Below are 72,089 nucleotides of genomic sequence, written 5' to 3' on the forward strand. Positions count from 1 at the left end.
CCTTAGGCTTGTCTGCTAGATATAAAAATAAAAAAGGCTTAATTTTCAAAGATTCTTTGCAGTTTCACAATAGCAAACATCAGAGGAGCTCGATCTGAACACAATTACCAGAATATCTAAGAACTATGAGTATCATTATTTTGACGACATTCTGTATGCTTTATACATGTATACACTGGAAAACATTAAACATTAAAATTGTTACGGATATTGTATGTAGGGAGGGCATTCCTTTCCTTTTTTTTTTATTTTTGCCGTTCAGGTTTTGCACTCAAAGTTCGCTCATTTAAGCTTAGTAGTTTCAAAACATAAGTGAGGGAGTGTCATTTAAATAACGAACAACCAGATATACAAGCAGAGTTAGTCTGTAGCTTTATAATTCTTCTTGAAATAGCAAAAATTTAAAACAAGGATATCTAAATATAGTTACATCAATAAGCATGATTCCCTTTATTTCACACGAAAATGGATTGCGAATTTATAGCTTCGTAGAAACCGACAGGGCATAATCTACACGCCATATTGATCGATGAATTGAAATACTCAGCAAAGAAAATCACAGTCTGTACAGAGAATGTCAGTCTCATATTTGCCAAGAAAACAATTTTGCTGTTAATAATTATTTGTTCTTACTTTTAACGATCTATTTACCGGAATTGGTTTGTTAAAAAGATGGATGGGAATATAAACAATAAAGTGCTTTCTTTGACGATTTATGCGGGTAATGAAGATAGCGATCAATGCAGAATGTTTTTCCCTTCAATTTCACCTCCTTCATATCCAACATAAACCACCAAAGAAAGCATTTTATTGTTTAAATAAAATTAAAAAGACATAGTTATAGATTACAAAATAAAACACAATTAGAAGTATATATATATATATATATATATATATATATATATATATATATATATATATATATATATATATATATATATATATATATATAACGGGATTTTTCTTTTTTCAATACAAAGATGTAGTTGCCACGTTTCGATCTGGTGTTTAAACATTATTAAGTTTTTATATATTATTTAGTTTTAAGTTTAGTTCTAGTTTTGTAAATGCTTTTCTTCTTTCATATGTAGTTTTTATTTTGTTGTCCTGAAGAAGGGACGGGTTGTCCCGAAAATTTGACAATATTTTACTTCATTGTTCGTGTCGTTGGTTATTTTTAGTGCTTATATATATATATATATATATATATATATATATATATATATATATATATATATATATATATAGTGAAAAATACAAAAAATAAAAACACACATTACTAGTATGTGAACAAAACGTAATTAAATATGATGATTTTGAAAAGATTGTTTTACCTACGTGTGTGATTGAAGTATGATATTGACCTTCTAGCATATTGAACCACATTCTCATTTTTACCCACTGCCGAATTTCTGTGTTGTCCCCATTTAAACGTGGCGTGTATACCTGGATTAAAATATTTTTTTCAACTTTAAATACTTATGCTTAGTTAACCCGTCTTCGTAGAAATTACATGCCTCATTTTTACCAATTGTTTACTTTATATAAAACATGATACATTTGAGCTTATGCTAAAAAGTGATACTCCCGCTCTCTCGTAAATATACAAGATAAGCAAAGTCGACATTTAAAAAGAACTTATTCAAAAATTTCAAAAAAATGTGTTATAATTTCAAGCATTTGCATTTATTAGTTGCTGAGAAATATTTCACGAAAATTTGTTACTGCAAGACAGACACACAGAGAGACAGATATGCAGACACATAAGGGTAAAATAGAATATAAACTATTTTTGTTTATTTTATGCTCTCAATTGGAGCGGGATATAACTAGAATGTTATGATATTTGCAACTTCACACAACTTTAAAGCACCTTTCCATCCTTGACGTCCTTTATATTCATCCATACAGCAACTGGCATTAAAACATCTTTGTATATCCCAAACAAAGCCATTGTTGATAGAAGCTACAAAGCGAAAGAGTGCATAATAGTCCTGCATTTTAATTAAAACCAGTTTAACATCTACTACATAATTTAAGAGGGTTCAATGGTTGTGGCATTTTATTAGACTGTATTGATCTCCTTTAAATTAAAAGAAGAGCTACATGAAAACAATGGAAAATATTTAAATTTTAAATAAAAATATATAGATTTTTTTAATACTAAATTAGAGTTTATAGCTTAACACTTCATATCCTAAAATATTCATGTTCATCCAGCCTCCTTAAGGTGAAGATCTAGTAAATGAAAGGTACCTACAGGTTTATGAAATTAAAGATATAAATTCTTTTAATGATGCTTTGTAACAATATCTTTGTTTCATAGGGTGTACCGGGGCTTACATTTTTGGTAAACTCAGTGAAAAATCATGTTTTAAACAACCATTTTCTATGAAATATGAGGGATAAAAGTAACAAATCTCAGAGTTTTGTACATTTTTGACCGATGAAATATATGTAGATTGCCTACAGTCTCTCCAAAAAGGGCATTAAACAAGCTCTTGACCACCTCTTTAAAATGATATCTAATTGAATATGGGTACCGGGATTACTTTTCCCGTTATTAAATATAGAATGTCAAAATATTGTTTTATTTTCCACATAATTCCTTTAAAGTCGTAAAATACGGGAAAAGAATCATCAAATCTATTATGACGTCATAATAGTTCTAGCACAAAAATGACACTCTGGAATCTTTTACTATATCTTGACCTTAAAAAACAAAATGTTTTTAATATGAAAATAATTTATTGAAGATTTCGATACTTTTGGTATTTTTCATAAAAAAACCCTCTGCCATTTATCTACTGTCAATTTTATTTTCATAAGCGGGTTGGAAGGGCGACTTTAAAAAACCCCAACGAATGAAAAAAGGGTATTTAAATATGAAATTAGAATATTTTTAAAAGTATGATTGCTATGGATTAACACTTTTCGTCAAAGAAATTGTAAGTAACCAGTTTTAACAGGACTGGGTGATTGTTACCAATTTTAGACAGTATAAGGTCCTAAAAATGCTCTTTGAAGAAAGGTATAGCAAATTTTTCAAATTTTTAGTCTAAACATTTTGGATATTTTCCTTACGAAATAACTGTTTATTGCTAAACAATTTATATCTATAAATGTAGACAAGATCTAATAGTTAATTTGTTGATCACCTAGCCTCATTAACTGTGTTATTTTGTTAAGTGTTATATCACAATCATGATTATCATCCAAATGTACATTAAAAATCTAATCAATGAAATGTGAAAACAATAATGATAGATGGAAAATATTGAAAGAAAAAAATCCATCATTTTATTTAAAGGCAGTTTGAAAATAAATTCAGTTTGTGGTGTTTAACATTTGTATGTGGCGATCAGATGACAGATTACATATAATATGTAATAGGCGAAAAATTACAAATACAAATTACAAAGGTATCAGATGATAGAGCTAACTAACATTCTAGTTCTACACAGAGATTTTCAACAGTATGAAATAGATTTATCATTTTTATGTTTTTTTCTTCTCTATTTTCCCTTGGATATGCAAGATCTATATAACAGTGTATACTTACTGTTGGTTCGTTTAGAGAAATCTCAGTTAGGTCTACAACGAACAGTGTCCCCTGTTGAATGTGTGTCTCTAGTGTCTTTCCCGCCAAATAGGGATGGTTTTCCTCGATGATATTTACAAATGGGACAAATCTGTAGAATCAAAATCACTTTCAATGTTTGCAGTACAATATTGTTTGGTTGATTTCATTTTTTTACACCACAAATCACAAAGGTCAACATCATAAAACGGATATTTTAGTCCAGATTTATCATTTCTGTGTTTTTTTTCTGATGTTTTGAATTGTTTATTTGAGAATTTGGAATGTTTAATACATTTAAATGTCAGACGCGAGGTGACAAATGGAGTCTTTTTAAAAGAAATTGTTATGTAAAAAATCTTCCTGTCGTGTTTTTGTTTACAAATAATCTGCTGTAAAGAAATAATTATATTTCTAACTATTGATCTATAACATCCTGGATAAACTGTTCCGTTGAGTTCATAAATCCATATACTGTAAAAGTGGTTATTTAGGCGTGAGAAAAATTTACACCAGTTGCGCAGTAAGCTGGAAACCGCATAAAATACCCCTTTTACCATAAAATGGTAAAAATATCAAAACTTAAGGGAGATAAATCACACATCCGCGTATTCAATAACCGCGCGTATTGCTTAAAAACAGAAAACGCTCACCAGCGTAATTAACCACTTTTTCAGTAAACAAAAAAAGATGTGAGTGAAACTTAAACGATAAGAAAAAAACATTACTTGAAATTTGTAAACAAAACTAAACATTCTTTACACTGTATCTCGCTTGTTACGGGTCGCCAGAAGGCAGTATTAATATTATGCTTATTTTTATGAATTTAAAGTAAATTTGCATGTAGAAATATGTTTTATGCCTGTAAAAAATATAACATATTTTTTGATTTACTCGTAATTGTAAAGTGGGTCATAGACGTGTAAGGTGCGATTTTATCGAAACTATAATCTTTTCGGAAAAATTTCGGAGTTTTTCATTGTATCGGGATCGGTATACGGGACATTTTAAAGACCTGAAATACTGAAGACCTGAATGACATGAAATTTTATATAAATGATATATTTGAATTTCTTTGTTCTGCGTCAAATGAAATGACTATGTGTGCGTGTGTTTGTAATATTTCCATGTGAAATGTCGTAGAAAAATATCATAAAATGACGTCCATAATAATTTACGCAAAGACCTAAAAATTTAAACTAACCTAATTTATTTTAAGAACCTCGTGAAATTAAATAAGCATGATTATCTTCATTAACTAAAGTGTACATAAGATTTATTATTCCATTGCGGAAAAAAATGATCCGGCTTATTTTTTACCTTTAAAATTGTTTGCAGTTTCTACCGGATGAGCATATTATCTTACATGATTCAATACAATGCAACAAAAAATATGGTTTGAAAAACATAATCTCCAAGAGAGAATAATGATGAGTCGAACTTTGTCTTAAAATAATGTAGTACAAATCAATGTGTTCTCCATTACTTCATACTATGGCAAAGGTCATATAATTACCGTTAGAAATGATTACAGTAACGAACTCGATTCCTTATAATATTAGTAAAATATTAGAAAAATATATCAAACCTTACAATAAAAAATAATAGTACAACAAACTCGTTATTTTCTTCTTTGTGATGCGTTTTATGTAAACAACTAATGATGATTCATACAACAATTATATTTTTGCGGCCCATTTGATGCTTGCGTCAATATCTTTTCTTGTTAGTTGACTAAGATTCAATGTTTGATGTGGCATCATAAATGCTACATATGAGGAAGATCTTAATCAGAAAAAAAAATAGCCAGTTTGCTAGAAGAAAACTCATTTTACGAGGGTTGTCCCAAAATAGCGTAGACAAGAAGTGTTATTCAGTTAATCGAAGACAAAGGAAGATGAAATTTGTGCTACAGAGGGTTCAAGAAATTTGCATTCAAATAATGTTTTAAAATCAAATATTTTTTTAGATTAAATTAGTGAAATGAAAGCATGTTATATCAGAAATTCGACATGCGGCGCAATGTCAAAAACAAAAAGTTAAAATCAACATAATGAAATGAGCCTTGCGAGGAAAAGTACTTTTGAATGAAAAAAATCTAATAAAACATACATTGATATTTGATAATAATTCTATTATTTACTCAGAAAATGTTTTGGCTGTAACAAAACTTTTAAATATTATGTAGCGCGTTTTGTGACAAGTTGAAAAGTTAACTCGTAATAAAATGACGATGTCAGCGTTTAAGGCGGCGCAGCAGTAATTGATACAATTTTGTAAAAACCATGAAATTAACCCTAAGCGGCTTTGGAAGTAAATGAAATAAACAAAATAAGTAGTTAAACAACATTGAAAATATTTGAGCAAGTATGATGACAATAAGTGAAAAAAAGAAACCCCGAACGATATCAATGGACGTCAAAATGCAGAACGACACATTTCGGTAAGACGGACGTTAGACAACAAGTCATACAGGACAAGTTTGGAGCCGACAGATCGTTTGTACTTAGAAAATATTTAAAAAAAAAAACACTAAAAATATATGTTGAATGTGCACTCAGGGTACATGTTCAAAGATGATATTTTTTCTAAGACATTTTCGGAAATAAAACTTAAATGTTATCGTACAACGATGTTGAGGGTTTAGTAACAACGTAAAACTGGAAATTTTCGACGTCGCACATTGCGCCGCCTGACAAAACTTGATGTTATTAATTATTTATTTTCTCGAGAAATAAATAAAGTACAGGTTTGAATTTTTCAGTATTGTTTGCCAAAGGGTCATTGAAGAAAACATAGAAGTCTAATGAAATTGCAGTGAACAAATTATAAGTTATGTGTCCTGTCTACATTATTTTGGGACAACCCTCGTACTTCAATATTGAAGCTGTTTAGATAAAGAGACATTCACTGTAGTGTAATGACAGAATTACTATGGACGTTGATGAAACAAAATCTTACTGCTCAGGAATTGTTTGGACTTTTCTGATAAGATTGCGAGTTAGCCCATTCATTCTTTGCCAGGCAAACCAATGATCAGCCTGGGCTCTTTGTGACTGTAAAAGATTAAGGATTGATTTTTGATTACAGACAATTTTTTTACCATTTCTACTTATTTTCTTCTTTAATTGCTGCATATTATATCCCTAATATATCTTTTCCACTACTAAAAAAAGTTATGGAGTCGAATTTGTGTGTTTTAATGCAGTTACATTGGGTGAGAAATTTAGATTGTTCCAGTTCCAACTGGAACTTATTTTTTCAATTAGCGTTAATCAATTATTTTTTAGCAAAATTAAGTCTTAGAAATCCGGAATTGGAACCGTTATTTCAACTTTGTAATAGCCAGACCCGAACGTCCGCTTTATATAGAGTTTGAAATGTAGCGGATTCACATTTTACGATTTTGAAGAAGTGATCAAATTCTACAAAGAATATTGCTGTCCATCATTTTTGTAAGAATAAAATGATTCTTATACAACACTAGAAATGCACATGAAAACTAGGAATACAGCTTTGGATTCGCGGATTTGGAGGAGTGGTAGCTAGAGTAATATCATGGAACACACTGCTGTTTTTTAAAAAAATAGTAAAATATACATTCAAAACATGAAAACATGAAATCAATATCTGCACATTGCATTCTTTTCTTTTATTTTGAATTTTTTTTGACTTGGTCTGTAAAACAAGAGGTCGTAAAGGAGAAAATATTACAAAGATGCAAAAATTATTTGAACCATATGAAGAGAATATTTCTTGGACTCTTCCATAATCTTCACCTCTAAGGCCTAATGAAATATCTTTTGGAGAGAAAGGGTACAAGCATTAAGGGCTTGGCTTTAGCACCACTGAAATTATCTCCTTTTTCAAACTCTGTTCGATTAACTTTATCTGACTTTGTGTGCACAGGTGAAAGCCAAGGGTCGAATTAAACTTAAATAACGGAACATACATACGTGCGTGCCTGCGTGCGTGCATGCATGCATGCATGCATGCATACATGTACACACATACATACACACATACATACATACACACATACATACATACATACATACATACATACATACATACATACATACATACATACATACATACATACATACATACATACATACATGCATGCATGCATGCACTTATGTATGTAATTATTACATACTTGGGTTTGATTTGGTCCGTCTACTTCTTCCTTTCTCCACACTTCACATCCCTGAAAATTACAACAAATAAAGTATTAGTTTATTATTAACTAATCAAAATATGTATGAGTCATTAAATCACAATATGAGAGAGAGAGAGAGAGAGTGAGAGAGAGAGAGAGAGAGAAAGAAAGAGAGAGAGTGACAAATTTAAGAAAGATTTAAGGGAACTAAATATTCAAGTTTTATCTGCTTTTATTATTTGCTCAAACTAACAGCTCTGATAAATAATTATATATTTCTGATAATCGAAAAGTTTAAAAAGATTTCTCCAATATTTAAATAAGAAGCAAAAAAATAATGAGCCTTTTCTATTTTCTTTAGGCTGTTATTATAAATACTTTACCTTGGGTTCTTTTATTACTTTAGAATCCCTGAAATGCCGTATCATTTGTTGTATTGTCCATTTTCCTCGGCCAAATATCAACATGTAAATCACACCGGAAATAATCCGAAGTCCATTAAAGAACTGTTTAGGAGCATTTGACAAATTCATATTATTTAAAGAAAATAAAACACATTTAATGCTACAGCTTTGAAATTAAGAATTTAAATCAAATAAATCAGATGTATTTTATTACGATACATTATTTAAAAGAAAATGGAAGACAATATTCATATAAAAAAATGCATACCGAGAAATAGAAAGACCTTTTCTCTTCTTTTGGAAATTCGCGTAGCTACAAATTTTAAATGTATCTGAGTGCACCAAATAGATCTATACCATTGGATAGATTTAAAATATAGTAAAAAATTAAAAATACACATAAACGTATATATTTAAAGTTGGCAAATAATAAAATTATAAATGATCTTTGCTGTACAAAGGCCACTGGACGGCAATTTTGAATTAAAAGCAAGAAAAACTGGGGAATCATTAACTAGAATTCGTGGTGGTCCAATTTTCGTGGTATTTATGGGTAGCTTTCTTCAACAAATTTACATCTTCGACGAAAACAATATTAAAAGGCTTTATATTCTTATTTAAACTGAAAACCGACACTTCCACGAATAAGCAAAAAAATCACAATCCACGAAAATCGGTCCCCACGAATTGAAATGACTCCACAGACTTGTAGTTGACATGTACGCTTCAATACCTTTCTATTATTTTTTTTAACTCACCATTGGTGGTAAATTGACAATATTTACGAGTCTTTGTTCGAGATCTGTTAATCCAAACGTTGGCTGCTGTAATTGATATTTATTTCTAGTACTTTGCAAGTTCTGTCGTCTTGTTTCAGTTTCGTCGTCGTTTTGTGGAAGCTTTACTTGTACATTTTGTCGGTTACCCATCTTCAAAGTCCTTTTTTTTTCAAGGTGAATGTCTCGGTCGTCAAGTATTTCTATGAGATGAGAATAACTTTTAAAGATTAAAAAAGCACCACTTTGGAACAGAAAAGGAACCAGCATTAAAGATAAAGTGACTATTCTGCGACTTTATCGGGTTATGCAGTCAAAATCCCAATAATCAATAGTTATTTTTAATACGTTCATTTTAGAAAAATAAAAATAAAAAACCCACAAATTTACACCGAAGATTTAAATATTATTGAAAATAAAAACACCAAAAGTAGTTCTAAACCCGATACTCCTCGGTTTAAAAACTAAAGCACTGCCAACCAAATGAAAGGGTTAACCTACGAGCTATTGCTAGTAGGTGTGTGGTAATACCAAGCTTATTCACTATACACTTCTTTTGTCTAAATTTCCATATCATTGAAATATCTTACTTTTTAAAACTAAATCCCTCTCCAGTTCAGTTATATTGCTTGGGTCTAATGCAACAGATTAGGAAAACAGCCATACCTAGCTATATGCTTAACCTTCCAAGCTACTCGGTTTAGAGAAAATGTTATACTGACTAATATATGCTAAAGATTTCACCAACTAGCCAGTCCTTGTAGGAGGGCGGAAGTACTTACCCTTGAGAACTGATATCCTTGTTTATCTTGATAGTACAGGATATCATTTGTTCAGAGTGTCCTGATCAATGACTTTTCTAAACGGATTATTTACAGATACATATTACACACGCTTAAGGGCTCCAATCTTATTCATTTCAACATTAAACGAGTTCATAATAAGTTCATTAGTAATGGAATAGTTAATACAAAATTAAAAATGTCATTTTAAATTGTATTCAAATCAAACAAGGTTTTTTAGTTAAAGTTGATATCTTTTCTAATGAAATGCAAGGACAAAAAGCCTGTACGGAAATATACCTCTATAACATCATAATAGATTTTCTATTGTCATTTATTTTCCACCCAAAATGTTTTATGATAATGATATATTGACAAAGATCATATTCGTTTTAAATTAAATTTTTAATGCATTTGCTTACTGTTTTATATTATAAACTCTTTAATGAATGACTTTTATTCTATTTGAAATCGCTGATGTAAGAAATTATGCTACAAGGCGGATATAAATTATAAGCAAATGTAGTATTGTTTTATTATGCAATTGTATCCATTTTTAATTTGCAGGGTATTCCGGATTTCAACAATATTGGCAACATTATAGATGTCTTGGCAAATTATTTCTTCTTCTGCAGTGTTAAACATTTCGCAACATTTTTTTTTTTCGAAATGATCAATATGCATTTTCATTAAACTAGGAGGCAATATAACAAGGCAAACTTGGAAGAAGAAACGGTATTTGCTGTACCTTTGAGATAGCTGGATAGTACTGGCTATTTTTAGACCATATCGATTGCAAGAATAAGAAGAACTATTAATACTTTAAAAAATATATATATAATTCTACAATCTTTTTTTCAAAAGTTTTTTTTTAGCTATTTTGTTTAGATTAAGGTGGGTCTGATAGGTAATTTGTTTACCATCCCACCATTCTTAACGGTCTTACCATAATCTTTACAGCTGGTAGCCATACGGCTTCATTAAATATATATACGTATTCATATATATCCAATACAATATTTTGGTAATTGATATCAACCTAGATATACTATTGTATTTATTCGCCAACTGATATGGGAAATAAATTTGAAACAGGGTTATTCTGGTTATGTTTTAGATTACTTATGTATAAATGTAAATGGTAAAAAACTCTCTTTACATAACTATTTTTCTTTCTCTGTGTATTTTTTTCAGAGAAATATAGTTGACGTCAAAGAAGACATAGATCGAAGATAAGGGTAATATTTGTAAACAACAATGAGAGCGAGGTTGAAAATTACCCACATGAATGGCTACATTCGGAAAAAATTCTGAATCTTTAAGTTTCTGATTATATTTTTAAAGGGAGAAATATGAATATTATGATAATTATATCATGCATGTTGTGATCTGTTTAAGACGGAAAAAGCATGATTTCAATGCTTTGCATATAATAATATAGAATTAGCTGTTTATTAACAATATCATTAAATTGTGACATTTTTATATTTTTTTCCAAATTTTTGATTTTGATATGCGAAGAAGTAACTATTTCCATGCATATTATTTATTATCTAGAGAACAATCAATTTTACAATTTACTGTTTTTTAAGTTTAGTTAAATTAAATAAACAAACATATTAAAGATTGAAAATAGGTATGCAATGTATTTAACATAAAATGTAGTAGTTTAATGCAAACACTATTATATACTTACGTATTGGTTTTATAGTATTTTAGGGTTAACAAATCTTTATGTTATTTTGGCATATACGTACCTGCGTATGAAATTGAATTTTAATGGCTTTCATGAACTCATGCTTACTCTTTGGTGAAGCTTTTTGTGTAAAAGTCGATTGATTAATATCTGTAACAAGATGTAGAACATTTCCTTAAAATAGAAATGATGAATGAAAACATATTTTGAAACATACAATTGAATCTGATTGACAAAGCTAAAATGTATTATTAGTATTACATGTATTCTATAATTCAAAAACAAGTGTTTTACAAGAACAAATATCAATTTGACTTTTCAATATGAGTTATTTCATCGAAGATCAAATTATAGATATTAAAAGGAGCATAAATATTTATGATATATTTTTTAATACACTTTCTACACTAAATATCTTTTTAACTTCAATTTAGAAAAAATCTAAATAACAAGTTGCTGTCCTTTAATAAAAAACCTACAATACGTGGACCATTTGCATGTGTTCCCAACGAAAACATGAAAAACCGTAAGATTATCAGAGACTCCACCGACTCTAGCAGCCTACTTTTTACCACTAAATCTGTACGTTGTATCACGTATAGCCCTGACTTTTTATCTCAGAGTTTAAAATGTTTATACTTCTAAAATAATTATAACCTATATAAATGAAGATTGCATGTATAGTATCAGGCTTTCGGCGAGTTCTACTATTTGCACAGACAGTGTGCTTCGCAATACTTTGTTAACTATGCAGTGACAGCTTTTGTGTAAATTTATTTCATATTTTGATGCATTTTTCTTGAGATTTTAAGTTTTATACAGTGACATAATTATTCAATCATATATTATATACAGTCACATAATTATTCAATCATAATTAAATGCTTAAAAATGTTTAATTAAGAAGTACTCTAGCTTTGCCTACTGTAAAAGTAAAGTTAATCTACATGTGTATTCGAAAAACAACAAAACAATGCAAATTATGCTATTTGATGCCAGTTGTAGTTTCGGCATAACATTACCTTATTTTATCATACTGACAATTCATATAACATGCCAACCATTTTTAAAAGGAATTTTTTGTTTCTGTACTGTTTACCGACAACTTTACAATTACAGCGCCTTTGAACTTATGTGTGCAAATGGCATGGAATCCCGATCCCGATTCAGATAAACATGTGCTAGCCTGGTTCCCTGAGCTACCCATTACGAAAAGGAACCAGGCTAACTCATGCGCAGGCTGAATTTTTCCCATAGTATCCAGTTTAACCTCGCTTATATATTTTCTGCGTGGACCTCAGGGTGCAAGCAAAAAAAAAAAAAACACAGCTACTACTGACCACGGTGCGTCAGATCATAAGTATGCACTTGATCGCATTTACTTACAAAGATCTCGAGGATCTAAATAAATCAAAAATCAAAACACTCCATTTAACCCTTGGTGGACTTTTATAAAACATTATTAGATGCGTTATGATATACTAATAGTATTTCTAACTCAGTGTATTGAATATGAGATATCCCGATAGTTCTGAATGTCAACGTGGTGTGTAAATTCGAAGCGAGTAAAAACGTTCGTGACAAAGTGTTGAATTCTTTATTAAAATGAAATAAATTTTTAGATGAAAATTTTACTGTTATTTTCAATGCAGCCTCATTAATTTTCTCCAAAATCGTTTCGGAGCGATTATGCATTTTTTTGCTACATTACGGGTATATGGGAGGCATCTTATAAACTGTGGTGCAGGCCTCTTCCGAGACACACTTAAATTATTTTAACTACACAGAGTGAAGTAAAATTAATAGCACTATTGTAGTGTTAAAGCTTGGTTATGTAAATGTCAACAATACGGTGTGTCGATGTATCTATTTCGTAATTCTCCGATATCATATGCAATGTCAACCCATGCACGCATGGGTCAAAATCTAGTATTTCTGATAAGATTTGATTGCTACGTATGTACATATTATGGCGGTGAACTTTTATTGGAGTCATCTCTCTGAGAAAAGTTAATTGTGATACATGATATTTTACCTAACTTACATAATATACAAACTTGAAATTTTTTTTATGTTTAAACGATGTAACGGTTTAAAAGGCCATCGCATGCACGATGGAATCAGAAACAGCAATTACACAATTATTGCACATTTGTGCTGTGCGTTTCAAACTATTCAATATCATGTCAATTTGTGTTTGTTTGTTTTTACAATTTCTTAGTCTAATTAAAGATATATAATTGTTTCTTCCTAAGTATGATAATCCGTCGTAATTGGTACCTGTTAGCATGCAGAACTTAATCATGCATGTTTGCATGACAGTTACATTTTAAACTAGATATTAAATGAATAATTTTCAAAATGTTGATTGTAAAAAAAACGCCGCACTTGCTTACATTAAAATCTTAATTTAGCAAATATTCAAAATACTAGCCTTCGGGGAGGGCTACCCACAAATACCACATATGTACGTTACCATTTGTAATAATGTAAGCGAACAGTCAAAATTTTTAAGACGGAGATTGTGTATCTGGTGAGTTGTTTCGTGTTAAGATTATATATGCATTTTCCTACAATATAATACATTATATGAGAAAATAACAAAATAAAGAAAAAAATCTAGCAATATCTTATCACAAATTCATACATTATACGTTTCCAAAAAAAAAATAAGTTACAGTGCATACCACATGTATAGAAAGTTAACCTTTGAACTTTACAGAGACATTTAAAGTATTGCGACTTTAACTGCCAAAATACACTTTAGTATTGACAATGCAATAAAAATAAAACCAGAGACTTAACCTTTATACTTATAAAGTAAAAGTAAAGTTAATATGAAATATAAATACTATAAGATGTTATGGATATTGGCTGGATAATAATTTCTAGAAACAATATACTGCTCTTACTTAAATCGAATAAAAGATAACTTATATATGCATATAACTTCAATAGAAAAAAATTTAGAAAAATACAAAACGAATGAATACATATAGACATAATAATCTTTCTATCACAGTAAGAACGAATTACTAAATTGTCCTTGAATCCACATCAACGGTATGGAAACAAAATATCAACTTCCCAACCGCAGTTAATGAACTTTTTCTGAAGTTTTTAACTTAAGGTTTATTTTATCTTAAAAATGTTTTTAAAGAGTTTTTAAAGAGTCAAGGTTGTATTTCAGTTTAGCACCACCCTCCCACAATTATACACCAGTTTTGTTTTGAAAAATTAATTCCAATTAGGTTTCCAGAGATATAGGATATAAAGAACCGAGAACATCAACTATATGAATAATATTGAAACATTTAAGTTCGGGCAGAGATATATATTTGTGTCTGAACGATTAAATAACGGAATATGCAATCATTCTTCGACATTTTATGATCACTAGACTTTGAACCGTGCGTGCACAGGTTGGCATTGCATATGATATCGGACATATATTTACAATATAGATACATCGACACATCATATTGCAATGTTGACATTTACATAACCTAGCTTTAAGCCTACAATAATGCCATTAATTTCACTACACTCTGCTTAGTTTAATTATCCAACTGTTTCTCTGGACAGGCCTTCACCGCAGTCAAAATGCCTACCATATACCTGGCGTAAAGTAGCAAAACATTGCAGAAGCGTTCCGAAACGGTTTTTGAGAAAATTAACGAAACTGCATTGAAAATAACAGACAAATTATTCATAACAAACCATTTTGAGACTGTAAATACCTTTCATATAAAAACTTAATTCATGTGTATTTAATGAAGAATTCAACACTTTTTCACCAACATTTTTTACTTACACACCATGTTGATATTTGGAACATTCGATATTTTTCACATTAAATGCACTGAGGGAGAGTTATCTCCCGTATTTTCTGTGGTGAAAAGCCTGAGAGTAAATAGCAACTTTTCATGAAAATGTACACACATTGGTATTATCGTTTCTGAGCTTATACATGCAAATGTGATATTGTGGAAACATCAACTAAAAAGCCTCCCGTGTTTTATAGAGAATGTAATGCACATGCGCATGTATGTAAAATTCAGAACATTCAGATGATTTCCGGATTTTTTAAATGAATTTTTGTTGGCTATTAATTAGCGAAGGTTGATTGAGAAAAAATAAAATTAAATTGGTAATCTTCAAATACCAATGAATGTTTAAAATATATAAAACAAAAGACAGTATTCTTACGATTTCTTGGTATTAAAGCCCAAAAATTCGAGTAGTATAGATATACATGTACCCGTGGGTTTGTCACCCGATCAAATCTCATAAAGCCGAAAGACTTACAATTGATAGCAGATTTAATGTACTAATCACCAATACATCAATGGGAAATTACTTATTACTTATATTTATATATTAATGTTTAAAGTGTTAAATCGATCAAAAGCTAATTTAAATAATTCTAATATGAAAAATAATGCAAACTCAAATTGTGCCCAAGCAGTATATTAATAACACCATTCAAATTAGCATGTAGTGCAGACGATGCGCAAAACAACATTAATTACAAAGTGCTGATGAACAGGATCATTTTAATGCGCGGTTTATTAACACAATTTGATTTATAGCTTTTTCACGGACAAAGACCATACTGAAAAATGTAAAAAAAACAAAAAAAAAAAACAAAAACAAAGAATAATAAATTTCATGAGTTTCGAAGAAGTAGAAAAAAATGTTTCTTATCACATGTTAAATACTGAAATCTGATTGGTTAAGACGCAGTTCATAATCCGTTCTATTACCCTCAGCGTTTGCAACACACTTAGCAACGGGTAACATTAAAAATTGTTACATGTGCGAAAATTATGCGCGTACGGTTCGCTGTAGAATTCACGTTATTCCTATATAAAAGCAGTAAAATTTTCTTAAAAATTAAGACATTCAGTATAACAAAATAAATAGTGCCTGTTTGGGAGGATAACAGTTGAAATTGACACCCCTCGAAAACCATTGTTAACCTCCGCTTCGCGTCGGTTGACAATGGTTTTCTCGGGGTGTCAATTTCAACTGTTACCCTCCCAAACAGGCACTATTTATATAATATCATGCAGTCCCCTTAATAATACAAAATAACGAAATACAAACACTCCAGCCGGCCTGATTTTGGGGAGCCCTGTATTCCATATATAAAAGCTAGGCCACTGATCATCGAGTCGCATTTTCTACTAATAAAAGTAACAGTTGTAGATAAATGAGCCAATATGAACATTTTGAAATGTTTGATTTTGTAAACTTTTTTGCGTCACTGTGCATATGTGTGTGACTTATGTGTGTGATGTGTCACATCTCCATGTGAGGCTGTTAATGTGCAATTGTATATTTTTAGTTTTACCATTCGACTACCTGTTAAATTCAACTTTCTACTAACAAGAGTTTTTCCGCCTAAAACTTACCAGGACCGCACAAACTTATGTCTGCATTGACCGAGAGAAGACAATTTCATATGTACAGGTAGCTCAAAAGAACTTTAAAATATATTCTATGTCGCTACTTGTGTCTGATAATACTCTTTGTAAATTCATATTCATATTCCTAAAATGTTATGTTTTAAAACACATATTTTCATTCATACAGTCACGCTGACCAAAAGCATATAAAGTGAGATTTCACGGTCTAATAATTTCTTGTTGTCGGCTCAACGTTTCCAAATTTTATTATCTTCTCCCAGTTAACTGAACCAATTAATTTTAACAAAACTAGACAGCAGTCATTCTTTGGCCAAATGAGTTCGAGTTTATTTTTAAAAAATGGATATCTTGAATGAAAAAATCATTATTTATACGTGTATGGGATGTCTTAATTTGGTGTCGATTGAAGTTTGTACAAACCGTACGCGTGACACTCTTACGAATAGAGAGGTCACTGTATCAATTGTAGTCCATGGACTAATTAATAAATATAATTGTAATGTTTAGTAGGAAATAATCTATGACAATATTTATCAAAAGTATAAAAACATAACCATGATATAACAATTTTAAACTTTTTTTCTAAAAGTAGTAAAGTATATACTCTTTTTACACATTAATAATGGTAGGATGAGTTTACTATACTTCAGACACCCAAATAAAGCTTTGATTTTCAAATATGTGTCCGCTGTTGCATATATAGAACTTGTGAGTCCCTCTAGCTTTATCTATCTTTTCAGAGAGAAAATCTATGAACTTGAAATAAAGATACATAAAAAATGACAAAATTAATAATAAGTTCATAATGAATCAAAAAGTATGTTAAAAATAATCTTGAATTGAAAACATTTATGAATTTATAATAGAATTTAGAAAAAAAAATTATATTTTGTTGCACAAATGACAGGTAAAAAGAACTAAGAATATTAATTGATATCCTTCAATATCATGCTAGCGTCTACTTTAACATTGGACTGTTGTATTCTGAATAAATGTACAAGTAACTATACAATAAGCGGTTATGACGTGCTTTTGGCCATGATAACGAATAAGCAGTATCTGGAAAATGTTTACTATAATCTGTTTGTTCAATGTAACTGTTTTCCTCACTTTTTAAAGGAGTTTTAACGAAAACATACAAATCTGTGAAAGAACAATTGAAATTGTTGAGAGGGAAACAATCTAAGATATCTTCATTGATCGGCATTTATAGAGAAATTGTTTATTAGTACATGTAAGGTTGTTATCCAAATCTTTTTTCCGGGTCATTTATGGCATGACGTAATAAGAAGCGAACGGTGCACGGATCTATACTTTCCGAGTCTCTTGGTCACGTGAATCGTATCCTGGTAGATAACGACGTTCATAGTGCGATATTATGAATATACCCATATGTTTTATGTATTATTAAGTAATCTTGGTGGTCAACAAAATAATCAACAGATCTACTACTTAACGTTTTATAATTGTTTTTTTTTTTAGCTATAAACCATTAATTAGTAGAGAGAAATTCCATATATTTTCATTTAAAACTTTTTAATAAGAGTTCTTTAGGCTAAAAATGCCATCGACCGGTTAGCTTTTTCAAACACCATATTTCAGGCACTTAGAATCATTTTCGAAAGGGGGAGGGGGCAGACTTAAGACTCATCCAAAAACATCACGACAAGCATTAAAAACGAACTTTTCAGAATCAAATAAATCGTAAGCCGTGGGAGAAGGGGGGGGGGGGTGTTAGGGTCAAATTCTAAGTTTCATGTTTCATGTAATTTTCTTATCAGGGGTAATGTAGTATGCCTCAAACTTTATTTTCACAGTTTATTTCCTAATCTTCATGTCAATTTTCATAGTTTGAAAAAAATTAAGGGGCCGATTCCATTAGCGGTACTTTTTTATAAGTTAATTTTAGAATTATGTCTGCTGCGTCTAAAAGTTGGCAGGGGGGGGGGGGGGGGCTAAACCTTTATCATTTACATGTATACTGAAATGTATGTCATGTAAATTTTGAATTTACCGGATGGCAGTAAATACAAAATTACAAGTTTTCATTCTGTAGATTTTGTATTTACTGCCAATCGGTCAATTCAAAATTTATAACATAACACACCGGTATACAAAGAAAGATTTATTCTGGTCAACAAGTACGTTCTTTTATTTAGGAGCATATAGAGTTAAGTATTTTTCTGGAAGAAACCATTCATAGGGGTATTTTTTGGTTTCTTTTTCATTGTTGCCAGCAGTGATATATACATGTAAATATGCGTTTCTCTGATTTATCTCCTGTATGATGACTGCTAAATGTTGGTGAAACCTATATAAATATACATGTAATTATAGTTAAAACAATACCAGAACTATTAATAAAAGATATGAATTTTATTAAAACATTAAATTGTTGTTGTGTTTCATAAATCAACCTTGAAATGATGTACATAACCTTCTTTTTAAAGTTTGCGCAGTACTTTTCATAAAGCAAAAAGATGAGAAAATATAAACACACTGCAATTTGGTAAGTGCCCCCCCCCCCCCCCCAAAACAAAAAAACAAAAAAACGAAGTCGATGTTATAGTAATTTTTAAATGATATTAAACCAAAATCATCATACAAGTATCATATATCAATATGAATATAAATTCTATCGCAGATATTTTTAAAATTGTTTTTTTTTCTTTGACAAGAGCGATTAAACAACTTATGCATCAGCCTTGCAGATGGGAACATTGTATCACCCCTGTAGCATCCGTATCAGCCATGGAGGCTGAAACAGGTATTATATACTTAGCTGTATCGCATATCCAAAATCCATGTATTGATTACTTAGTATATAATAAAATCAAAGTACCGAAGTACTGACGGGAGTTGATTTAATCGATTGTTATTTATTTCAAAATTAACGACATGTTATTTTGCATGACAAGTAAATTCCTATAAGTATTTGAATTACGCGCATTCTTATAATATGAATCCAAGAGAGACTCTATGCTTGTCGGAGATTTACGGAGACAGCCGAGCGTCTGGTTGAACGAGACTATATTGAACTCTGGAGTAGGAATACATAAAATGTACGACTTCAAAAAACATCTAAATTGTTCGTACCGTTTAAAATCTGACTATATACAATGTATCTATAAATGAGTTTCCTGTAAGAACAATGCTTAATAACTAATTACATCAAATTTATTGATTAGAACTAAACGTTGTCAGCCGTGTTGATTTGTGTTTAGGTCCAAACACTGTTTCACTTGCGGTTTGTCTGAATAACTGCATAGGAGAGTTGATTAAAATCAGCTTTCAAAAAGGATAAATAAAAATAAAAAGAACCAATGGAAAAACACTAAAACATCATATATTTATTTGGTCATATCGTATACATATATTTAAAATCTGAAGGTTTACACTATCAACAATAAGAATAATGTTTTAACTGATATGTTGATAAATAAAGTCTTGATATAGAAAAATTACTTAAATAAAAAAAAAGATGCGACGGTTCAATTAAAATAAATCGCTTACTGTTAGCGCTTTCAGCATTATCGGGTCTTAAGACAGTTATGCAGAATTAAAATATTTAGTTAAACTAGTTAACTACTTCCTCAGTAGAAGCAATGTATTTTCCCTTTGGTTAAAAATTTACGGGGGTCATTTTTTGACATAACATATTGAAACCAAATGTAACGAATTAGATCTTTTAGAATTGTGAGTTTTAAAATTATCAGCATCATAATATTCGTTTCTTCAAACAGGTTCTGAAATCATCAACATACGAACACGAGTATCAATGAATTGATATTAATAGAATAGCAGCTGTCTTTATTAAATAAAGATATACTCTTTATAAATGTTTATTCTTTAGATTAAAATATGTACATAAACATAATAAAAGTTCAGTTGATTACTTTACTTAATCGGATGTCGTCAAAATAATCGATTTTTCAGTTTTCAATACAAAATTGTACTATATCACTTCAGCCTGTAACAATTTACGGGGAATTCGATTTCTCCAACTGCAAACGTGCACAAAAGCTTGATTGTTTAATTATTTAGTTTATCCTAAAATCAGTTTGTCTAAATGTAATCATTTCACCACTTTATTGGCTCAAAAATTATTTTTTTATCACTTTACTTCTTCTTCAAACAAAGTAGGCTATCCAGTGTTTACCGGTCGGTATTGTTTAAGAACAAACAAGATTAAAAAGGAATCGGAAAACAAACAATTAAAAGTTAGTTACTTGTTACAAGGGAATTTACAAGCTTTAAACAGGTTAACATGGGCCATTGAACCCCTTTTAAGCGATTAAATGTTTATAGAATTAAGAACATTCTCTGGAAGAAGCCATTCATAGGGTATTCTTTGATTTCCTTTCCATTGTTGCCAGCAGTAATATCGTTATTTCTCTGAGTTATCTGCTATGTGACACCTAATAAATTTTGCTGAAACCTGTGATAACAAAAAGAGAAATTAATATCAAAAATAATAATCAATGCTCAGGCACTAAATATTTTAGTAATAAAGTATAATTTTTTTAGGTTAAGAACAGTATCAAAGCACACACTTTTTAACAAAAGCCTTTCCATCGCTATCCATTGTCTTTAAATAACTATCTTCATAATTTCCCAAACTGTTTGTGAGTACTTGAGTACCGGTCCGTTTAGCAACAATTATATAAAATAGTTCTTTTCCTGTGGGCATTGCTTCATCAAGATCATTCTATAAAGAAATAACGAAATGTTAAAGGTTTGCCAAGTTTATTACCGTGAAATTACCATGAGTTAACAAAAACCATTCAAAGTAACCTTTAATAAAGTATACTACCTGTCTAATTGTTTCATGACAATTAAAAAAAATGACGATCTTGAGTATTTATTATTTAGTTTCATATTTTGCAATACTTTTTCTTTGAGGTCTAAAAGATAACGTAGTCGTTAAATCTTACCATTTCTTCCTCGGGTTGTCCATGTAAAATGTCTGGCATGTTTGTAGGAAAGGCAAATTGGTCATATGCAGGATAATTGGCCGCAGAATGCTCGACACTACATATGTAAATGAAATCTGTCAAAACCTCGACGAGGTTTTCGATGCTTGTAAATTCCGGAATACCCTGAAGTTTGAAAACAATACCAATATAATGAAGTAAACGCTTTTATATATTATATAAAAAAATTATCAGCTGTGGCAGTATATTAAATGCAGCATTGATACTATCGATTAAAATGCTTTAACAATGCAAATAAAATTGCAGCTTAGTTATTGCCATTTTAAACCAGAGGTCCATGGGCCACAGGGCTCACTTTAGCTGTAATAGTTTTCCACATATTCTTATGTTTAACACGAAGCCCTTTTTGTTACTGTATGATTTCATAACCATAACCCATATTGAGCATTGCAGGTCTTAAACAACTCTTGATATGAAAAAAACCCACTATAAACTTTGAATCTTTGGCCCATATATTGTCAAGGGGCCATAGTTTAAACAAAATGTACAAATGACAGGATGTCTACATATACGTAATATCATGTATTATAACATTTCAGTTGTTGAGAATTTTTTTTCAAAGTAAACGTGAAACACAAACCCGCTCCATTATGGTCCCATCCTACTTTTTGGAGATCACTGGGATCATGATTTGAACAAACTTTAATCTACACTACCTAAGGGTGTTTCTATACAAGTTATAGGTTTTTTGTCCGAATGGCTTTTAGCTCACCTGACCCAAAGGCTCAAGTGAGCTTTTCTGATCACAATTTGTCCGTTGTCTGTCTTTGTCGTCATTGTTGTAAACTTTTCACATTTTCATCCTCTTCTCAAGAACCGCTGGCAAATTTCAACAAATTTTGACCAAAGCACCACTAGGTGAAGGGGATTCAAGTTTGTTTAAATGAAGGGCTACGCCCTCTTTAATGGGGAAATAATTGAGAATAATTGAAAATTTGTTGGTATTTTTCAAAAATCTTCTTCTCAAAAACTATTCGGCCTGAAAAGCTTCAACTTGTGTGGAGGCATCCCCATGTAGTGTAGATTCAAGTTTGTTCAAATCATGGTCCCCGGGGGTAGAAAGGGGCCACAAGATGGGGATAAAGTTTGACATAGGAATATATATAGAAAATCTTTAAAAATCTTCTCCTCAAAAACTTTTAGGCCAGAAAAGCTCAAATTAAAGTGAAAAATCCTCAGGAAGTGTAGATTAAAGTTTGTTCAAATCATAGTACCTGGTGGTATGGTGGGGCAACAATGGGGGATGGATTTTTACATAGGAATATATAGAGAAAATCTTTAAAAATCTTCTTCTAAAAAACTATTAGGCCAGGAAAGCTCAAATTAGAATGGAAGCATCCTCAGGTATTGTAGATTCGAGTTTGTTTTAATCATAGTACCTGGTGGTATGGTGGGGCCACAAGATGGGGATCAAGTTTTGCATAGGAATATATTGAGAAAATCTTTAAAAGTCTTCTTCTCAAAAACTATAAGGCCAGAAAAGCTCAAATTAAAGTGGAGGCATCCTCAGGTAGTGTTGATTTAAGTTTGTTCAAATCATAGTCCCTGGTGGTATGGTGGGGCTACACTGGGGGGATGGACTTTTACATAGGAATATATAGAGAAAATCTTTAAAAATCTTCTTCTCAAAAACTATTACGCAAGAAAAGCTCAAATTAAAATGAAACATTCTCAGGTAGTGTATATTTAAGTTTGTTCAAATCATAGTCCCTGGGGGTAGGATGGGTCACAATTGGGGGATAAATTTTTATACAGGAATATATAGAGAACATCTTTAAAAAAAATCTTTCAAAAACTATTTGGCCAAGAAAGCTCAAATTGGCGTGTAACCATCCTCAAATAGTGTAGATTCAGGTTTGTTAAAATCATGGTCCCTGGAGGTAGGGCGGGGCCACAATGGGGGATACATTTTTATATATAGAGAAAATCTTTAAAAATCTTCTTCTCAAGAACTTTTAGGCCAGGAAAGCCCAAATTTGAGTGGAAGCATCCCCAGATCGTATAGATTCAAGTTTGTTTAAATAATAGTCCAGGGGTAGGGTGAGGCCACAATGTGCGATGGATTTTTTTTACATAGGAATATATAGAGATAATCTTTAAAAATCTTATTTTTAAAGACTATTTGGCCAGAAAAGCTTAAACTTGCGTAGAGGCATCCTCGGGTAGTGTTAATTCAAGTTTGTAAAATCACAGTCCCTAGTATTAGGGCGGGGCCGTGATGGGGGTTTGAATTTTTACATAGGAATATATAGAGAAATCTTTAAAAATATTCTGAGAAAGATTTCGGTTTAAAACTCAGTACTTAATGTGAAAGCACAGGTTATGCAGATTAAAGTTTGTTGAAACCATGATTCCCTAGAGAAAAGTTGAGCCACGAAATGGGGGGGGGGGGGGTATATAGGAATAGAGAAACATCTTCTTATAGGTACAACAACAAAAGGGGCTTGGTATTACCAAAAAAAGGAGGTGGATATAAATTGGAAGATTTATCAATTTTTTTCGCAAGATCTACTGTACTTAGTATTCACGATATTCAAGTATATCAAGATATTTTGATACTGTAATGCTAATTTGATCAGAAATAAGGCAATTGTTGCTCAGGTGAGCGATGTGGCCCCTGGGCCTCTTGTTTAAAAGAATAATTTTAAAGATGTTTCTCTAAATATTCATATGTTAAAAACCCGACTTCCATTGTTGCCCTACCCTACTCTCGGGGATTATGATTTAAACAAACTTGAATCTGCATTACATTCAAATTTCAGCTTTGCTAGCCCACTATTATTTCGAAATGCTATCATTTTTCCATATTTTCCCCTATCATCTCCCCTTGAAAGGTTGAAAGAGGACGTGGCGTTTTTATTGATAAAAACAAACATAAAGCCCCTTTACGTAAGTATCTTTCGTACCAAGCTTGGTTGAAATTAGCCTAGTGGTTCTGGAGAGGAATTGTAAAATGTAAAATGTTTATGGACAGACAGACAGACAGACAGACGGAAACCGGACAAAAAGTGATCAAAAAGCTCATTTGAGTTTTCAGCTCAGGTGAGATTTAATAAAAATTTTGTTTTTTGTTTCAACAATCAATTAAATTTTTAGAATGCGTTGAAATGTATTACATAATCCCAATTTTTTTTTATATTTAGCCCATAATAGTTGTACATGCACATAATATAAAATTAACTAAACACACATTCATCCCACATCCGCCGGTTCCATTTTTTTTCTTGGCAATAATAGTTCTTGTCTAAACGATTGAATCTCATGGTCTTGTTGAACATTAACATCATCATCTGAAACACAAACAAACAGAAAACAAGCTAAGAGTTTAAATTTGGATCATTTTTGAACTTGCTATTATATAAAAGGGGCATGGTCACGATTTTTGTCAACTTGTATTTTTCTATTTTCATTATTTATAATGCTTTAGAAATGCATTTCTAATGATCAAATGAAAATTGAGAGTCAGTTTCTAAGTTTTAAGCAGGATAAAGACCTGACAAATCTGTGTCATGTAAACAAGGCTCGTGCCCTGTTTTTGTTTATGTAAGTTTAATATACCAATTCAAAACCTTTTTTCAAACTGATTTTTCTATCTTCTTATTCATTTTAAGCATTAATAAACAGTTCCTAAAGTTTAACACATTCATTTTAGGTCTAAAATTGAAATTCCCACGTCAACATTCAAAATGTAAACAAAAGCTTTGTTTACATGTCAAAGAATTGTAAGCTCTGTAAATCGCTTATGACTCAACAAATGACACTCAAATATTGTTTGCCTAATAATATTCAAATCGGAAAAATAATTTTTGACCAAAATCGTGACCATGTCCCTTTAAGGTTAGATATATATTGCAAACTTACTGCCATAGTAGTGTGCTGCATATTCATACACAAACTGATGTATTGCTTTATGCAAAAGCAAAGCGTCATCTTTAAAGAAGTATCCTGGTATCGTCTAAAAGAATGTAAATGACATTGATAACACAGGCACGTAGCATCTGTGAAAGGAGGGGGGGGGGCTCTTTTTCTTAAAAATACCTTTCATAATTTTACATAAAGAAATTTGAATTCTGTAAAATTTGTAGGTATTATGCATTAACCATAACCAATCCACCCCTTCTTGGATTAACGAAGTAAGAATTAAAACTGGGCTTTGTAGCAATGCATTTTTTGACATACCATTCTCTTCCACCACAATTGATATTTGTTTTGATTGGCAAGAACTTTATTTTGTTGTTTAATTAGTTTTAACACCCCCCCCCCCTCTTGCAATCAATGATACGTGCCTGCAACACACAACAATAGTACTTACAATAGTTCTTTGCTACATGTATATTTGGATAAAAAGATAATATCGGTACATAGACAAATGCAAATAATTAGATGAATAAAAAAAATATTAACCATTGTACCCCTTATCTCCAATCCATTCAGAAGTGAGGCATGTGTATTATACGCCCAGTTTTCATTGCTTCAATTTCGATAAAAAAAAAAAGAAAGAGAAAATACAACATGTAAATATTAAATGGAGTAACCTTGAACAATCCTTTCAACATAGTGTGTAAGCAAAACACGAAATTTCAAAATACTGAACTGTTCCACGATTAAATTGTCTAACTTTGATAATTGTTCAATAGCATTATATGTGCTTTCTATAATATCATTTTGGATAGGTTATTATTTGCAAATGACAGGTTTGTCTTTCAAAAGTATTTATGTTATAAGTAAAAACAAATCTTGAAAAAATTGCCTTGATTAAAGACTAAATGATTAGCAAACAAGAATAATGACATATTTCAATTCCAGTGTCACTTACTGTTTTGATATGAGTCTTAAAAATGTGAGACGCCTACTATAAGTTGTTTTTTCAAAGATGGCGCCCTCCGAAAGTAAATCATCCTTTGTGAATCTATAATCAAAAACATGCGATGCATCATGGTTGCAACAATAGTGGAACCAAACAATTTGTATGTCCGTAACATGAATTTTCAACTTACGTGTTAATAGCATGCATATATTGAAAATGAGGCAAAAGAATCTTGTAGATAGGATGTCTGTCCGAAAGATTCCTATGTATGCAGATGCTAACCCCATCCATTAAGAAATGCGTAAAGCCTGTAATTTTTTTTTCGTGATTAATTTAACTTAATAATAATAAGATAAATTCCGATCCTTATTTTATACATATATTTTAGATAAAGAAGTACAATAAAACAAAATGTGTTTATGCTCTTGATATGTATAATATCTCTTTTGCATTTGCTATTTCATGTTTATAGATAAAAAAACACCAAAATAAACTTGAAACTGAATTTTAAGAATTTTATAATTTAAAAAAAAAAGTTTAAAATTTAATGAACCTTTTCTTCTTAAAGTTTTTTAAACTATGTTATAATTATTATAAATAAAAAAAATCCCAAATGAAATGATATACTAAATTATAATGCTTTAGAAGACAAAAAAGATATTAAGAAATATGGGACAACCTTGTAAATAAAAAGAGATATAGAACTTGTTGTAGTTTCAGTGTATAGAGAAGATCAATGTCGGGAGACAAATCATTGGAATGCATGTAAACAATGCCGAAATCAGACTTATTTTACATTGATACACAAGATTTAGATGAATGTTAGTTTGGATACAATAAGGATAATATATACTGGCATGTATATTTTTTTATAAGCGAGTGTTATATAAAGTAAGCAGATCTTCATCGGCCTTTCCTCTGTCAGTGTGTACAAAAAAGGCAAACGTGTAACACTACCCCAAATATTATGAAAGGTGAATTTGACAAATATCAAAAGCATATGACCTAAACTTCTTGGAAAGTGCTGCTAGAATCCTGTGGTCCGTAGTTGTAATTGAAAAATACGGAGTATTTTCAATGAAATTGGAGAAGTTGAGAGGGTTTCCGATAAATAATGACAATATTTAGTTCATGCAAATAAATATAGGATTCTAGCAGTAATACTAATAAATATTAACTAATTGTCGATCGACTTATTGTATCATACATTCAAATGAACTTCGGGGTAGTGTTACACTTTTTGATTTTTATTAAGGTAAAAAATAATCTATTTTAAACTGTCACGTGATACCATGACATTGCAGCTTTAAAGATCGACTCGCTTCCAAAGTAGAAAAATAATATCATTGCGAACACATACACTTGATATTACTATTCAACACTGTTTTCATGAAAATAAACACTTTTTAAATTGATCATAATATCGATGGTCATTGAACTCGGAGTTGCCTTAACCTACCCGCGAATCATCAGAGGAGCTCAACTTGAATACCATTACTAGAACATCTAAGAACTATGATTATCATCATTTTGGCGACATTCTGTGAGCTGTATATATGTATTCACTAAAACATTTCACATTAAAATCGTTACAAATGTTATATGTCTTTGTAGGGAGGTCATTCCTTTCATTTTTTTTTACTTTCGAAGTTCAGGTTTTGCACTCAAAATTTGCTCATTTAAGCATAGTAGTTTCAGAACATAACACCTCTGCGAATGTGTTTGGAATGTTTTCTTTATCGTTGCTAAGTATATAATAAATCCAGAGGTGCTCGATTGAAAGTTTACGAGACTTCTCCGAGATTTGTTAAGTTCCTGTGAAATTTCCAGCGGATGAATAAGTGCTCGAAAAATATTCTCAAAATACGTAAGTACTGGTCGTTTTTCAAATCATATCCTACTTTGACTTTTGTTCAAACATGAACATCTTTAAAGATGTATGTCTTTTTTCACCATCTAGCGGTTATTTATACTAAACGATAATATTCAGAACAGAGTTATCGCTCGTGTTCAACCACGTGCAAAGTGGTTGAAAATATACACATTATGTTGCTTAATAAAATCATAGCAATGTTTGATGCTTGTGGTGTGCCATACCATGTTTTTAAATAAATAATGGGTGTCTCGTTTGCATAAAAATGTTGTATATATCGATCTATTTTCAAGAAACATTCTGCAACAATTAGTATAATCTGTTTCACTGTTGACCCTATTACTAGGTCAGGCGCGGATCGAAAATTAATCCTCAGGGCAGATATCTACTAAGCATGTTAATTATTGCAACAGCAGACAAAAACTATTTTTTGTATTGTTTTATTTTCATTGTTTCTAGAACACATTTTTTCCACCAATTAAAGAAGATTAAGTTTTAAATCACTAAACCTCTAGATTTTATATTTGACTATTTTCTCAAATTATCATTATAATACCTAGATTCTATAAAATAAACTATAAACACGAGGTATGATTTTTACTGCAAAACTGAAAGGGTCAAACAAAACCACGTAGTCTAAAATTTAATCAAATGACAATAACATTCGCAGGGGTGATAACTGAAGGAGTGTGATTTCAAATAACGAACAAACAGATATACAAGCAGAGTTAGTCTGTAGCTTAAAAATTCTTCTTGAAATAGCAGAACTTTCAAAACAAGGATATAAAGATATATTTAAATTAATTAAGCATGGTTCCATTTATTTCACACGAAAATCGATTGCAAATTTATAGCTTCGTAGAAACCGACAGGGCCTAATCTACACGCCATATTCAACGATTGATTGAAACATTCAGCAAATAAAGAAAATATAAGACTGTACAAAAAATCGTGATGATATCAGACTCATATTCGCGTAGAAAACGATTTGCTCTTAATAATTAAGTTATGTTTTATCTTACTTTTTACCATCAATCAAATGGGTTGTTAAAAGAAAGATGATAATATAAACAATTAAGTGCTTTCTTTGACCATTCTTGTGGGTTATGAAGATAGCGATCATTGCAGCAGTTTTTTTTCTGCATTGTCGCCTCCTTCATAGCCCACTAGAATTACCAAAGAAAGCCTTTTATTGTTGAAATAAAATTGAAAGGACATGGTTAAAGAATACACAAATATATATATATATATATATATATATATATATATATATATATATATATATATATATATATATATATATATATATATATATATATATATAATTTAAAAGATGTGGTACATGTGCCTACATAGAAGAAGGAACTACAATTCTACTAAAATCTGGAATGGAAATTCGCGCCAATTCGTCGATGAACTGTAAATCGGAAAATGTTATTTATTGTGCGATTTGCCCAACATGCAAAGAATTTTATATTGGACAGACGGGGAAACTAAACGCGCGTGTTCGTGTCCACAAGCAACAGATTAAAAACGTTATACTCCATGCTGTGAACATTTTGCTGAATGCGGCCAGGGAAAATTTACCCTATTCCCATTTTATAAACTTCCAAATGAAAATGAAATACTGCGCTTAGCCAAGGAAGACCACTTTATTAAATTATTTAAACCAAAACTTAATCGCACTCAGTGAAAAATGTATTATATGCATGTGATATAATTGAATCATTTGTAATGTTTGCGATTATTATTTTTTAGCGCCTTTTTGCTCTGTGACTCTAACTTTCCGCTACTTTAACATTATTATGACGTCACAATGAACTTTTGCTTATTGACGTTACTACGTTACATATTAGTCATTTGTACATAACTGCCTGAAAAGCCAGGAATGGCGAAAACGTTTGCGGTACAGAATCAATTTGTAATTTTATTCTAGATATTTATTATTTTTAAATTTTTTAAAACTGTGCCGATTTATTTTTTGTTTGTATTGGGAAATTATATATATACATGTATATATGTGAAAAGTACGATAAATAAACATACATTACTATTATGTGAATAAAATATAACTAATTATGAAGATGTTGAAAATATTGTTTTACCTATGTGTGTGACTGAGATATGATATTGACCTTCCAGCATATTAAACCACATTCTCATTTTTACCCACTGCCGAATTTCTGTGCTGTCCCCATTTAAACGTGGCGTGTATACCTGGATTAAAGTATTCTATTGAACTTTAAATATAGCACAATTTGTACTCAGGCTTAGTTAACCCGTCGTGGTAAAAATAAAATGCCTCATTTTTACCAATTGTTTACTTTATAAAAATCAAGATACATTTGAGCTAATGTTAAATAGTGATACCCCCGCTCTCTCGTAAATATACAAACTAATCAACGTCGACATTTAAAAAGAACTTAATAAGAAAAACGTATTTTATAATTTTAAGCATCTGCATTAATTAGTTGCTGGTAAATCTTTTACGAAAATTTGTTACTACAATACGCACACACAGACAGACAGATATGCAGACACACAAGGGTAAAATAGAATATAAACTATTTTTCTATTTTCTGCTCTCAATTGGAGCGGGAGATAATTAGAATGTTATGATATGTGCAACTTCACACGACTTTGAAACCACCTTTCCATCCTTGACGTTCGTTATATTCATCCATACAGCAACTGGCATTAAAACATCTTTGTATATCCCAAACAAAGCCATTGTTGATAGAAGCTACAAAGCGAAAGAGTGCATAATAGTCCTGTATTTTAATTAAAACCAGTTTAATATCTACTACATTTTTTAAGAGGGTTCGATGGTTGTGGTAATTTTTAGACTGTATTGATCTCCCTTAACTTATAAGAAAAGCTCCATAAAAATAAAATAGAATTCTGACGAGAGAAAGAGACCTTACAACAGCATGTACGATAATGTGGCATTCTAACATCTAACATTCAATGATTCTTAACAGAGATTTTCATGGTACAGGCCATCAGTATGAAATGAACTAGATTCATCATTCCACCCCACCCCCATTTTCCCTTTGATATGCAGGATTTATATAACAATGTAAACTTACTGTTGGTTCGTTAAGAGAAATCTCCGAAAGGTCTACAACGAACAATGTCCCCTGTTGAATGTGTGCCTCTAGTGTCTTTCCCGCCAAATAGGGGTGGTTTTCCTCGATGATATTTACAAATGGGACAAATCTGTAGAATCAAAACACTTTCAATGTCTGCAATGCAATATTGTTGACGTTTTCATATTTGGTAGATTTCATTTCTTTTTACAACACAAATACAAACTGCCAATATCATAAAAGGGAGATTTTAGTCCAAATCTTTTATTGCTATGTTATTTTACTTTAATGTTTTGAATGGTTTATTTGAGAATTTGGAATGTTTAATACATTTAAATGGCAGAAGTGAGGTAACGAATGGGGTCTTTTTAAAATAAATTGTTATGTAAAAAATCTTCATGTCCTGTTTTTGTTTAGAAGTAATCTGTTGTAATGAAATAATTATAATTCTAACAATTTGATCCATAACATTCTAGATAAACTGTTCCTTTGTGTTCATAAATCCATATACTGTAGACATTTTTATTTACATGTGAGGGAAATTTACACCAATCACGCAGTAAGCTTGAAACCGCAGAAAATACCCCCTCGCATATGGTAAATATCAAAACCTAAGAGAGGTAAACTACACATCCGCGTACTTAATGCCCGCGCGTATTGTTTGACAATAGAAAACACTTACTGAATCATAAGCGTAATTAACCACTTTTTCAGTATACAAACATAAGTTTTGAATACATTTAACCGACTATAAAAAACAAAAATTTACTTTAGGTTTGTAAACAAAACTAAACATTCTTGACTCTGGATCCCGCGTGTTAGTTTCCGAATGATATTCAAAGTTTGATGTGGCATCATAAAATTCAGTTTGCTAGAAAAAAATAATTTATTCAATGTTGAAGCTGTTGAGATAAGGTTACCTTCACCGTAGTGTAATGCCATTAGAGTTACTATGAACGCTGATGAAACAAACTCTTACTTTTCTGGAATTGTTTGGACTTTTCTGATAAGATTGCGAGTGAGCCCTGTAGCAACCTCTAATGATACAACGTCCACTAATGATGTAATGTTGCATTAGTGGTCAGGATGTTGACCACTAATGATATAATTTTATCATTAACGAACAACCTAACCGTCCGCTAATGATATAATTTCAGATTTGTATCATTAGCGGTCAAAAACCGTAACCTCTAATGATATGGGAAAAAAATGAGAAATAAGTACTACCTTGACCACTAATGATATACATTTGCATACATTTTCAATTGCATTAGTGGATGGATTTGAAACCTTTAATGATATAACATGATAAAAGATTATATATATATATATAGAGAGAGAGAGAGAGAGAGAGAGAGAGAGAGAGAGCATTATGGGACGTAGACAAAAAAAATTGTTTGATGAACTGTAGGTTTAGCTCGTTCTTTTTCCCGCGCACACTGGTTCTTAGAGCTCGCTTCGCTTTGCGGGAAATATAGCGCAAGGGTACTGTGACGTCATCCATAACTTTTTTCGTCGTTGTTTACGTATTTCGACTCAATACGAAGGTATGGAAGCATTTAACAAATTTCTTTGGTCTCTCCAAAGCTTGTGCGGTACTCTTCAAACCTTAAGACACCGTAAATTACGAGTTAAAAGTCAGCCATTTTTGGCATAGCACCACGGGTGAAAAAATTAGAGAGCATTATGGGACGGAGACAAAAAATTTTGTTTGATGAACTATAGGTTTTGCTCGTTCTTTTTCCCGCGCACACTGGTTCTTAGAGCTCGGTACTCTTCAAACCTTAAGACACCGTAAATTACGAGTTAAAAGTCAGCCATTTTTGGCATAGCACCACGGGTGAAAAAATTAGAGAGCATTATGGGACGTAGACAAAAAAATTTGTTTGATGAACTATAGGTTTTGCTCGTTCTTTTTCCCGCGCACACTGGTTCTTATATATATGGGTTTGTTAATTATGGAATAGAACAACAAGGAATATCAATTAAAGTTGGTTGAATTAAAACTACTTAAACAATAGGGATCATGTCATTGTAACAAAGAATATTAGCCCAAGTTAAAAATTAGCCCGCGTTTCATCTTTCAATATTGATTATTGATTCGGGGAGGGGGTGGGGGCGGGGGTGGGGGGCTTTTTTAACGTTGAAAACTGAGACCAAAAGTCGTGAAATGTATACCCGGATTTCATTTTTCAACATTGAGTATTGATTTGGGATATTGGGGGGCGGGGGGGGGGGGGGGCTTTTCTAACGTTAAAGATGCGACCAAACGTCATTTTTCAACAGCTCAAAAAAGGTTTTTTTTCTAATCTCTGATGACCTCACACGTTGAAAATTGACCAACTACAGGTTTTTGAACTGTCTCTGAAATTGAACTTGCTCTACCTAATTATTTTGTATCTAATAAAAAATTTCAGCTCCATGTTTTAATTCCTAATATTGTCCGATATTCATGCCGATATGGATTTTTGTTTTTTGTTTGTTTTTGTTTGGGTTTTTTTTCCCGATAGCAACAGTTTGTTATTAAGACTAAGAACTCTGTCTCTTGTTGTTAAACTGTGTAGATAGAGCTAAAAGGAATATATGTCAAACAACATTGTCTCAAGCCATGGTCCGGTGTCCGTTTTTATATATATATCTCTCTCCACCATGATCGTTCATGTTGACCGTGGTTTGCTAAGATTGTCAAACCAATACCGGCCGTTTATGTAATATTTCCGGTAAATCGCTTCAACTTTAATTTATTTTGAGAAGTCATGATAATTAACTGACAGCACAATAATGAGCAGTTTTCATATTTTTATCAGACAAATCGCGATCAGTGATTATTTAATTAATTCAACTTAACAATAACTTTTCTTAAACTTGCAAGATTAACAAAATTATGAATAATAAGCTACTGATCTTGATTTGACAGAAAAAAATATTGTGTTCAATACAGATACAAACACTACACAGAAACTTTTTCGTGGGTGTGTTTAGGGAATATTGGACATTTATGACGCATTCGCCGGCGTAACGAGGAATCTTGACCCGGGTTGAAATTTGACCCGGATATCATTTTTCAACGTTTAAAAATTGATACCAAAAGTCGTGAAATTATACCTGGGGTCAGTTTTCAACAGCTTGAAAAATATTTTTCAAACTTCTAATGACAACGACACGTTGAAAACTGACCCTGTTGAAAATTGACTCCGACTTCAGAGTTTTGAACTGTCTTTGAACAGTAGTGTAACTTGCTCTTCACAGTTTAATTGTACATGTGTGTACTTAAAAGTTTCGGTTTCAAAACTTTAACTCTTTCATACTATCCGCTATTTTTGCCGCCTTGGGTAATTTGACATTTCAAAGGTTGATTTTTCTGACTTCAATCATTTAATATTTCATTTGACTGAAAACGTGGTATGTAGCAACCTCTATTATTATACTTTCATGTTAAATACTGAAATCTGATTGGTTTAGACGCAGTTGATAATTTGTTCTATTACCCTCAGCGTTAGCAACACACTTGGCAACGGGTAACACAACGAATTGTTACATGCGCGTAAATTATGCGCGTACAGTTCGCCGTAGAATTCACGTCATTTCTATACAAAAGCAGTAAAAATTTCTCTAAAATTAAGACATTCAGTATTAATAATAAAATAAATAGTGCCTATTTGGGAGGATAACAGTTGAAATTGACACCCCTCGAAAACCATTGTCAACCTCCGCTTCGCGTCGGTTGACAATGGTTCTCTCGGGGTGTCAATTTCAACTGTTACCCTCCAAAACAGGCACTATTTATATAATGATACACTGTCCACTAACGACATAATGTTGCATTAGTGGACAGAATGTTGACCACTAATGATATAATTTTATCAAACCCGGGTCAATTTTCAACCCTGGTTAACATTTTTTGTTACACCGACATAATCACCATTGTTGAAGTAGTTGTAATTCAACCAACATTAATTCATATTCTTTGTTGTTCTAATGTATAATTAACAAACCAACATATTCAACTTAACAGCAAATTAGTGATTCAATTGTGCTACAGACCATAATAGCAAATAGTCTTGTGTTGTCTATGGTTTAATTTTAAAATTCTTCAGAAATATTTTTTTTACAAGCTAACCACTTTGAGTTTAATATACCCGGTAATCATTTTTGGTACAAGTTAACTATATCTGGTCAATCACTCACTTCCTGTCAGCCTTACAGACCAGTCCGGTCTCACTTTGTCAATCGTCTTCAATCTTGTTAGATGCGTGCCTCAAACCACTAAGTAAGTCTTTTTTATTGAAGTAATTGCTCAAATTTTTTAGTATTAAATTGTATTTTTGAAGTATAGTTACAGATGGAAATTTATTTTACGGATAAAACATTCTTAAAAGTATGGCACACCATTATGGTCGTAAAAGTAATTTACAGTTTAAAGTTATAAAGTAAGATTCTATATTTTCCTATTTAGTAATTTGTTATTTCTATTTGTTGTAGTTTTTTACCAATATTATTCATGACGGCAACGTTTCCACACAAAATAAAATATGAAACCCGTGTGACATTTGTTTGCGTTGTGCAAGGTTAGCTATCTGCCTGCACCAGGCAGAATAAGTCTTATGAATTGGACCTCTTTTTATGTTAATAAAATCCCGCTAAAAGTTTATCAATAATTTTTTAATATCGTAAAATTGCTTTCCTTCAAACTTTCTTCAACTAAAAATATTTAGCACAACTCCTTTTTGATTAATGATAATCAATTTGGATCTTCAAGTAAACAGACGAAGTCATAAATTGTATTTATTTTGTCTGTATACGACTATTTCAGTTCAAGTAAAAAGACAAAATATCAGGGGCAATGTCAGAATGGTGTATTTTACAATTAAGGACTATATACATGTATATGATCAAATAACTGCCCCCCCCCCCAAATTTTAACCAATTCTTATGCAGTATCGTATGAAATTCAAATCTTTATCCAACGTTATACAGAGGTTGTCTAACATATAAGACTCAGCATTAGTCACCATTGTCCATGACCTCTCCATCTATGACGTCACTTAAGTATTTTTTTTTCCAAATGTAAATATCGTCATTTTTCCTTGATACTTTGCTTTTTTAAGTATATAGCTCAGGTATACTCAAGTACGATTTAAAATTTCGAATATATATATATATATATATATATATATATATATATATATATATATATATATATATATATATATATATATATATATATAATTAATTTTATATTAAATTATATCATATTATATCATTCAAGGTTGCAAATCCATCCACTAATGCAATTGAAAATGTGTGCAAATGTGTATCATTAGTGGTCAAGGTAGTACTTATTTCTCATTTTTTTTTCATATCATTAGAGGTTACGGTTTTTGACCGCTAATGATATAAATTTAAAATTATATCATTAGCGGACGGTTAGGTTGTTCGTTAATGATAAAATTATATCATTAGTGGTCAACATCCTGACCACTAATGCAACATTATATCATTAGTGGACGTTGTATCATTAGAGGTTGCTACAGAGCCCATTTATTCTTTGCCATGCAAACCAATGATCAGCCTGGGCTCTTTGTGTCTGTAAAAGATTAAGGATTGTTTATTCATTATTTACAAGTCTTTTCTATTTCTTCTTATTTTCTTCTTTAATTGCTGCAAATCATTCCCTAATATATCTTTTCCACTATCAAAAAAGTTATGGACTCGAATCTGTGTGTTTTAATGCGGTTACATTGGGTGAAAAATTTAGTTTTTATAGATCGTTTAATCATTGTATCTAGATTAACTAATATGCCTACTGGGACTAATTTGTTTTCTATAAGCGTTAATAATTTATTATTAGCCAAAAGAAGTCTTAAAAATCTGGAATTCGAAACGGAATAGATTTGAACTTTGAAATCACCAGACCCGAACGTCCGCTTTACATAGATTTGGAAATGTAGCGGATTCACATTTTACGATTTCATAGAAGTGAACAAATTCTACAAAGAATATTGCTGTCCAACATATTTGTAAGAATAAAATGATTATCATACAACACTAGAAATACACATGAAAACTAGGAATAGAGCTTTGGATTGGCGGATTTTTTTAGGGGTGGGGGTAGCTAGATTATTACCATGAAACATAATGTTGTTTTAAAAAAATCAAATAGTAAATTATACATTCAAAACATGAAAACAAGGAATCAATATCTGTACACCGCATTTTCCCATAAAGTATTGTTTGGGGTGGCATCATATAAATATTTGGAGCAAATTTTAATTGAAAAAGTTTGACTTGACCTGTAAAAAAAAGGTCGAAAAAGAGAAAATATTACAAAGACACAACAATAATTCAAAGCATATGAAATGAATATTTGGGGGACTCTTCCATCATCTTCACCTATAAGGTCTAATAAAAAGTCTTTTGACGAGAAGGGGTACATGCATTAATGGCTTGGCATTGTTTATACTGATATTATCTCCATTTTCAAATTCTGTTCAATTAACTTTATCTGACTCTGCGTGCACAGTTTGAAGTCGAGGTTCAAATTAAACTTAAATAACGGAACATACATACATACATACATACATACATACATACATACATATACATACATACATACATACATACATACATACATACATACATACATACATACATACATACATACACTTATGCATGCACTTATGCATGTAATTATCACATACTTTGGTTTGATTTGGTCCGTCTATTTCTTCCTTTCTCCACACTTCACATCCCTGAAAATTACAATAAATAAAGTATTAGTCAAATAAAAAATATGTATGATTCATTAAATCACAATATAAGAGAGAGAGAGAGAGAGAGAGAGAGAGAGAGAGAGAGAGAGAGATTTAAGAAAGATTTAAAGAAATTAAATGTTCAAGTTTTATCTGCTTTTATTATTTGTTCAAACTAAAAAAGCCCAATTAATTGATATATTTCTGATAATCTAAGAGTTTAAAAAAAGATTCCTCCAATATTTAAAAAATTAAGCAGAAAACAAAAAGTAATTCCTATTTTCCTTACCTTCTTTTTATAAATACTTTACCTTTGGTTCTTTTAATACTTTGGAATCCATGAAATGCCGTATCATTTGTGGTATTGTCCATTTACCTCGTCCAAATATCAATAGATAAATCATAGAGAAGACAAACCGAACTCCATGAAAGAACTGTATATGAACATTTGAAAAATTCATATGATATATAGAAAATAAAAACATTTAAGGTTACAGCTTTGAAAGTAAGAATTCAAATCATATAAATCATATGTATTTTATTACAATATATTATTCAAAATATAAAATGGAAGACAATGTACGAATAAAAAATGCATACCAAGAAATAGAAAGACCTTTTCTCTTCTTTCGGAAAATTGCGTAGCTACAAATTTGAAATGTATCTGAGTGCACCAGACGGATTTATACCATTGAATAAATATAAAAATAGTAAAAAATTAAAAAAACATATATCCGTATTTATTCAAAATATGCAAATATTCAAATTATAAATGATCTAAGTTGTACAAAGGTCAATGAATACGGACAGAAATTTTGAATTAAAGGCCAAAAAAATAAATGTGGAATCATTAACTAGAATTCGTGCTGGTCCAATTTTCGTGGTATTTATGGATAGCTTTCTTCAACGAATTTACATCTTCGACGAAAACAATATTAAAAGGCTTTATATTCATATTTAAACTGAAAACCGACACTTCCACGAATAAGCAAAAAAATCACAATCCACGAAAATCGGTCCCCACGAATTGAAATGATTCCACAGACTTGTAGTTGACATGTACGCTTTAATAACTTTCACTTATTTTTTTTTTAAACTCACCATTGGTGGTAAATTGACAATATTTACGAGTCTTTGTTCGAGATCTGTTAATCCAAACGTTGGCTGCTGTAATTGATATTTATTTCTAGCACTTTGCAGGTTCTGTCGTCTTGTTTCAGTTTCGTCATCATTTTGTGGAAGCTTTACTTGTACTACATTTTGTCGGTTACCCATCTTCAAAATTCTTTTTCTTTTCAATGTGAATGTCGCGGTCGTCAAGTCGTATTTCTATGAGATTAGAAAAACTTTTAAAGATTAAAAAAAAATCTTTGAAACAGAAAAGGAAGCAGCATTAAAGATATAGTGACTATACTGCGACTTTATCGGGCTATGCAGTCAAAATCCCAATATTCAAAAGTTATTTTTAATACGTTCAATTTAGAAAAAAATAAATTAAAAAAAATCCCACAGATTTACACCGAAGATTTAAACATTGTTAAAAATAAAAACACCAAAAGTAGTTCTAAACCCGATACTCCTCGGTTTAAAAACCAATGCACTGCTAACCGAATGAAAGGGTTAACCTACTAGCTAATGCTAGTAAGTGTGTGGTAATGCCGAGCTTATTCACTGTACACTTCTTTTGTTTAAATTTCTATATCATTGAAATATCCCACTTTTTAAAACTAAATCCTTCTCCAGTTCAGTTATTTTGCTTGGCTCTAATGCAACAGATTAGGAAAACAGCCACACTTACATGTAGCTATATGCTTATAATTCAAGGCAACTCGGTTAGAGAAAATGTTATACCGACAAATATAAGCTTTTGGGTTCACCAACTAGCTAGTCCTTATAGGAGCGCGTTAGTGCTTACCCTTGAGAACTGACATCCTTGTTTATCTTGACAGTACAGGATATCATTTGTTCTTAGTGTCCTGATCAATGAAAATTCCAAACGGATTTAAACATTATGTACATATACATACATGTATTACACAAACTTAAGGGCTCAAATTTTATTCATTTCAACATTAACAAAGTTCATAAGAAGTTTATTGGTAATTGAATTGTTAATACAAAATTAAAAAATGTCATTTTAAATTGTATTCAAATCAAAAAAGGTTTTAATGTTTCAGTTAATATCTTTTTCAATGAAATGCAAGGACAAAAAGCCTGTACGGAAATATACTTCTATAATAATTAAGTAGATTTTCTATAGTCATTTATTCCCCCCCCCCCCCAAATGTTTCATGATAATGATATATTGACAATGATCATATTCGTTACTTATTATTTAATGCATTGATTATTATTTCATGTTATAAGCTCTTTAATTAATGACCTTTCTATTCTATTTACAATCGCTGATATAAGAAATTATGATACAAGGCGGTTATACATTATAAACAAATGTAGCATTGTTTTATTATGCAATTGTATCCATTTTAACAGGGTATTCCGGATTTCAACAATATTGGCAACATTGCGGATGTCTTGGCAATCTTCTTCTGCACTTGAGAGAGCTGGATGGAAGTTGCTTTTTTTTAGACCATATCAATTGCAATAAAAAGAAGAACTATTTATACTTGAAAAAAAATTATGATGCTTTAATTTTTTTTCCAAAAGTTGTTTTTAACTATTTTGTTTAGATTAAGGTGGACCTGATAGGTAATTTGTTGACCATCCTACCATGCATCCTGTACGGCATTATCATAATCACTTCAACTTGTAGCCATACTACTACATTTTACATATTTAATCATATATTTCAAATACTATATCTTGAAATTAATATCAACCTATATTTACTATTGAATTGTTATTCGACAACTTATATGGGAAATACATTTGAAACAGGGTTATTCTGATTATGTTCTAGATTACTTGTAGTATTTAGATACGATTTATATAACTAATGTATACATGTAGATTAAGAAATGAAGATAAAAAAAATTCTATTGATCGACGTATCAAGGAAAAAACGGAAAACTTCATCAATGCGCTACGTGAAGTGTCATTGATCAAAAATGTAAATAATGTGAATGAAGCAGCGCGTATGAAAACAAAACAACAACAGCAACAATATTCACAATGGATGCGCCTTCAGCGGATGCACAGCTTTTGAGCTGAATTTAATGGATTAAACACAAATAGTGAGTTAAAATCTGTACCGGCTGAATTGAAAACGAAAGGAATATACATGCAATAGCTTGTGATATTATTCACTGTGCAGAAAAATTCGTAATAAATCTAGTTTTCATGTGAGATCACTGGAATATGCAACTGGATATAACCATCCAAGAAGAGGCGATCGTGGACGAAAATAGTTGATATGTCGACAAAGAATAGTATGTATAAACGACTTTTGTAAACGTTGTGGTAACTAGATAGCCAGTGATGTACTTAAATGCTATATCTGCTGCTTGGAATGCGCCGAAGGAGTTGATGTATTACTCATAGCTTTGCTTTACGATGATTATATTCTGATGACCGATCAGGTACGTGTGTAAATTTAGAAATCATCGTTACCAAATTTGAACAGCGGTGTTACCGTGAAAGTTTATATGCCTATATGTTCGCTATAATTATTCTGGAAAAGGAACAGCCATCCTCGCAGGAATGTTGTTTGATCTCAAACAGACGAAATCGTGAGAAGACGCTTAATTTTCTATTTCGTAAATCAAATAATTATTTTTGAAGGTTAAACTTTCAAGTTTTTATGTTTATAAAGTCGTATTGTGTTTGCTGACAATAAAACAGACACAACTTTACTCTTTGTTGACAGTGTTTATTTTGGAAAATCCCGTTCTATAAATAGTGTTAGATCAGAAAAGTTTAGAAAAGTAGATCCGGTGTTATATAGTGCCTTTTCCCCCTAGCCATCTTTCCCCCCGGAAAAATGGCTATATAGCAGTTCTTCCCCCCGGAAAAATGGCTATATAGCAGTTTTTCCCCCAGGGAAAGCTGACTATATAGTGGGCTTTCTCCCTTTTTATAGCCAGATTACCCCCACGGAAAACCTACTATATAGTGGATTTTCCCCTTTTTTTACATTCCGGCCATGTATATGGCGGATCATTCGTGGCAATAATTTGCAATAATTGATATGATATTAATTTCTCATAAAAAAGGAAAATTATGGCATTTATTAATACATAGAATAGTTTTTCAACCCCAAATATGAACTAAGGCATGCGCCTTCATAACATGCATGTGTCATCATCGTTTATTTTACCTGTTCTCACCCCTTTTTGGAACACCTTTTACACGGATTTCATAATACCTCGAATCTTTTTTCATCTAATTGATGCTTATCTACAGTTTTGACTTCGGCGTTCTGAACACGTGAGAACCCATTTGAGTGAAAATACGCCGATTTGGAAATTTAATTTTTCAATGTATTACCATCAATGTATAAGCTTCTCCCAGGGAACTAACTGACCAATCTTAACTTAATTTTGTAGAGGAATGGAATAAAAAGTGGAAATGTATTACTCCCTTCGTCCAAAAGGCTATCAATTTTAAATTAATACCGTTAGAATTGACGCTCTTAAAAACAATTATATATTTCTTCTTCTAAATATCAAACGGGAGACAGGATGTAATGATATGATGAGAAACTGAAATGTTTTAGTTTTACTTTGATTGATGGGGTTCTAAATCATGGTTAAGGGGTATTTTAATTATGTATTAAAAGCATGTGTAAAGTTAATGTTTTCCATTTCGTTTTAAAGTTACGCATATTCATATTTTTAAGCACATTTCTACGAAACACGAGATATTATGATGTAAACATTTTAAAAAACAATGAAATGTCTTCACAACCAGAACAATGTCGGTATCTTTGCTGGTTACTTTGGAAAATGTGAAATGGAGCATGAACTAACTTTATGTTTATATTGTCACTCACTATTTGCTAATTTTTTTCACTTTTAAGTTTGCAACGTGATTTATAAATATACAATTTTGAAAACGATGCTATATAAATCAAGATATACGATTCAATTACCTAAAAAAAAATTATACTATTTGTTTCATATTTTTGCAATAAAGATTTACTTGTGTACCATATTATTTCTTCGAACAATTAAACAAGGGTAATTAAAAAAACAAAACAAAAAACAACCAACACATATATTGTGATGAGTTGACTTTTTTAAATATAAGCTTGTTCTTCTAATCAACTAACAATCAACTAAAAAAGTCGTATATGCGCTTAGGTTGGTTATTTATTTTTGATTTTCGGTTTCTCCTTTTATGAATAAAAGTTCATTGATTTATTTATCTAATTATTTATTATATCATTAGTCATCTTATGAATTGATTAAATGTTTTGAAGAATAATGAATTTTACCCGCGTACCTTTTTAAAAAAAATTGTTCGTAAATTAAAAAAATAAGATTTTGATAAAGAAATATATGAGTGATTGTGTATTTTTAAATGATATTTTTACTTTTAAATGACTGTAGCAATAGGTTCATGTGGTCATCTATAGTTTTTGAGATATGGGGCCCTAAAAAATACATATTCTTTATACATGTAATTGGATTTCAAACATCGGGCTCGAAAACAACAAAGGCTCCTACCCTGCATGGGGGCTTAAATTTTCGGTGTCATCTACTAGTGGTATACCACTATCACTGTGACAATATGGTTAATTGGTCATCTCTAGAATTTGAGATTCGGGTCCCCACTTATAGAACACTATTCAATCATTGTAATGGGGTTTTAATCATCGGGACCTGAAACATCAAGGGCCCCTACCCTTAGAGCTGAAATTTTCAGAGTCATCTTCAAGTGGTAAACCACTGCCACTATAAAAATATGGTGATATAGTCATCTCTAGTTTATGAGACATTGGACCCTAAAGAATATGCACTATAATTATTATAATAGGATTTTAAAAATCGGGCTCTGGAACATCGGAAATAAAATTTCTCTAACACAGAGGTTTAGCCTGGATGAAATTTTCACAAACAGACAAACAGTCTGATAAATTTATCAAGAAATTCTTAAAACATTCTCGTTTAATACAATTTCAGAACACAGAATTATGCATATAAGTGTATAACTTGTAAAAAAAATTTCATTAAATTACCTAAATTAAGTTGTATGTGTAATTTCATTACACACATGTTCAACTTTCACCATTGTCTATAAAAATAATAAATCGGCAACACGAAACTTAACCTGTACAGATGAATGCAGATATACATGTATGCAACCTGGGAGTGTAGAAACATTGATTTTAATCCTTACTGGATTTCCATAAATATTTTTTATAAAATCTGAACCAAAAAAGTGAGGGAGAAACCCTACTATGGGGGAAAAGCTACTATATAGTAGCTTTTCCCCCCGGGGGGAAAGGCTACTATATAGTAGGTTTTCCGGGGGGAAAAGCTACTATGGGGGAAAAACTGCTATACAACACCGGCAAAATTTTATTGATGCAGGTATCAAAGAAATTTTTCGACCAATCAGAAGCGTCAATATCTTATCAAACGAATAAATATTTGATGATTGGATAAAGACTCAAGTTAAATACGTATCAATCGTAATATTATATTTTCAAACAAAAGAAAATGATATTTCATAGCAACATAAGTGAGTTATCATGTTGTATGCTAATTGAAATAAAGGATTTTCGTAACATATAGATCGAAAAATATTATTAGATTACATATACATGTATTACTATTCATACAACCTACAGTGTATATTATATCAATTTTTCTATAGTCAACTTTCATTACTTATGTAGCATTATACATCACCTGCATATAGTGTTTTTGTATCTCAGCTAATTTGATACATAAGGTCATGCTCTTCAGATGAACAGTTTCTAAGACGAGGCAAGCTACTGACAAACAACTTGATAAAACAGGACTGTCAACAGTCTCGTTTAAAGTCATATTTTCGTAAGTTCTATAGTCGATACAACGACCTAGTCAGCAAATACAGTCTTCCACTGGGTCGCATGCTGACTGACTTTTTTCATACTTATTGTTAGACCACAATTTCATGTAATCACTTAAAATTGTCTACGGGCTTTTCCGTTTTTTTTCCCAAATACGACAAAGAGCACACGGCGGGTGTTACCGGTCAGCAGAGGATGCTCACTCCTCCTAGGCGCCTGATCCTACTTCTATCTTTTTAGAGGTCCTTGTTGCTCTGCTTTGAATTTGTATTTCGTTTTACAGATTTTTGAGATGGTTGACAGTTTGTTATTGTCATTTTTTCATTTTCATCCAATAAAAAAGGTAACCTTGACGATTCTATGACTCATGGAACTGACCTATTCGCCACAAAAAAGGTCATGAAGCTTTTGATTCTAGTTCTACTAAAAGGTTTGAGAAACTATGAGAAATCCTATCTGAAAGGTAATGCAATGGACGTAATAGGAAGAATATTTGTCAACAGGTATGAGATTATGAATGTATTCAGTTACTTTATAGACTGGTTAATTATATAATTATCATATGTTTGTTGCTCGTTGCTTGAAAAGCTATTTTTGAGCTAATGATACCGATATAAAATTTTCACTATTTTTCTTTGTAGTTTTCAGAAAAATCTAGTTGACGTCAAAGAAGACATAGATCAAACAAAAGGGCAATATTTGTAAACAACAATGAGAACGAGGTTAAAAATTACCCGCATGAATGGCTTGATTCGGAAACATTTCTGAATCTTTAAGTTTCTGATTATATTATATTTTTAAAGGGAGAAATATGAATATTATGAAACTTATATTATGCATATTGTGATCTGTAATGAGGGCAATAAAAGTACAATTTAACAGGGAAAAAGCATAATTTCAATGCTTTGCATATAACAATATAGAATTTGCTGTTTATTAACAATACAATTAAATTGTAACATTTTTATACTTTTTCCTAATTTTGGATTTTACTATGCGGAGAAGTAACTGTTTTCATGCATATTATTTATTATCTAGAGAACATAATCAATTAAACAGTCTACTGTTTTTATTTTAGTTTTGTTACATTAAATAAATAAACAGATTTATGATTGAAAATAGGTATGCAATGTATTTCACATTATATGTACACAGTGTAGTAGTAGTTTAATGCAAACACTATAATTAATATACTTAGATGCTCGGCTTTAAATCAACTTTAAGGATGACGTTTACCCAAACTGAAAAAAAAATCCCCTGATGATAATGAAGAGTCATCTATTATATGTTATAGACCTTTGAGATTGTAGTGTTAACTTTCTCTTTCAAAAACGTAGGACAATGATCTACTTTGTTAGTTAATGGCCATTGGATATATTTTGAAAAATAAAGAAAAAACCCATAACATTTTACACTATGATTGAGATTTTCTTAATTGTGGAAATATAACAAATATTTAAACACATTTAAACAATATTTTTTAAAAATCTAGTCCGAATTTCCTCCGAATTTCCTCTACAAGTTTTCAAATCCTTGCCCATATTTGATCCAATTTTACAAAAATTTGAATGATAATAATACAAAACATTTATTGCAATAAATTACTCATAATGACCTTATTCTGTTGACATAAAATTTATATGAGGTCAATGATCAACATTTTGATATGTGGTGTCTTATTTTATATCTTTTAATCATTTTTCAATATTTTTTTGTGCCATACGATTATTTTAGTGAAAAAGTGAGGTAAAACCAATAGAAATTTGCAAAATTATAATGACTAAAAAATGACATCTTAACTTTTAAGGTTAGAGTACTGCCAAAAATGTTTCGAAGAAAACAAAATCTGCGAAATTTACTATGAATTTCCTCTGTTTTGCTTTAATTCTATTTTTGTTTGAGCCTTATTCCATAATATAGTAGAAATATTAAATGTTATGTCAATAATACCTCATTTCATATATACTATTTGTTTTTAGAGCACATTTCACTAATGACATTGAACTTTATAGCAATCCAAATTTGAGAACTTAAACCCTGAGTAAACAACATCCTTAATTGTGCTCATGTCGTATCCGCTGACACAAAATTGCCAATAGGTGGGTGAAAAATTAAGGGGAAATTTTAAAACTATTGTTCAGTAGTTTTAAATCTTCTTATGTACCCATTAAATTAATTGTCTCTGATATGTCTTCCGTGATATTTTGATACTAGCAAGGTGCTGGTTTTTTTTGGTAAAATATCTTTTAGAAAATGTATCGACATGTATTTACATGTCCTAAGACGTTTTGAAGTTCTGTTATGAATGAATAAAATTGGATAATGTATGAAAAATCAGGTTTGTCGTGTTAAACCAATTTCAAATGTGAATTGAATTACAACGTACTAGTAATTCAATACCTTACAAGCCTTTATATAAAATCTGACATATTTTTCGGAAAATGGTTTAAAGTAACCAAAGGGGCAAATTGGGGACCAAGAGGGCTCTTAAGTCTTTTGATAATAACTCTTTACTGAGCAATAAATTATTATTGATTATAGAAGCAAAATATTCATTGTATAGCCGTTTATCTATTATAATACAGTACCATACTTAAATCATAGGCTACGTAATAAGGGTTTTCAAGGGACCAGAAGTCCAAATATTTAAAAAAGGAGAAATCTTTTTGAAAAGCAATGTAGAATGTTCTTAACATATGCCATCTATTTTTTCTGTCGGTGGCCGGGTAAGGAGTTCAAGAATCGGCCCTTAAAACACAGTTGTTCAGATACCTCTAAACGGTAAACAATTCTTGAACACTTGTTGAACAAAATATGTTTATTCTTACGAGACCCTTCATTTAATTTCAGGAAAAAAAGGCTGCTCCCTCAAATTAGGGGCCATGATGGCTCCAAGTTTTTTATAACCCTTAATAACTCTTTGCTTAATAATAATTTGTTAATGATTATTGAAGGAAAAATGAAAAGCTGTATAACTATACAGTGGCATATTTAAACAATATTTTACATAATTGCGGATTTCAAGGGGCCAGAATTCCAAGACTTTAATCAATTATATCTAAAAAAGGAGATATCTCATTAAAAGCAATTGCTCAAAATAATGTTTTTAACAATATGATACCTAACAGTTTTTGTTGGTTGCCCCGGTAAGGAATTTAATGGCCGGTCCATTGTAGATGAGAGAATAAGAGAAATAAAACGTTTGAATTTTCCAAAAGTTTATTTGGTGAAGGACTAGCTATAGATTGTATGGCGGATTGTATAGTGGCTCTCTCTAAAGAGTGCCGTCGAGTTTCTTTTATATGATAACATACATAACAATAATTTACGTACAAAACAAACAAATTAATATTCAAGTAAACAAATTCCACAATAAATTGTGATAATAAGTTTTATAATAAATCATGATAAAATCCTGGAAAATCACAAAATAATTTATAATATATTATAAAATTCTACATTCTTCAATTTAACGTCACAGTCTTATTCAAAAGTTGATATAATGTTAACATACATTTTAGCAATGTTCAATTATTGTACCTTTATCGGCTCTCCTTAATAGATGAACATCCTGGTTTTGTTTACACTGTCCTTAATCCGATAAACCGGTTGTTTACTACTTCGGAAAAGTCTTACACTTTCACATCCCGATCAGATTAAAGGTCAATATTCTTAGTCGTAAGTATATTGTAAAAGGTCAATATATTCTATTGGTAATACATTGCAAAAATGCTCAATTTGTTTAAAATTATTAAATTAAAATAATTATATCAAATCCTATAGGTTTACACCCAATAACACAGTTGTTCAGATATCTATAAAACGGTCAACAATTCCTGAACATTTGTGGAACAAAAAAATTTTCTGTTTACGAGACCTTCCATTTGATGTAAATAAAAAGGGGCCTTTGTAAAGAAGAATAATAATACCCGTATAATTATGACAAGGGTCATTATCGACGTAGAATAATGACCCTCCAGCTGTATAATCATTAGATATTTTAAAGAAAAAGATCCAGGGGTAGTTTTCTTCATGCTAAACATGACATATTAAATGACCCACGTAGAAATATGACCACCGTCGTAAACAAGAATAGATATGGGTTATCCCATATCCAAGATATCTGACTTTCTGAAATTACTTGAATTATCACTTTGCTTAGTTGAGTTTAGGGAATACACAGAACTTGTTAAGACATTGCTGTATTAAGTTTTTTCATATCTGTAGCAAACACACATTAACACAAATTGATTGTTAGCAGTGAGGATTTTTCTCTCGTCGACATATAGCGGAAAAATGACGCTGCACTAGAATATAAAAATTGCTAAACTGTACTTGTTACTATATCATGAATTAAACTGTCTTAATAACTTTTTAATATAAAGCTTTATTTTTTTAAACGATATTTGACTATCAAAATTTATGCACAGCTTGCTGAATTATTGTTTATCGCGACTTTACAATTGCATCTATAACAAATAGCCCATGGCCACACGAGTGTGATCAGAAATATGTGCAGATGTTGCATAACCATTCCATGATTAAACAAGAAGCTCATGGGCCACATCGCTCACCTGAGCAACAACTGGCATTGTAAAATCCGTTTATTGGAGAGGCCCAGGGGCCAAAGTCTAAACAATTTTGAAGTATCAGCAATTCGTCCAAATTCGTCAAAACGCTTGCATATAAGTTAAACCAGATATTATAGCATTTCAGTTTGTGTGACTTACAATGTATGCCTATGTAAAAGTGAATCCGCAAATGTGGCCCCACCCTACTCTTTTTTGATTTTGACAAATTTGAATCTACATTATCTAAGGTTGCTTTCACTAAAGCTTTTCTAGGCAAATGGTTTGTTAAAAAGATTTGTCAACACGTTGCCCTATATATTCCAATGTAAAAATTTGCCTGCTTCCCTCGATGTAACTCATCCTACTCCGAGGATCATGATTTTAATAAACTTTAATCTACCCAGTCCCTAATGGAGGATGCCTTCACACAAATTTAAGATTGGTTTTTGAGAAGGCGATATTTTAATATTTTTTTTTTTTTATAAATTTCTCGTATCTAACGTATATTTGTATGTAAAAATGCCCCCCCCCCCTTCAATTGTGACCCGATTCTTCCCCCGGAGATCATGATTTGAACAGACTTGAATCTACCGTACCAAAAGATGTTTCCACTCAAGTTTTAGCTTTTCAGGCTATTCGGTTTTTGAGAAGAAGAGATTAAAGAAATTTAAAGAGATTTACTTTACATTTAAATATGTAAAAATTGGACATCTTATAGTGGTCTACACCCGGGGTTCGTGATTTGAATAACTTTGAACTTTGAATTTACACTATCTGTAGTCTTGTCCCATGATCCCTTAAAATATTTTAAAAAGTTATATAATTGTTATAATAACTAGATACGATCCCGTTACGAGTAACGAGTAGGTCTTCCGTTCAATTTTTAAACGACACGATTAAAATATTAGAACTTTATTTCAGAATCAGAGAGTCAATCACTCTCTTGTAGATAATTAATACGATAATCAATATCCTTTAACATGCTTAACAAAGTGTTTTGCTTTTTCATATACAGCACATTACAAATTTAAGATTTAAGTTTATCGTTTTTAAGTTATTTCTAATTGAGTTTACGAGTGTCTTTGCTCCTAAATAAAATGGCCAACCCCTTTTTCTTGATTTCGCTGTAAAGCTCTTAGGAATACTAACTGTTTTTGTTCTTATACCTATCTAAAATTGTTGTTCATTTTTGAGATACAAATGATTGAATATTTTTGGGGCCAGCCCTCTAGATCCTTAATGGGGACAGACATTGGTGTTTTGATTAGTGAAATCGATCAAAATCATCAATGCAAATATTTTCTCTTCTACATTGCCCAACAAAATATGTCTCCTTCTTTGGATATATTGCGTCGAAGTTTAGGTACTCTGGCCCCTAAAAATCCCTTATTACGTAATAAATGGGCGTGTTAATGATTTTTGCTGATAGATATTGTTACGATCAACAACTTTGCTTCTATAATGCATTACAAAATCGTGATCATGTTCAAGTTATTCGTAATAGAATTATGAGTGTCTTTGCCCCTCAATAAAGGGACCAGCTCCTTTTTCGTGATATTGTTGGAAAGAACTTTTAATTCTCTACCACTTTTGTTATATATATTGTAACAAAATATCAACTGATAAAAAGATACCGATCAAAACGTATGAAATTTTTGAATGAAAATTCGTACCCAACTTTCGTGCCTAGGCGAGCTCCAAGAAATGGCGCCACTGGCGTAAAACAACATCATAGTGCACAACTTCAAACCATAGACTACATATCCTGAAAATTTCGCATTCATATCTCTGTTTCTGAGATCAGCTCTACACAAAATAGGTCGTACATAATAGAAAATCTGCCGTAACTCGGTACCGGAAGTGACGATTTCAAAATTTCAAAAAATGTCTAGAATTATGACCTCTGACAATCCTCTGGCAAAAATGGTCAAAATCGGTAGAACAGTTTCTGAGAAATCGCGTGCACAAACTTTGTGGAAAAAAATAATAAGAAACGGTACGAAAACAAAAGGGTCTTCCGTTGGAAAGACCTTAATAATAACTAGATACGATCTCGCTACGAGTAACGAGTGGATCTTTCGTCCAATTTTTAAACGATACGCTTAAAATTGCAATGATATTTCAGAATTCCCCCTCAACCAATCCCTTTCAGATAGTGTATACGATTGTCAATATCCTTTAAATGCTTAACAAAGTGTTTTCCTTTTTAACATTTTAGATTTTAGTCCGCCAAAATCCCTAATTACGTCATAAATTGGTGTGGCATTGAGTTTTACAAAATGATATTGTTACGATAAACGACTTTGTTTTTATTATGCATTACAAAATCTAATCGTTCTTAAGGTATGTGTAAGAGACTTTACGAGTGTCTTGGTCCCTAATTGAAGAGGCTAGCACCTTATTCTTGAGTTCATTTGAAAGGTCGTACAAATATTAACATCTTTTGTTCTTACACCTATCTAAAATTGTCGTTCATTTTTGAGATACAAATGATTGAATATTTTAAGGGTCAGCCCTTTAGATCCTTAATGGGGACATACATGTGTTTTGATTAGTGGAATCAATTATATTCATCAATACAGACATTTTCTTTTCTACAATGCTAAACAAAATATGTTTTTTTCTCTAGATATATTGTGTCAAAGTTTAAGTACTTTGTCCCCTAAAATCCCTAATTACATAATAAATGGGAGTGGCAATGATTTTACCTGATAGATATTGTTACGATCAACAACTTTGCATAACAAAATCTTAAATGTTTTTAAGTTATTTGTAATTGACATTACAAGTCTCCTGGCCTCTAAATGAAGGGGCCAGCCCCTTTTTATTGATATTGTTGGAAAGAACTCTCCTTTCTCTACCACTTTTGTTATATACGTTAGCAAAATATCAACTGATAAAAAGATACCGATCAAAACGTACACAAATTTTGATTCAAAATTTGTACCCAATTTCCGTGACTAGGCGAGCTCCAAGAAATGGCACCACTGGTATAAAACAAAATAATAAGAGTGCACAACTTCAAACTATGGTCTACCTATCCTGAAAAGTTCGCATTCATATCTCTAATTGTTTCTGAGATCAGCTCTGCACAAAATAGGTCGTAAAAATTACAAAATAGCCGACAAATCGGTACCGAAAGTGACAACACAAAAAATGAAAAAAATATAACGTATAAATTGATTTTATAACTTACCCAATAATCTGTGAAAAATGACCGATATCGGTCGGAAGGTTTTCAAGAAATCGCGTGCACAGAAAAAAAAAGAAGAAGAAACAGTACGAAAACTATTAGGTCTTCCGCTGGAAACGAAAGACACAAATAAGTCAACAGAATATTCATTGTCAATCGAAAAATGATTACTTCTTTTTTATAATCCTGAGGAAAAGTTATTTTTTTAAAAAAAAATCATGTTACATTAATTTTGTGTTCTTCTACGTATGATATTAACACGTACATTGATAATGCTGTAATTAAGTTTTTTCATATCTGTAGCAAACACACATTAACACAAATTGATTGTTAGCAGTGAGGATTTTTCTCTCGTCGATGTTGTGATGCTGCATTTGCTGATCATAAATAGAACCATATTTGAGAAGAGTACCTGACTATGGAAATTTATCTTAAATAGATATTAAACACTGATCAAATATATTGTTTTGGCTGCGAACAAGGTATTTTAGAGCTGAAGATATGATCATTCGAGAACTAATTCCTAAAAATGGTGTAAACTTTTCATAAGTTTGATGTAAGTTATCCCACTCCTCAATGTTGTTGTATCAAGAACCTCTCGAGAAGTATATCATTGAAATCTGTAGAAAAAAACTTTTTAAAAAAAATACGAAGATAATGGGGTCAGTATTCATCCCTCTAAGTTTTTGTCCATTTAATTTAACTTTTTTGCATCTGAAATGCAATTTCAGCCTCAATAGGATTTATTGTCAGTATTACTGCTTAAGCAAATGAAATCAAAAACCTAAGGACTAAAATGTACATGTTAAGATGAAAACTATACTCTGTCACTTTTCTTCACGTAAAGTGTGCCTTTTTTCATGACACTCAGTCTTATTCTTCAGTAAAAAGAGTCAATTTTCTACGTAGAATAATGACCCGCTCATTATTCTACGGGGGTCATTATTCTGCTTTACACCAGAACCTTTGAACGCTATTACGTTGTCATCTCGGAACTCCAAGAATCAATGACAATAACGATGAACTTTATTCTCATAACCGAATTTACAATGTAGAGAAAATACTTATGTACAGTATGTACAAACTACAATATATATATATATATATATATATATATATATATATATATATATATATATATATATATATATATATATGATAGATGAAAATCATTGGTAAAGGCATGATGAAGGGATAACATATATAATTCAACCAAGAGAGCTAACTCTCTCAAATATAGTATCTAATAGTTTACAAATATTGGTAAGTTGGTTTATGTTTGTGACATTAAACAGTGTTTCAAATTTTACAACATTTGGATTTGTTATGAAATAGTTTGGTAAACATATAACCCTTGAATTGGATATATATACATCAGTACATTTGAAAAGGTAGTTAAATTCATCCCCAATTCCATTGCAGGTACATAGTTTACAAATTCTGTTTTCTCTAGGAATATTAAACCATCTACCTATCTCAATAGGTAATTTAGTATAACCAGTTCTGAAATTTCTTACATAATGTTGTTGGCAAAATCAATAAATACTTTTCAAAATCCAGTGATTTTTAAAAAAAAATCCTATAATTAAAACTTTTTAAAGAATTATGTACCTCGCTATACCATATGATTGCTTAAATTGGTCTAATAAAATATTGTATGTATGTTTATTGTGTTTTGATACCATATATATGTCAATCCATAATTATTTAAAGTTTTCTTAATGGCTTCGCATCATGGGTTATTAAAATTCTTCAATACTTTAAAAGTTTTGCTGACAATTTTGAGCTTCTTCTCAAGAACAACTGGGCAGATTTCAACCAAATTTGGCACAAAGCACCACTAGGTGCAGGGGATTCAAATTTGTTCAATCGAAGGGCCGCGCCCTCTTTAAAGGGGAGATAATTGAGAATTATTGACAATTTGTAGGTATTCTTCAAAAATATTCTTCTCAAAAACTATTGGGCCAGAAAAGCTCAAATTAGAATGGGAGCATCCACAGGCAGTGTAGATTCAAATTTGTTCAAATCATGGTCCCTGGGGGTAGGGTGGGGCCACAATTGGGAGATCAAGCTTTACATCGGATTATATAGAGAAAATCTTTAAAAATCTTCTTCTCAAAAACCATTAGACCAGGAAAGCTCAAATTTGAGTGGAAGCTTCCTCAGATAGAGTAGATTCAAGTTCGTTCAAATCATGGTCCCCGGGGGTAGGGTGGGGCCACAATAGGGGGATGAATTTTTACCTAGGAATATATAGAGAAAATCTTTAAAAATCTTCTACTCAAAAACTATTTGGTCAGAAAAGCTCAAATTATAATGGAATCATCTTCAGGTAGTGTAGATTCAAGTTCATTTAAATCATGGTCCCCGGGGGTAGGGTGGGGCCAAAATGGGGGGATCAAGTTTTACATAGGAATATATAGAGAAAATCTATAAACATCTTCTCAAAAACAATTAGGCCAGAAAAGATCAAATTAAAATGGAAGCATCCTCAGATAATGTAGATTCAAGTTTGTTCAAATCATGGTCCCTGGGGGTAGGGTGGGGCCACAATGGGGGAGATCAAGTTTTACATAGGAATATATAGAGAAAATCTTCCTCTCAAAATATATTAGGCCAGTAAAGCTCAAATCTGAATGGAGGCATCCTCAGGTAGTGTAGATTCAAGTTTGTTCAAATCGTGGTCCCTGGGGGTAGGTTTTGGGCCACAATTGGGGATCAAGTTTTACATAGGAATATATAGAGAAAATCTTTAAAAATCTTCATCTCAAAAACTATTTGACCAAGAAAACTCAGTTGGCGGGTAACCATCCTCAGATAATGTAGATTCAAGTTTGTTCAAATCATGGTCCCTGGGGGTAGGGCGGGGCCACAATGAGGGATACATTTTTATACATAGAGAAAATCTCTAAAAATTCTTCTTTTCAAAACTATTAGGCCAGGAAAGCCCAAATCTGAGTGGAAGCATTTCCAAATCGTATAGATTCAAGTTTGTTAAAATAATAGTCCAGTGGTATGGTAAGGCCACAGTGGGGGATGAATTTTTACATAGGAATATATAGAGAAAATCTTTAAAAATCTTTGTTTAAAAGACCATTTGGCCAGAAAAGCTTTAACTTGTGTAGAGGCATATTCGGGTAGTGTAAATTCAAAATCACAGTCCCTAGTGGTAGGGCGGGGCCGTGATGGCGGTTTGAATTTTTACATATGAATATATAGAGAAAATCTTTAAAAATATTCTAGAAAGTGTTTCGGTCCAAAACTCAGTACTTAGTGTGAAAACACAGGTTATGCAGATATAAGTTTGATGAAACCATGATACCCTAGAGAAAAGTGGGGCAACAAAATGGGGGGGGGGGGGTATATAGAAATAGAGAAAAATCATCTCACATGTACAACAACAAAAGGGGCTTGGTATTTACCAAAAGAAAGAGGTGGATAAAAATTGGCAGATTTTCAATTTTTTTTAGCAAGATCTACTGTACTTAGTTGTCAATATATTTTGATACTGTAATGATAATTTGATCAGAATTAAGGCAATTGTTGCTCAGGTGAGCGATGTGGCCCCTGGGCCTCTTGTTTACTGTTAACCTGAAGACGCCACTCTTTACAATATCTAGTAAAAAAACATTTAGTAAGTGTTGAAAATCTTATGGATTTTCTGACAATAAGATGGTATCATCTGCATACAAAATAACAAAATGATTTAAATAAAGATTAGGATCTTTCTGAATGTTCTCAGACAAGCGTGACAAACCTCGGACATTGTTTGTATATACATACTCTTCAAGATCATTTAAATATAGTGAAAATAAAAAAGGTGATAAATTTTCCCCTTGTCTTACTCCAACTGTACATTCGAAAAATTTAGAACTTAATCCATTAACCAGAACTTTTGACTTAATACCTTTGTACATATTAGTGATAATTTTAAAACATATTTTATTAATATTGTTTGATAATATCTTGTTCCATAAGCCAATATGCCAAACAGAGTCAAATGCTTTATCAAAAATTATAAAAGCACAGTATAATTTCATCTTATGCAATTTGAAGAGCTCGTTAAGAGAATACAATGAAAAAATATGATCTATAGTACTATGACCTCTACCAAAACCTGCTTGGTTCTCTAAAATGAGTTGAACAGTATCAGCATATATTTGTTTAACCTTTCATTAATTACAGCAGTGAATAATTTTCCAAGACAACTCAGAAGTGTAATTGGTGTATGATTTTGGGGTTTTGTACTATCCCCTTTGTTCTTATAAACAGGTATAATGTTATCACTAACCCACTGTGTGGGTATAACACCAGAATCAAATGTGTTGTTAAACTATACAGAATATAATTTCAACATACAATCTTGGGTACTTTTGATATATTCATTAAAAAATCTATCATTACCACACGCTTTGGTATTTTTTAACATATTGATACCCTTAAATATTTCTTCACGAGTTATTGGTTGGTTAATGTCATTTTTAAAGTTTATATCAGTACCATAAAAAGTTCATCAAGAGAAAATACAGTGTTATTTGACTCTTCTTGCTAATAATAATTCTTGTTACAACATTCCTGATAAAAATGTAAACAGGTCATATAAATTTGCATAACATCTTTTTTTTTATCTGTGTTTGTATTCAAAATTGTCCAGTATTCTCTAGGATTTTTTGTCCTTAAAGTAAGAAGTTTTTTTTTTCATTTCTACTCTAAGCGTTACATTTGCATTTTCAACTTTTTTTTTAAATACAATTTTTCTTTTTCTTACAAGTCACTTTTAAAAATATCTCCATCAAATTTTTTGTACAACCTTTTCATTAGAATATCTGTACCGTTATATTGTTTAAGTTGAATACAACTTGTTGAACTTCTGTTTCGGTTTGGAGTTTTTATTCAGCACAAACTTGAGCGAGTGTAACGAAATTACAATTTACAATACAGATAAAATAAAAGTTAGTAAAATGGCCAGTAGCATCCTACCAGGCAAACCACACCTTCAAGTGAAACTACACGGTAAAACTTTAAATTCATTTGTGAAACATAAATAAACTTTAACATTCATACTATACATGTACGCAGTTACAGTGTATTGCAATTCAGAGTAATTCACATATATGCAAAAAAAAAAAAATACTATAAAAACACATTTGAAATTATATCCTTGTGCGGATATCATATTAAGCAGATAAAATTTAATAAGGAAGAAATGAATAATGGATATTTCATATTTTCCGTAATATAATAATATGACTATAATATGTTTATAAAAAGGATATATTTTATGTTTTAACATTTTTTCAACTTCAGAACATCGCTAAGATTTTAAAACTTTCCTTGTAAACAAATATCAAATATTTGATATCTTTAAAAAAATCATGACATGACAGAATACATATTCTACAGGAGTAATTTTTTCTTCATGTAGAACGGGTTCCTTTTAAAGAAAATGACAATAATTCTTCCGGCAAAAGGTCATTTCTCTACAAAGAATAATGACTGGTGGGTCATTATTCTACGTCGAAAATTTTTTCGGAGGTCATTATTTTTCTTTACACAGGCTCCTCATATTAGGGACCAGGAGGGCTCTGAAGTTTTTGAATAATAACTCTTCTCTGAGCAATAATTACAGAGATATTGGAGTTGAATTTTTTTTCCGGGAAATTTGTATTTCGCGTTCGTGGTTAAGTTCAAAGTTAAATTAACTCGTACCAAATATATGTGATGGTGCTTTTTAATGTAACTGTGCTTTTTTATGTGAAGATGGGGCTTTATTATATGAAGATGGTGCTTTATTGTGATTTTTATGTGATGGTGCTTTTTAATATGATGCTGCTTTTTAATATGAAGGTAGTCACTCTGAACTCCGTTTATTTTTTAATACTGAGTTTACCATTTATTATCTCGAAATTTTGAAAGTAAAACAAAACACTTTCGAAATTTATTGCTAGCGCTTTAGAGTTAGTCTTTTTCACTGGAATACGCATGCTCGAATTCATAGTGGACTGTACTACTGTAGATAAACTGTACCATTTGAATTTCGTTTTATCATTTTCACATGAAGTTTTGTGTTTAATTGTACATGTCAAAATGTAACAGTAGCTTATGTCTTATAATGCAAAGTTATTAAATTTTGCAATATTAAAAGAAATAGCTAGCTTTATTTAGATTTCTTCAAGCTCGGAAAACAATTTCGGATATATTTTCCGAGCTTGACGGAAAGGCACGAGAAGATACGATTGCTACAAAACAGTACCAATGGTTCTTAAAAATTTTCACTTTGAAATTGAAATTACAGTAGATACATAATGATAAAGGCACAGTCAGTGAGCTATGTCATGCCTCTAGATTCACAGTTCTAAATTGAGACCCCACTCCAGTACAATTCCAGTACACCACTGCGCCTTCCTATTTAATTAATCGATTCAGAAATATAAACCAATGTTTTAGAAATCTGCTTCTCTGTTTTATGATGACTCAACGCTCGCTCACCAATCAAATTCGGAATTTGTGAAGTCGTACGAAGAATTATTCGATTTTTTGAAATATTTTTGTTTTAGTTACTTTACTAATTGGTGTACATTGTAAGAACTCAGCTTTACTCCTGACATAACCGGAAGACCCACTCGTTTCTTTGCAACGAACTTTGTTATTGTATAGTTTTATATACAAATTTATAAAACCTAAAGTTTGTTTCTAAACAAACATATTTATTTCATTAACAAGTGGCTGTGTTTTCTTTACGCATGTGTATCTTTTTCAAATAAAAAATCAATGTAAAATGTTCAACAAAAAGACGTGCTTTCTTCTTATACACATAGTTTTAATACTAATGATAAAGTACATTAATGCCACTGTTGTTGGGGAACATTTTCTGCAATATCAGATGTCTATTTTCTGTTACACCTTAAAGGTTGACGTTCGTTGTTTGCAGCACTTTCACGCTTGCGTTGAATTATTGATCTACCTTTTTTCACATAACTTCAACAATTAAAGCGTAAGTTACATTTGCCTATCAACTGACTCCTTGAAATTCAATTTCGACGCAATTCACAAATATGCAGTATAGATGCACATGAGGATGATAAAACATTTTCGGGTGTGCAATATATACATGTAACTATTTTTGTGAAATATAACTCTTTCCAAAAGAGCAATAAATGTTGACTGAGTTTTCAGGAAATAGGGATTAAATTATCTCATTTGTGACCTAACTAGAAATGTTCTATTATAATCGAATGACAACGTAATTTTAGTTACACCAGCAACTAAAAATGTGGCGTTGGTTTATAAAAGATCATTGGTATTTTCCATTAAGACCTCATTTTTGGCATAATTAAAATTTAAATATTGGTCTAAATTGACATTAATTTATCCATAACTGTGTTTGCCTCTGTATACGAGAAGCGAGTTCAAGATTTGTAAAGGTGTTCCTGAATTTCCTGTGTGATTATCATTATTAGAATCAATGTGTGGGACAAACACAGTGAAATATTAATGATATTCTGTCGCATTTACATTATAATCACGATAATGCAGATCTCCACCGATCTCGGGCTGCAAATATTTCTGGCCAAGCAGTGTACGTGTACGTCGCTTGTCGGCTCCCGCGAACATACTTATAATCCATCCAGTAATACATATACTCCAATTACCGCGACTGCAATAATCTGTGATGTGTTTATTATTGGACCATGTAGTTGTGATTCTAAAATATTTAGCCACATGTTCCAAACCCTTAGTTTGAATTAGAACAACGGTTTTTTTCTACTTTATGTGTCACTTTTTTGGGAACAAAACAAGCATTTGCCTCCCCATGCTGAGTACATGTAACTGTTAATGGACCGTTACAAAATGTGCCGTGTCGGTGACAAAAAGAGATGTTATGAACCTTAAGTTTCAGCTGATCCATGTGCGTTGGTGGAAAGAAACCTACCGGTTCAGAAAGGTATATATACACAATGACACAGGAAAATATTATACAACTGCGCTTAATTTTTCGATTGTGAAAGTGAATGATTTACTAAAAATTATTCCGCTGATATAAGGTTGCTTCACTTTGGTTTAATCTTTTCATAAATCTCGCGTTTTTGGAATCCTCAGCAAAGTGTAATGTTAAATACTCCATTAATTGACAGCACTTAGTAGTTTTGAAAACTCATAAACGCTATGTAATTAAAAAAAAAACAAAAAACAAAAAAACCCATGCACAACTTGATCTTTATAGCTAACCTTATAAATTAGATTGAACTAAACTTTATTATTGTTCCCGTCATTTTTCATTTAATTGAGAGTTTTCCAAACAAAAACAGTACGGCTAAAGCGGTTTGCGTATTTACCGCGAGTCCTCGTGGTGTGAAATTGATCGCGGTTTAGCACAGGTAGCTCGGTAAAACCGCACATCCTCGCAGTAGAGTTTCTCACCTTGTCCACACAGTCGCGGTATTGTAAACGAGTCTCAGGTGAAAACTGTTCTTGTGTTTAACGCAAGTTACATCCTTCATTTTCTTCTTACATGGGAAATATGATTGAGGGAATTAATGAATATTAATTGATATTCATTGATTTTAAAATTGGAGTTAATTGTTAGGGTCATCCGTTTTCGACGGAAGACCCTTTTGTTATTTCATTGTTTCTTTATTATTATTAGGGTCTTCCGCTGCCGTCGGAAAACCCTCTTGTTTTTCTACGGTTTCTTTCTATTATCATCAAGGTTTCCAATGGAAGGCCCTCTTGTTATTATACGGTTTCTTGTTCTTCAGTATTTTTCTGACATTTTAGAGCGTTATTTCTCAGAAACTATTCGACCGATTTGCACTACATTTATTGGACTTATAGAGCTTTATAGTCGCTAAACATTATTTAACTTTCAAATGATGACATTACTACTGCTTTTAAATATTGACGAATTTGCAAACTTTTTAGGATCATTTTATGTATGCATCTCCTTTGAAAATAATTAAAATCAAAGCTTGGAATTTTTAGTGATTATAGATGAATGTTTGTAGATGCCCTTAAAACACAGTTGTTTGGATACCTCTAGAACGGTTAATAATTCCTGAACACTTGCTAGACCAGACCTTTTATTTACAATCAAGAAAATCTTTTTATAATAACTCTTTCCTCGTGATAATTTGTTATAAATCATAAAAAAAAAACTAAATAAAAAATTTATTTAGCTTAATTTAAAACTGAAATCTGTTTTAAATCGGTCGATGCATGACAGAGATAATAGAATATTCCGGAAAATTTAATCCACATTCTTGGTTAATAAAATAGTGTTATGTCCAAAGTTAAAAGAACTCTGAAAAATAAAGTATCTAAAATAATTCGACTATTATTAAATTGTACTTGAACATCTTAGGATTATTATTGGCTAAGTCGTTCTTCAAATCAATAAGGTGTTAATTAGTTAATCTGTACTATAAATCATTCGGATTTTGATAACTCGTACTAATTATTATTTTATATTTCTTTTTGTTAAGTTGTTTCAAACTCTGCTTCTTAGAGAAACTTATTGATTTACTATCGACATTAATGGAAGACCCACTCAACGATCATTGCTCTAGTTTTTCCCCTTACTTTTTTTTCGAACGTTATTTCTCTTGAACTACTCAACTGATTTGCATGAGAATTACAGGACGTATTGAGCATCAAACGTACTTCATAACATAAAATTTTTGGCTGATGACGTCACTTTCGGTTTAAGATTTTGAGGGTTAAGTGAATTTTTAAGGACCATTTTGTCCCGTAACTTCTCAAAAAGTCATTTTCACAGAAAACTGAAACTTTCAGGGATAGTAGATGAATGTCTGTAGATGATCCTATTTATTTGATATTTTAAAAAAATGCGCAAGGCGTCGAAGCTCTCCCGAGCTTAAAAAAATAGCATATTATCTCCCCTGGTTTTTAATGTGTAAATATTTTGTTAAGATTTTTACTGAAAAAGTTATTCAAATTTACTAGGACTTTCGTTTGATTTCAAGAAAAAGGAGCTTGAAATCTAATATAATTAATATCTAGAAAATGAGAAATATTTTAAAAAGCATTGTAGAACAAAAGTTGCTCAAAATAATGTTCTCAACAATTTAATACACACATTTGTTGGTGGTCACAGTAAGTATTTTAAGGGTTGGCACCTAAAACAAAGTTGTTCGGAGATCTCTAGAAAGGTAAGCAAATCGTGTACACTTGCTTACAAAATATGTTTTTATTTGCCAGACCTTTCTTTTGAAAAAGGGGCTGATCCCTCAAATTAGGATGCCGGGAGGGCTACAAAGCCTTTTTATAATAACGTTTTTGAGTATTTATTTGTTATTAATCATTATAGCAAAAATAAAAGCTTATTTAGCTTAATTTAAAACGGAAATTCATTTTAAAATCGGACGATGCATTATAGAGATAAAGGGGTTTAAAAATTGAAATTAAAAATTTTAATTCCACAGTCTTGGTTAAGAAAATATTGTTATATTCACGTAAAAGTAACTAGTATCTAAAATAATTCAATAATTGTTAAATCGTGCTAAAACACATTCGGATTTGTACTTGCGAAGTCGTTCTTTAAATAATTATAATCAATTATACAAGTTTTTGACAATATGGTTCAATACACATATCACAATATAATAGCATTCTTTATGTCTCTCATTATTAATAGTTGATTCTAAAATATATCAGAATTTGTATTATGTCGTCACATGCTTCAGATAATCAGATGTTTCCAGTTGTTGATTTTCAACGCATGGGTTCGTTCCAAAATGATGTCATACCACACATACGAAATCTTCTGTCGTCTCTATGCATAGCCATTAGTCAAATTATGTGGCATTCAGTTTATATTTTAGCTACAAGTAGAAACTATATATATGATGACGATTTTGATTTTGTATCAGTAATTTCTGATGCTATGTCTGAGTGAGATTAAAAAGGATTCAGTTTAGATAGAAATTGTTTACTGACAGCCATTATATGTGGCGTTAAGTGTTAGACTATTGGAAACCCATTACGTCAGGAGATGTATTTTAAATAGAAAGACAGATTGAACACCTTAGGTAATGATATATGCTATTGAATACACATAATGTGACATATTGACAGCAAATTAAATTTCAAATAGGTGTGAAAAAGATGTCAAGTACCATTTTGATGTTATTTAAAACTCAACCTCAGGTATCTTTTTTTTCTGTTGAAACAGTGTCCGGAGTTTTTGTGCGACTTCAGTCTTTCACAACATTGCTCCCTCAGAAATTACTTTTCACAGCCCCATGGCCTTCTCCATGTTAACATATTTGCATTTATCTGATTGGAGAACAAATAATTTTAAAGTAAAGATTTTAGACGTCATTGTGTAATAATAACTATACCTCTCCCAGTGAATTTTAGTTTTTTGTTGAACCGGAGTTAACCTCTGTTTATGTCTTTATAATATCAAGTACATATGCATATATTGTTTTTACTGTTGTGGAATTAGGGATGTTAACATATGCATTAAGAGAGCTTGATGGTCGTGGCCATCTTTAGACTTTATTGATCTCTTAATGAAGAAGAGCTATTTATAGAAATATGCTGGTTGGCAGAAGAGAGAGATAGAGAGTGAAGTGTCATGACAGTTTGTCAGGTATTTGATAAATTACTATAGTACATAAACTACCGGACACTATCGTTTGGTATCACTGTGATTGGAAGGGTACATGTATACTCTTTCATATCAACAAATTAAAACCCCAATCAAAAAATCCCACCAAAAAATCCCCAAAAATCTTCATTAACTGTGCAAAATAATCCATGAAGTTGCATTCCAATGATTTACCTTTAATAAATGATAATAATTCCCAAAAATTAGACCTCACAAAATTCAATGATTTGACAGTAAGGTAAAAGTTAATGTACTATTCCATATATTTTTGACTGAAATCCTTAGTCCCAGAGATTATTACTGTGCAATTTATTTTCTGTCATTTATTTTATTCTGTTAATACTAGTACTCCAAGCATGAGTGTGCCAATGAAAAGTCTGTCATTTATTTAAACAGTTTTTTTAGTTTATCAGTAATTTTTTTTAATTTTGATTGCCATGGAAATTGAACAAGTTGAATAAACCCTGAATTGTCCCAGTCCTATTCTTTGTGAACCATAAATTGTACATCCAAAAAATCCTTGTGTTTGAATGTCACAACAGTTTTTGTTTAGATATTTCTGTATACGTAAGTATTTAAGTTGATGCTATTTCCCATCTTTCAGGTCATTCATCTATGACCGGGACATTTTCTGGAGAAATAGCAACACTTTTCAACAAGATCGAAATCCTGTCGCAAATGTACTTTGTTTTTTAATTCCAAATCAACACCTCCTCCACATGATTGCAGTATCAACTGGAACGGAACTATGAAGGCCATGGAGAGTGACATGATAGAAGAGATGGTTAAGGATGTAAATGATTGGTCTGTTCGTATAAATACAATAGTTGGTGATGAAGATAGCACAATTAATGATTTCCAAACTTCGGACAAACATTGTCACAAATATTGGTAAAACATTGGATGCTAATTATGTGAAGGAAATCTTAAGGAACCATCTATACTTTGTGAAAAAATAAGTTAAACACACAACTTTAACTTTCAAAGTCATACAGTATCTCAAAAGATGTTTATTCTACATCCTCGCCAAAATAAAAGCGGATGTTGCAAGGATAAGCCAGGGACTTTTTTTGTTAAGATCACCAGAATGGTCACAATTTCAAACCATTAGTTAGCAGTTCCTCGTTTGAATTACTAATAGTTACATGTAGCAGTTCCTCGCGTGACAAGAAATTATTATTTTCATGTTTTCATGTGTACGCATGAGATATACCTCAATCTTAGAGCCGATGGAGTGTTGTACGTGCAGTTTGTCGATAAGGTATGTTTGAAGACGTAGATTGAGTGATAGGATGGTCAAAGTAGAAATAGTCAGAAAATTACAGTGTATACCTATGCTATTTATTAATACGTACCATGCATTAATTATGGGAAACTAACTACTTGATATAAATATGACAATACCAAGGGACTATTTTGTACAAATGAAAAACCTACACCGTCATGGTATTTTATAGAGAAAATTTAAAACGATATAACCAATATCTTCACCAAAAGTTTTTATTGAGTTTTGTTTTCCTCGGTTTGTACACATGAAACCTACCTTAATCGCTGCTACTAACAATCAACTAAGGCAACAGGTAGTACATATATTCATATTTTCTTTGTTCATAACTTAACAATTAATGATAGAAATGTATAATGTTCGCATCCAGATTTGTAACATTTATTGTAAAATTTTAAATTTTTATCATTTCTTTGTTTTTGATAATATCTTTGCTTAAAAACACAGAAAAATCAATGAAAATGAAAACAAAAAAATTGTTACATACGTAAAACATTAACATTTGCTTAAACATATGTTCTTTAACAAATGATACATCTATTAAATATATCATGAAAAACATCTTTAAAATATGGTAATTCATCCATTAATTGATATAGTTGGAGTTGCTGAAAATAAAGCTTTTATTTCAAAATAGAATTTGATCAGAAATAGTTAAAATTAATTACCATGTAAAATTATAATGATAAATTAAAAATCGATTAATGACTTTCAATTCGTAACAAAAATTCTTACGAATGTCATAGAAATAAACATTATTACCCTTTAAACTAGATGTTACGCGTATTTTCTTTCGTTCAAGACAACACTTTAGATATGCTATATGATGCCCTTTGCAGAGCCGAAAGGCGATATGTAATAGAATGGACCTTTCTTCAAGCATCCTTTAGGATACAAAGGGTGAGGGTCATTCTATGTACAGATGAATAAAATAAGGTATAATTATATGTATGTTTCAAGTAAGTTCCTAATAAATATATTTATTTTTAGGTAATTTTAAATTTTCATGTATAGGTAATCATTTTATATTTTTTCATTGCAAGCATAAATCTTATTGCTAGTGCCCATTGACTTGGATCCGCCAAAGCGTGTCCACCACCTAACTCTCATATTTGCTAATTCGAGCTCGTTTATCGAAAATGAAAGTGGGGTGTATTTAATTTTAAATCAAATACGTATAAGGAAAAAAATACCTCTAGCTTACGGATATCATATAATCTGTGTTGAAATACCAAAGGCATAAGCTGTTACGCTGGTGCAAAAATGTTTTAGTTTATTGGCAAAAAGTCTTAATTCATAAGTATAGATTATTATGATTTCATGATAAATCTACTTGGAGTCTTCTTCTTTAATCAGTGTATATTTTAAATCATCTTTTTGTAGGCATTATGATATATTTATGTAGTTGGTGTAAAATATCCAACTTTTACGAAACATCAGATCATAAAACACATTTTAAAGTTCAAAAGAAGAATGACATTAAAATTTGGGGTACGTCATAGAAAATTTCTTGTTACTTTCTTATTTTCTCTGTTTTTTTGGACAGTAAAATTAAACCTGAATCTAATCTTTTAAATCAATACCGACGTCTTCTGTATAGACCAAATGGGTACATTGTCGTACTTTGTTGAACATTTAGCCCTTTAACACACCCACATGATGAACCATTGTCATTCAGTCAACTGAAAGGTGGCTTAAAGGTTACTGAAATGTGACTGTTGTAGCGATGTACATAAAAGGGTGTAGCGATGTTAATACAATGTATGACTACATATATACTAATCTTTTTAACGTAATCATTAGTAATTGTACACGCTGTCTTGAATTGTAACTTCGCAAAGATTGCCATTTAAAATCCGTGGTCCCTTGTCGAAAACAATTGTAGATGTGGCAGACATTTTCAAGGTAGAGCGACATCGATCTCGGGCTCATGCTAAGGTAGCAAGGGACAGTTTCGAATAAAGTACCCGTCAATATTTTTGTAAAATTGAGAGTTGCTGTACTTGAAGGATTATGAGTGTTGCTAAAATTCATGAAATTATTTTTAATGAGTATCATTAGTTAGAGGGGTGTCTCTTGTTGAAATTGATATGCAATATGTAGGCTCCTTATGTAAGGTACATGAGAATCAGAAGTAAAATGCGAAACCTGCGGCTATGACTGTTGTGCTGACTTTACACAGTGAAATTGCAAGTTACAGACGGGAGGTAAAATAACACGTAAAGTAGGTGGATGGGACATTGTAAACTATACACCGGTAAGTTTCTGACATGTGATAGTGCAACTTGCACGCGGTACGGAAGGTCAACCCTCTGCAGGGAATTAGCTGGGGGAGGTCTAAAAAGATGAAAAATCATGAAAAATTAGCAAAATATGAAAGGGTCAAAATCTCATAAAAACCAGTATGTAGAGGATTTTACAGGTTTTGATTAGTAATTTTCTTCAGAAATTGGTGATTGGCCTTATAAAGAGTGAATTAAACGTATTTGTGCTGAATGGGTACTGAGGAAATTCTAGTTACAGAGTTCCAAAGACATGCATCCCTTGGCTACAATGAATTGTATAAAAAAAACTGTCCCCTGCCACCTAATGTACGCTTATAGATTAAGGGTCGTGTAAAAAGTTATAAAATATTTGTAAACTTGAACACATATCTTTTTCTATATGAATACATGTATATAACACGTTATGAAATTTAGTATAGACTGTTTTACATTCATGATTTGTTTTTCGTCAGCGTGATTGAGAAGCAAAGATAGTGATCGACTACAAGGTACCAATATCGTGGTACAGTTTCATTTCTGAATTACATGTTCACTCTAATATATTTATTATTTACGGATTTTATTTTCTACATTGTGGCTACTCATGTGCAGGTCGTCTATATATTTCCGCACGAATGTATGCAGTGAGGCAGTGAACGCTTTTTTATAATCTGCCACACGGATTATAAAGCGTGCACTGCCTCAAACCAGGTTATATCGGATAATCTGGTCAAAATTTAAAAACCTTCCATAAAAGGACTATGTGCATAAAAAATTGATGCATCCCCCCTTTAATCTTCCATAGAGAGCTTAAAAAACAAGGAAATCATATTTTAAACATAAGTATGCAAAACTTTATCATTGCAATGACGTCATCATGTACATATCACGTCATGAAGAGTGTTTGATTTTGATAACTGGTTGATTTTGAGTCAAAATGGCTGTTTTCTGATGGTTTTTCGACAGGAAAACATCGCACGCATGCTTTCTCAAGAATCATTTTTAACTGTGAATTGTATAGCTTTAAGAAGAGAAACATGTGTAAAATCGTACTTGAGTAAACCTGCGCTTTATACTATCAAAAGCAAAACACATGTATGAAGAAAAATTAACAATATTTTCGTTTGCTTTCGAAAGAACTATATATGATATGAGTTAAATTTGGCCCCCATTATTCGCCATTTTTAAAGTGTTTCTGGTACAAATAAAATGTAATGTTGGTGTACAATATATTTTTCAACTAATTTTTTGATTTATTTGCACTCACTGGCAGTATATGACGTCAGATAATTCAATCAAAATCAGTCAAAAATTGACATTTGTTTTATATCTTTTATGAATGGGAAATATAGAGCGCATGCTTGAACAAGGAACATTTTTTGTCACTTAAAGGCCTTGGCTAGATACATCTCTGATTAAAATATTTTGTTTGTTCAAGCATGCGCTCTATGTTTCTGAAAGAAAAACTGCTTGAAAACAAGCTGTTTAATGCTAAAAATGAAAATATGGCGGGAAAAGGTTGTCTTTACAATGTCATATTTCTACACTGTCGGCAGCTGAATAAAAATGAACTTTATGTAAAAACATCACACACACGCACACACGCACACACGCACACACACACACACACACACATATATATATATATCTGTACAAAGAAAACAAAGAATTACAGTAAAATGATGATGTTCATTTTAGGGGGTCATTTTAGGCCCATATCATATATAGTCCTTTTCACGTTTTTGTGACGTCATAGATAAACAGCTATAGGGCAATGATGATAGGCACCCTCAGTATAATGTTTTATGAAGATTTCATTTAATAGAATTTAAGAATTGGTTAAACTTGGGGGCAGATATTTAATAATATAAAATACCAAATGTAGTTCTTTGAATTTTACAGGGGAGCGGAGTCCCCGAACCCGTTTCCTCTAAATCCGGGGATGCTCACAAAAACCCAGCATACTCCTTCCCAATTCAATCAGCCACTGACAGTTAATAACATAAGTGTTGTTCAAAATATTTTTTTAAAACGTATCCCGGAGCGAGGCTATGGTCGTAGGGAAAAACATTAAAGATATAAAATTGAATAGCATGGGTATGAGAAAAGCCATAGTATTAAAAACATCACCGTTTCTGTATGATAAAATGTGGTTTTTATTTATTTAAAGTAGATATTCGGCTTTTATCTCTTAATATCTTTTGCAAATTAAGATTCAAGTAATTTCCCCATCACGCCTCAAATAATTAAACAGATGACATTGAACAATTCTCTCTCTGGCAATGGACGCCCAGAACAATTTAGTCGATGCCGAATATACTACTAACACTTTTTAGAAGTGGCATTGATGAAACCACTAATATATCTACCAGCATCGGCAAAAAATCGTCAGCACTAAAAGGGGGTGTAGAAATAACGAGGAAACGAGGAAACCATACATTTTAACAAATTTTAAAGGGGACATGGAGATTCGCGTGTTGGTGCCAATGTTGATTGCAATATCCATGATCAGGTTATATTTTTTTCATTGCTTACTATAGTACTCTTATAATATATTATATTGTTGTTTGTAGATCATTTTAAAAAGCGTGATTTAACATGGTATCTGATGATCTGAGGATAAAGGTGAGCGTCAGTATACGAGTTCGACCTCAAGATCGCAAAATCTGGAAATGTCTATTATTGCGTGGACCCTGAGGTCCATGCAGAAAATATCATTCTCTCACCAGAGGTCGTGCTACACAAGCTTCCCTTACACCTCTGTGAACGCCCGATGTGCAAGATTCTCGTACAAACTTTATAATCGATATTTTATAATTAATGCAGTTATTCCTTTTATCTATGAATATGATTATAAATAATTAAATTTAAATTTTTAACGCCTTTATTTATTTTTATTTCAACGTTACAGGTGGTTGGCCTATTTGTCTGAGGTAAAATTTAAATATGATCCCATGATCTAGTTTGACAGATGTTTGAAAAATCAGTATCTGTACGCTACCGATTTATCGATGATTTTACATAAATCAGCAGAAATGTCATCTCTTGTGATGCCTTGAAACGTGTCCTCAAAGTCTACTCCCCTTCAAGCTGATTGTACAGAGGAAACGATTCAACAATGCCATGTGCTCGCCATGCTTGTTTTGATCAGGTGACAGACTTTTTTTCCGGCGTTGACAGAGGTGTAAGCGAAGCTTATGTAGCACGACTTCTGGTAAGAGAATGAGAAAAAAATAAGCCGGATGATTGGGAAAAGTCAGCCTGCGCACGAGTTAGCTTGGTTCCTGTGCGTAATGGGTAGCTCAGGGAACCAGGCTAGCACACGCTTATCTGAATCGGGATCGGGATTCCATGCCATATGTACACATAGGCACTGTAATTGTAAAGTTTTCTGTAAACAGTACAGAAACAAAGAATTCCTTTTAAAGAAATGATCGGCATGTGAACTGTCAATGTTAATGTTTTGCCGAAACTATTACAGGCATCAAATAGCATAATTTGAATTATTTTGTTGTTTTCCGAATGCACATAGAGCTGAATTTTACTTTTACAGTAGGCAAGGCTAGAGTACTTCTTGATTAAATTTTTTTAAACTTTTAAATATGATTGAATAATTATGTGACTGTATATAATAGATGATTGAATAATCAAGTCACTGTATAAAAGTCGAATTCTCAACAAAATGCATCAAAATATGAAATAAATTTACACAAAGCTGGCACTGCATAATTCACAAAGTAGTGCGAAGGGTAATGTGTGCGCAAATAGTAGAATTCACCGAATGCCTGTTACTATACATGCAATCTTCATTAATATAAATCATAATTATTTTAAAAGTC

At 31.4% G+C, this 72,089-nt stretch overlaps 3 protein-coding genes across 4 annotated transcripts in view; all 3 read right to left on the reverse strand.

The window, feature by feature from the left end:
• LOC105333405 (allene oxide synthase-lipoxygenase protein) overlaps window positions 1-9,683 on the reverse strand; it is a 14,131-nt gene extending 4,448 nt beyond the window's left edge. Inside the window, exons 1-9 of one of the 2 annotated variants that reach the window (XM_034479159.2) lie at window positions 9,589-9,683; window positions 8,905-9,125; window positions 8,415-8,459; window positions 8,126-8,248; window positions 7,740-7,790; window positions 6,542-6,636; window positions 3,563-3,692; window positions 1,874-1,966; window positions 1,335-1,446 (exon numbers count right to left, since the gene is read on the reverse strand). In XM_034479159.2, coding sequence (XP_034335050.2) covers window positions 1,335-1,446; window positions 1,874-1,966; window positions 3,563-3,692; window positions 6,542-6,636; window positions 7,740-7,790; window positions 8,126-8,248; window positions 8,415-8,459; window positions 8,905-9,075 — 820 coding nt within the window. In that variant the 5' untranslated portion in view covers window positions 9,076-9,125; window positions 9,589-9,683. Of the gene's footprint in view, window positions 1-1,334; window positions 1,447-1,873; window positions 1,967-3,562; window positions 3,693-6,541; window positions 6,637-7,739; window positions 7,791-8,125; window positions 8,249-8,414; window positions 8,460-8,904; window positions 9,126-9,512 lie in introns of both variants that reach the window. The other variant, XM_011436361.4, reaches the window with a different exon arrangement.
• A 9,858-nt stretch (window positions 9,684-19,541) lies between these two features.
• LOC117691921 (hydroperoxide isomerase ALOXE3-like) lies at window positions 19,542-32,088 on the reverse strand. Its single transcript, XM_066072055.1, has 11 exons — window positions 31,596-32,088; window positions 31,157-31,249; window positions 30,612-30,723; window positions 26,824-26,941; window positions 26,643-26,735; window positions 26,231-26,297; window positions 25,688-25,781; window positions 25,017-25,116; window positions 21,767-21,931; window positions 21,386-21,540; window positions 19,542-21,270 (listed from the first exon to the last, which is right to left on the reverse strand). The coding sequence occupies exons 2-8, from the start codon at window positions 31,235-31,237 to the stop codon at window positions 25,019-25,021; spliced, it is 663 nt and encodes a 220-aa protein (XP_065928127.1). The 5' UTR covers window positions 31,238-31,249; window positions 31,596-32,088; the 3' UTR covers window positions 19,542-21,270; window positions 21,386-21,540; window positions 21,767-21,931; window positions 25,017-25,018.
• A 5,025-nt stretch (window positions 32,089-37,113) lies between these two features.
• LOC117691922 (uncharacterized) lies at window positions 37,114-39,671 on the reverse strand. The gene is made up of 5 exons (XM_034478845.2): window positions 39,449-39,671; window positions 38,948-38,992; window positions 38,659-38,781; window positions 38,297-38,347; window positions 37,114-37,182 (listed from the first exon to the last, which is right to left on the reverse strand). The coding sequence occupies exons 1-5, from the start codon at window positions 39,620-39,622 to the stop codon at window positions 37,114-37,116; spliced, it is 462 nt and encodes a 153-aa protein (XP_034334736.2). The 5' UTR covers window positions 39,623-39,671.
• Window positions 39,672-72,089: the final 32,418 nt, after the last annotated feature.

This window comes from Magallana gigas, chromosome 9 (genome assembly GCF_963853765.1).
Source record: "Magallana gigas chromosome 9, xbMagGiga1.1, whole genome shotgun sequence".
Classification (NCBI taxonomy): Eukaryota; Metazoa; Mollusca; class Bivalvia; order Ostreida; family Ostreidae; genus Magallana; species Magallana gigas.

Coding starts and splice junctions, on each gene's coding strand:
- LOC117691921 (XM_066072055.1), bottom strand. CDS start 31,237: ATGGCTTTGTTTGGGATATACAAAGATGTTTTAATGCCAGTTGCTGTA. Junction 30,724..31,156: donor CGAACGTCAAGGATGGAAAG/GTGGTTTCAAAG, acceptor ACTTTAATCCAG/GTATACACGCCACGTTTAAA. Junction 26,736..26,823: donor TATATGCATGCTATTAACAC/GTAAGTTGAAAA, acceptor TTTTGATTATAG/ATTCACAAAGGATGATTTAC.
- LOC117691922 (XM_034478845.2), bottom strand. CDS start 39,622: ATGGGTAACCGACAAAATGTAGTACAAGTAAAGCTTCCACAAAATGAT. Junction 38,993..39,448: donor TTGTCAATTTACCACCAATG/GTGAGTTTAAAA, acceptor TCAAATTTGTAG/CTACGCAATTTTCCGAAAGA. Junction 38,782..38,947: donor AAAGGTCTTTCTATTTCTTG/GTATGCATTTTT, acceptor GTTCATATACAG/TTCTTTCATGGAGTTCGGTT.